The sequence below is a fragment of the Pongo abelii genome, chromosome 7 (genome assembly GCF_028885655.2).
Source record: "Pongo abelii isolate AG06213 chromosome 7, NHGRI_mPonAbe1-v2.0_pri, whole genome shotgun sequence".
Classification (NCBI taxonomy): domain Eukaryota; kingdom Metazoa; phylum Chordata; class Mammalia; order Primates; family Hominidae; genus Pongo; species Pongo abelii.
In genome coordinates, this window is record NC_071992.2 from 39,416,620 (window position 1) to 39,488,708 (window position 72,089).

At 45.6% G+C, this 72,089-nt stretch overlaps 1 long non-coding RNA gene across 1 annotated transcript; it reads right to left on the reverse strand.

The window, feature by feature from the left end:
• Positions 1–3,119: 3,119 nt before the first annotated feature.
• LOC103891306 (uncharacterized) lies at positions 3,120–60,085 on the reverse strand. Its single transcript, XR_008527864.2, has 4 exons — positions 59,743–60,085; positions 13,161–13,314; positions 5,896–6,065; positions 3,120–3,252 (listed from the first exon to the last, which is right to left on the reverse strand). It is a non-coding gene; the product is annotated as an uncharacterized LOC103891306 (long non-coding RNA).
• Positions 60,086–72,089: the final 12,004 nt, after the last annotated feature.

Here is a 72,089-nt window from a genome sequence, read left to right on the forward strand (position 1 = left end):
TAAGCAACAACCTTTTTTTTAATCATCAGTTTAGACAAACTAGTTACCACATCAGTCAAGTGGGACTAATAAGAGTTTTTGAACAAATATTTATAATAGTAAACTCTCTCTTATAGAATTTTGAAAACACCCTAATCAGTGGATGCTGAATGCTGAAACTGTCCACATTTTATTATCTATAGTAATGTGTATATGCAAAATGAATGCCATTACCAATTCGACATTTAGATTAAGAGCCTCTTGAAGGCAAGAATTTGATAGTTTTTATTTGACTCCCGAGTACTTCATAGGTGCTCAATAAATATTTCAGGATTCAGTTAAAAACTAGAGACTTTACAAAGCTTTTTTTTTTTTTTTTTTTGTTTTTGAGATGTAGTTTCACTGCTGTCACCCAGGCTGGAGTGCAATGGCACGATCTCAGCTCACTGCAACCTCTGCCTCCCAGGTTCAAGTGATTCTCTTGCCTCAGCCTCCCGAGTAGCTGAGACTACAGGCACGTGCCACCATGACCAGCTAATTTTTATATTTTTGGTAGAGACAGGGTTTCACCATGTTGGCCAGGCTGGTCTCGAACTCCTGACCACAAGTGATCTACCCACCTCAGCCTCCCAAAGTGCTGGGATTACAGGTATGAGCCACCGAGCCCAGCCAATTATTTTTCTTTACCAAAGAATTCATCACTGGGTACCTTCAAATAGTCAGCAACTCTGGTGCATTTAAAATTTAATATAAACTGACATTCAAATTTGGGATATAAATTTGGCATTTTGAATTGTTAGCATTTGAATTATATGAATTATTACCATAGAATCTAGCCACTCTGATGTTTTAGGGGCCTATATATTAAGAGCCTTTCTAGTCAGTGATAAGAGGTAAGGATTGAAAAAGATAGCAGTCAAAGAAATATTTCTGAAATTTCCAAAGCTAGGGATGGAGGGAAGATGCAAAGAACCCCAACCTGACCAGCCAGTTGGATAAGCCTTATCCCTGTGCCTCGAGTCATTTTAACAGATTCTCTTAATTTCTTATCATTCTATCGTGGGTTGACAAAGTCCAGGGCCCAGCTATTTGTCTTGCCCCTGGAGTGAGTTTCTTTTTGAGGCCAAGAAGTGATTATGGGAAGGAAATATGCAGCTATGCATGCTCTGGTGCCAGTTTTTACTGAAGCTCTAAAAATCACCCTGCCATGCCTTTGGTTTCTGAATTATTAGTCTATTCACACTCTTTGCCCCCTGTCAGGAGATGGAACTAAGACACACTGACAGTTCCTGGAGAGCCGTGTTTCTCTCTTCTGGGTCACTGCAAGTCACCCTCAAGAACACAGCTCGGACGATGTGGTTGATGGGAACCCCAGCCTTCTGTCTTTATCCGCCTTCAGGAACAGAATAAGCAAGTGGCTGGGAGCATTAAAACATCACTTCTAGAGAATCACCATCCAGTCCAGTCCCATCATTTTGTAAACAAGGACACTGTGCCCCAAGATGGGGAAGCAATTTGCCCAAGGTCATGCAGCCATGTCAGCAGCAGGCTGAGGCTGGGATCCGAACTCCTGACTCCTGGGACAAGGTTTCCCCTGGAGATCTCCAAATTAACACATTAACCCCTTTTCAAGTATTTGGTTCCAGCCATTTCTACCTTTCCTACATGTCTCTAAGAGGAGAAGAATGTACACATTCCTATCCACAGGCTCTATGTTTTTCTAAGATAAGTATTCATTTGGGGCAGAATCTGTCCCTGAGTGACAGGTACTTTCCATTTTTCCATCTTACTGTTTTCTACAAAAGCCCCCAGGAGGTCACAGAGACTGGAGAACTCGCCTTAGTGTTCTGCCTTCCTTATTAGCATCTTCACAGCACCCCTACTCTCTCTCCTAAAAACATCATTCCCAAATATCTAACCTGCCTGGCTCCTTTCCCATTTTGCAATTTCATCCTCTCAAAACAAGGCATCTAGGCCTGTGAGGTCTGCACAGTCCAAAGGCACACGTTGGCCAGGGAGTCAAGACAGTCCTTGAAAGTGGCCTCTGAACTTGGAAGCAGGAGTCACACCTTTAGGGCCCTTTTGTGTCTTTCAGGCTCTTTCAAACATGCATACACAGATAAATATGCATGTACATACATAAACAAGCATGCATGTATGCAAACTCACACTTGAAAATGTGTATATACACAAAAGCATGCACACACGTATGCAACACACATGCACACACACACACACACACACACACACACACGGGACAGCCAAAAAGCCAAACCAAAACAAAACAAAAAAAGGCCCATGCAGGAGAGGAGAAAATGTCCCCTTTCTATCTGCAGGCTGCCTCCAGCGAAAGCATTCCTAAATACGATAGGTTAAATATATTGCTGCCATTACACTCTACAAGAAACACATTCCATAAAAACGAAGGTGCTGTAAATTATACAAATATGATGCTAACAAGCCAGGAAACGCGCTGCTAATGAGGTCAGCTACAGAACTCCCGCAGCGCTGCAAATCATATGCCAATCCTGCATATGAGGTACAAGAACGGTATTGGGTCAGCATTTTCTGAGTGTGTTTGTAACCTGCTGTTTGGTGTATGGTTACACAGGTAGATAAAAAGCCTCCACTTCTCCCCCAAGTGGCACCCCCACAACTTTGTTTATGTGTCAAATATCCAAGTCACCAGACAAGCACACTCTGCATTAATGTACCTGACTATTATGCCTATTGTTCTTCTGCTCAGAGTAGAGAATTAGTCACTCAGATGTGTAAATATTGGTTACAGTTTTGAAGCGTGCAAGCTTTGTGTTCCTATCAGCTCCATTCCTGGAGGAATTATGCATGCTGTTGGCACCGGGTTTTGTACACACTGTATTTGCTAAAGCTCTAAAAATCAAATAAACATGTTCTCGGCTCCTGAATTATTAGTCCATTCACCATCTTTCCCCGTTAGGGGGGGAAACAATAAACACACCAAAATATGGCATTTAGGAACTGCAACAAGATTTCTGCTTGGCATTTACAAGTTGGAGAACAATCGAAACACCCTTCCTCTGCCTTTGTCATGCAGCCTTCAGCACAGAGAGCCGAGACAGCTTTGAAGTCCCTCCTGACCTCTTAGCAAATGAGATCTTTACCTAGGGTCAATGTGCAGGCTCCATTTCCGGACAGGTGTCAGACATGGGGTTTGGTGCTGCTCCCAGGGATGAGCCAGGGAGGGACTCAGGCATCTAGGCATTACCAGCTGGGCCGTATAGCAAGAATGCATCTCTACAAAAAGAATTTAAAAACAGTATTAGCCAGGAGTGGTGGTACACACCTACAGTCCCCGCTATTCAAGAGGCTAAGGCAGGATTGTTTGAGCCAGGGAGTTCAAGGCTGCAGTGAATTATGATCGTGCCACTGCAATCCAGCCTGGGTGACAGAGCAAGACTCTGTCTCTTAAAAAAAAATAATAATAATAAAAAGGAAAAATAAAAGAATCTAGGCATCAAAGAAACCCACTCCACCCAAATTCAGAGGCTACAGCCACATCTACCAACAGCAGCCTGACTCCCCACTCTTAGAGTTCTCTAACTCTGTACTCCCTGCCCGAGATTGGGATTAGCAAAGTCACATGATACAGTTTAAAAGGCATTGTTCAAAATGGTTAGATTCACCCCATAAACCAAAGAACCCCCAGACTGGCAACTATTTGGAAGAAAAGAGGGCTGCTGGTTTCACAGGCCAATCCCATTGTTTCTTGGCACATTTTTTTCCAATACTAAGATCCAGGGCAGTTAAGGTTTAAAGCCACTGAGAGTGAGTGAATAGAAATATTGAGAAGTTTATAGTGAGATGCTCAAAAGGATACAAGCGAACATTTAGCAGATAAACACGATCACAAAAATATCTCCTACCTCCCCCAATGCTAAGCAAGGTATTTATAGTAGAGCTTAAGTTTAGAGCCAACATCAGGGGTGGGGGGTATTTTTCTGAACCGCCTGGCCTAGCCCTAGTCTCAGACACCTGTTTATACTCCATCTCAAAGGTTTTATTGAGTCTGTGTTCTCCCCAGTCTAGGGGCCCTGCCGTGGATCTATTTGTATACACACATCACAGGTTTTGGAAATAACTTCAGCACATAAATGCCATTATTTCCAACACAGTTGGTGTAAGCCATATTTACTACCCAAACACTCAGCTAAAAATTGAGCTGCAAGGAAACAGTCGCGGCCGCAGCAACAACAACAACAACAAAGAAATCAGTGACGGCTACAAACCACAACCACAAATCAAACACATTTGTACAGTGGCCTTGAGGTGGGAAGCACAAAACAAAAGCGTAGCAAGATGGCAGGCAGTGGCGGCGGCGCTCCACACACTGGAAGGAAAATTCGATTCGTAATTCCTTACTCTAAATTAAATACAGACGGTGTGTGGGGAGCACACAGGGATGTAAAAAGGAGTGGGATAGGCGCAGAGGGAGGGGGACGTAGTAAGAGAAGCACTCGTTTTTTCTCACTACCATAAAATCTCAACAGTCTATGTGGTTACTACAGGGAAATCTCAGGGTCCATACAGAAAGTGCTGGGACTGTCACTGACATTCAACAGCCAACTAATATCCAGCATCATCCAAACAAGAGGGGACATCCAACAGGCAGCATCTCTGCAAGTCAAGGCTCTCCCCATGCCCTGGAAGTAGGAATTGTCTTGCTTGTTACTCCAATGAAGAAAGAGAAGGCCACAACATCAAAGCCACACCCACACGCCAAGTGGGAATTTTCATTCATTCCTTTTTTTTTTTTTTTGACAAGCACTCACTAAGCACCTGTTTGGTAAACAGTAAAAACGATGTGTTTGGCACCGTAAAGGACAGAAATATAGGTAAGACCTTATAGTCTAATAGAGAAATAAGAAACATTCATAAGCTCAGCACAGTGACTCACACCTGTAGCCCCAGCACTTTGGAAGGCCAAGATGGGAGGATGGTTTGAGCCCAAGAGTTCAAGACCAGCCTGGGCAACACAGCAAGACCCATCTCTACAAAAATACAAAATAATCAGCTGGGTGTAGTGGCATGCACCTGTAGTCCCGGCTACTCGGGAGGCTGAGGTGGGAAGATCACTTGAGCCCAGGAGGTCGAGGCTACAGTGAGCAGGGATCATGCCACTGTACTCCAGCCTGATCAACAGAGTGAGACCCCATCTCAAAAAATACATTAATTAAATTAAATTAAAATAAAGGAAAATTATTTTAAGCAAAAAAGAAAATGACAGTTAAGTAGAAAAAAATGATAATAGCTTTTTTTAAACTGTCAAAAAAGCAGTATATGATTGACAACCCAGGAAGAGAATGATGTGAGCTGTAATTCCTGACTGAGTCCCAGGTAAAGAGAGAGTACTATAGGCTGGGGGCTATCCAGGAAGGTTTCAGGAGGAAGTGGACCTTGAAAGTAGACTGAACTGAGCTGGACAGAACAGAGTCAGGAGGAGCAGACTCAATGCAGGAAAATTATAGGTGTGAACAGCCAGGAGATGGGAGCAAACGTAGGCTGTTTGGGAAGTCTAAAGCGACCATTTTGAAGGATGTGCAGATTTGTAAAGGGGAAGGGAGGCAGATAAAGTTGGAAAGGTTGTTTGTTTCTGCTGAACATTAACCAAGCTAATAACGTTGGAGATTTGATCATAGTTGAAAATTACCTGTAATAAACACTAGGCAGGCTTCAGTAGAAGATAACCCTTATTCCTATGTTCCTCATGTGTTTTCACAGAGGGAGAGGGAGTCACTGCAGAAGCAGGCACAGGACTGTGTGCAGGAGGATGGAGGCGTCTGTCTCCAGCCTGTGTGAGTCCGTCGTGAACACTTGAGCTCTGGGGTCTTTCATGCCACCTCCCTCCTGGAAAGCACTAAGCCAGCGTAGTATACTTACCAACCACCTCTGCCTCCTGTCAGGCAAAATGCATGTTCAGGGAAGGCAGGTGAGGGCCAGTGGAAGAGGGAGACAGAGAGATATTGTTCTTCCAGGCCAGGCAGAAGGTACTTGAACTCGGTAGGAAGGTCGGCTGTTTATAACGGGAATGAGTTGAAAATCGCCATCACCTAGAACAGACAAAGTGTGAAATATGCATTTTTCTCTTTTGTTTTACACCATTTTTATGAGACCTCTGTGTAGATGCAGCAAGCAAGGCCTTGGCTCAGGCCCTGCAGGGTTGGCAGATTTATTACTGAAGAAGAAAAAAAATGCAAACAGTTCAGCTGTCCGGCCAGGTAGAAGGGATTATCTCCACTTGAAAGAAATAGACAAAAAAAGACTTGCTGGGGTGGTGAGAAGGACCCTTGCCGTGCCCAAAGCTGTGCACCCTCCACTGCAGCTAAAATCTGCCACTAATTCTTCAAATGGTTCTTATTTCCACCTCCAACCTGGCTACGAGAACCAAACTGCCTCTCCTGCAAGTCCCCTCACTGGCTCTCTTTGAACCAAACCCTCTTGGTGCCTGTCCCAGCACGGTGGAGTTGCCAGCCTGATGCGGATGTTGATTCTTCTACCACCACCAAGGGGGTGGGCCCAGACCCGGAAAGTGCTCCCCAGCTGGGGCACCTGGTGGGACCTGGGTCTAGAGCAGCAAATCACCACAAATTCCAGCTCCTGGAGAGGCCTCCAGTCAGGAACTTGGAGCACCTCCTCTACCTCCTCTGGCCTTTTCCGGGGCCTTACCATACCCAGGGCTCAGCCCAGAATCAGTTCAGCCTTGGGTCAAATACCCCATCTTATTTTCAGAAATAGTAAGACTGTCAGAGTACCAAAAATGGCTGTTACAATTTACAAAATGCCCTTTCACTCACATTATCACATTCAACCAACTTTTCTTTTTTTTTTTTTTTTTTTTTTTTTTTTTTTTTAACATCCTCTTGGTATTTTATTTTATTTTTTTTTTTTTTTTTTTTTTAACAATTTTTTTTTTTTTTTCTTTTATTATTATTATTATTATACTTTAGGTTTTATGGTACATGTGCACAATGTGCAGGTAAGTTACATATGTATACATGTGCCATGCTAGTGCGCTGCACCCACCAACTCGTCATCTAGCATTAGGTATATCTCCCAATGCTATCCCTCCCCCCTCCCCCCACCCCACAACAGTCCCCAGAGTGTGATGTTCCCCTTCCTGTGTCCATGTGTTCTCATTGTTCAATTCCCACCTATGAGTGAGAATATGCGGTGTTTGGTTTTTTGTTCTTGCGATAGTTTACTGAGAATGATGATTTCCAATTTCATCCATGTCCCTACAAAGGACGTGAACTCATCATTTTTTATGGCTGCATAGTATTCCATGGTGTATATGTGCCACATTTTCTTAATCCAGTCTATCATTGTTGGACATTTGGGTTGGTTCCAAGTCTTTGCTATTGTGAATAATGCCGCAATAAACATACGTGTGCATGTGTCTTTATAGCAGCATGATTTATAGTCCTTTGGGTATATACCCAGTAATGCGATGGCTGGGTCGAATGGAATTTCTACTTCTAGATCCCTGAGGAATCGCCACACTGACTTCCACAAGGGTTGAACTAGTTTACAGTCCCACCAACAGTGTAAAAGTGTTCCTATTTCTCCACATCCTCTCCAGCACCTGTTGTTTCCTGACTTTTTAATGATTGCCATTCTAACTGGTGTGAGATGGTATCTCATTGTGGTTTTGATTTGCATTTCTCTGATGGCCAGTGATGGTGAGCATTTTTTCATGTGTTTTTTGGCTGCATAAATGTCTTCTTTTGAGAAGTGTCTGTTCATGTCCTTCGCCCACTTTTTGATGGGGTTGTTTGTTTTTTTCTTGTAAATTTGTTGGAGTTCATTGTAGATTTTGGATATTAGCCCTTTGTCAGATGAGTAGGTTGCGAAGATTTTCTCCCATTTTGTAGGTTGCCTGTTCACTCTGATGGTAGTTTCTTTTGCTGTGCAGAAGCTCTTGAGTTTAATTAGATCCCATTTGTCAATTTTGGCTTTTGTTGCCATTGCTTTTGGTGTTTTAGACATGAAGTCCTTGCCCATGCCTATGTCCTGAATGGTAATGCCTAGGTTTTCTTCTAGGGTTTTTATGGTTTTAGGTCTAACATTTAAGTCTTTAATCCATCTTGAATTGATTTTTGTATAAGGTGTAAGGAAGGGATCCAGTTTCAGCTTTCTACATATGGCTAGCCAGTTTTCCCAGCACCATTTATTAAATAGGGAATCCTTTCCCCATTTCTTGTTTTTGTCAGGTTTGTCAAAGATCAGATACTTGTAGATATGTGGCATTATTTCTGACGGCTCTGTTCTGTTCCATTGATCTGTGTCTCTGTTTTGGTACCAGTACCATGCTGTTTTGGTTACTGTAGCCTTGTAGTATAGTTTGAAGTCAGGTAGTGTGATGCCTCCAGCTTTGTTCTTTTGGCTTAGGATTGACTTGGCGATGCGGGCTCTTTTTTGGTTCCATATGAACTTTAAAGTAGTTTTTTCCAATTCTGTGAAGAAAGTCATTGGTAGCTTGATGGGGATGGCATTGAATCTGTAAATTACCTTGGGAAGGATGGCCATTTTCATGATATTGATTCTTCCTACCCATGAGCATGGAATGTTCTTCCATTTGTTTGTATCCTCTTTTATTTCCTTGAGCAGTGGTTTGTAGTTCTCCTTGAAGAGGTCTTTCACATCCCTTGTAAGTTGGATTCCTAGGTATTTTATTCTCTTTGAAGCAATTGTGAATGGGAGTTCACTCATGATTTGGCTCTCTGTTTGTCTGTTATTGATGTATAAGAATGCTTGTGATTTTTGCACATTGATTTTGTATCCTGAGACTTTGCTGAAGTTGCTTATCAGCTTAAGGAGATTTTGGGCTGAGACAATGGGGTTTTCTAGATATACTATCATGTCATCTGCAAACAGGGACAATTTGACTTCCTCTTTTCCTAATTGAATACCCTTGATTTCCTTCTCCTGCCTAATTGCCCTGGCCAGAACTTCCAACACTATGTTGAATAGAAGTGGTGAGAGAGGGCATCCCTGTCTTGTGCCAGTTTTCAAAGGGAATGCTTCCAGTTTTTGCCCATTCAGTATGATATTGGCTGTGGGTTTGTCATAAATAGCTCTTATTATTTTGAGATACGTCCCATCAATTCCTAATTTATTGAGAGTTTTTAGCATGAAGGGTTGTTGAATTTTGTCAAAGGCCTTTTCTGCATCTATTGAGATAATCATGTGGTTTTTGTCTTTCGTTCTGTTTATATGCTGGATTACATTTATTGATTTGCGTATATTGAACCAGCCTTGCATCCCAGGGATGAAGCCCACTTGATCATGGTGGATAAGCTTTTTGATGTGCTGCTGGATTCTGTTTGCCAGTATTTTATTGAGGATTTTTGCATCAATGTTCATCAAGGATATTGGTCTAAAATTCTCTTTTTTTGTTGTGTCTCTGCCAGGCTTTGGTATCAGGATGATGCTGGCCTCATAAAATGAGTTAGGGAGGATTCCCTCTTTTTCTATTGATTGGAATAGTTTCAGAAGGAATGGTACCAGCTCCTCCTTGTACCTCTGGTAGAATTCGGCTGTGAATCCATCTGGACCTGGACTTTTTTTGGTTGGTAAGCTATTGATTATTGCCACAATTTCAGCTCCTGTTATTGGTCTATTCAGAGATTCAACTTCTTCCTGGTTTAGTCTTGGGAGGGTGTATGTGTCGAGGAATTTATCCATTTCTTCTAGATTTTCTAGTTTATTTGCATAGAGGTGTTTGTAATATTCTCTGATGGTAGTTTGTATTTCTGTGGGATCGGTGGTGATATCCCCTTTATCATTTTTTATTGCATCTATTTGATTCTTCTCTCTTTTTTTCTTTATTAATCTTGCTAGCGGTCTATCAATTTTGTTGATCCTTTCAAAAAACCAGCTCCTGGATTCATTTATTTTTTGAAGGGTTTTTTGTGTCTCTATTTCCTTCAGTTCTGCTCTGATTTTAGTTATTTCTTGCCTTCTGCTAGCTTTTGAATGTGTTTGCTCTTGCTTTTCTAGTTCTTTTAATTGTGATGTTAGGGTGTCAATTTTGGATCTTTCCTGCTTTCTCTTGTGGGCATTTAGTGCTATAAATTTCCCTCTGCACACTGCTTTGAATGCATCCCAGAGATTCTGGTATGTTGTGTCTTGGTTCTCGTTGGTTTCAAAGAACATCTTTATTTCTGCCTTCATTTCGTTATGTACCCAGTAGTCATTCAGGAGCAGGTTGTTCAGTTTCCATGTAGTTGAGCGGTTTTGAGTGAGATTCTTAATCCTGAGTTCTAGCTTGATTGCACTGTGATCTGAGAGACAGTTTGTTACAATTTCTGTTCTTTTACATTTATTGAGGAGAGCTTTACTTCCAAGTATATGGTCAATTTTGGAATAGGTGTGGTGTGGTGCTGAAAAAAATGTATATTCTGTTGATTTGGGGTGGAGAGTTCTGTAGATGTCTATTAGGTCCGCTTGGTGCAGAGCTGAGTTCAATTCCTGGGTATCTTTGTTGACTTTCTGTCTCGTTGATCTGTCTAATGTTGAGAGTGGGGTGTTGAAGTCTCCCATTATTAATGTGTGGGAGTCTAAGTCTCTTTGTAGGTCACTCAGGACTTGCTTTATGAATCTGGGTGCTCCTGTATTGGGTGCATATATATTTAGGATAGTTAGCTCTTCTTGTTGAATTAATCCCTTTACCATTATGTAATGGCCTTCTTTGTCTCTTTTGATCTTTGTTGGTTTAAAGTCTGTTTTATCAGAGACTAGGATTGCAACCCCTGCCTTTTTTTGTTTTCCATTTGCTTGGTAGATCTTCCTCCATCCTTTTATTTTGAGCCTATGTGTGTCTCTGCACGTGAGATGGGTTTCCTGAATACAGCACACTGATGGGTCTTGAGTCTTTATCCAGTTTGCCAGTCTGTGTCTTTTAATTGGAGCATTTAGTCCATTTACATTTAAAGTTAATATTGTTATGTGTGAATTTGATCCTGTCATTATGATGTTAGCTGGATATTTTGCTCGTTAGTTGATGCAGTCTCTTCCTAGTCTCGATGTTCTTTACATTTCGGTATGATTTTGCAGTGGCTGGTACCGGTTGTGCCTTTCCATGTTTAGCGCTTCCTTCAGGAGCTCTTTTAGGGCAGGCCTGGTGGTGACAAAATCTCTCAGCATTTGCTTGTCTGTAAAGTATTTTATTTCTCCTTCACTTATGAAGCTTAGTTTGGCAGGATATGAAATTCTGGGTTGAAAATTCTTTTCTTTAAGAATGTTGAATATTGGCCCCCACTCTCTTCTGGCTTGTAGGGTTTCTGCCGAGAGATCCGCTGTTAGTCTGATGGGCTTCCCTTTGATGGTAACCCGACCTTTCTCTCTGGCTGCCCTTAACATTTTTTCCTTCATTTCAACTTTGGTGAATCTGACAATTATGTGTCTTGGAGTTGCTCTTCTCGAGGAGTATCTTTGTGGTGTTCTCTGTATTTCCTCAATCTGAATGTTGGCCTGCCTTGCTAGATTGGGGAAGTTCTCCTGGATAATATCCTGCAGAGTGTTTTCCAACTTGTTTCCATTCTCCCCGTCACTTTCAGGTACACCAATCAGACGTAGATTTGGTCTTTTCACATAGTCCCACATTTCTTGGAGGCTTTGCTCGTTTCTTTTTATTCTTTTTTCTCTAAACTTCCCTTCTCGCTTCATTTCATTCATTTCATCTTCCAGGGCTGATACCCTTTCTTCCATTTGATCGCATCGGCTCCTGAGGCTTCTGCATTCTTCACGTAGTTCTCGAGCCTTGGTTTTCAGCTCCATCAGCTCCTTTAAGCACTTCTCTGTATTGGTTATTCTAGTTATACATTCTTCTAAATTTTTTTCAAAGTTTTCAACTTCTTTGCCTTTGGTTTGAATATCCTCCCGTAGCTCGGAGTAATTTGATCGTCTGAAGCCTTCTTCTCTCAGCTCGTCAAAGTCATTCTCCGTCCAGCTTTGTTCCGTTGCTGGTGAGGAACTGCGTTCCTTTGGAGGAGGAGAGGTACTCTGGTTTTTAGAGTTTCCAGTTTTTCTGCTCTGTTTTTTCCCCATCTTTGTGGTTTTATCTACTTTTGGTCTTTGATGATGGTGATGTACAGATGGGTTTTTGGTGTGGATGTCCTTTCTGGTAGTTTTCCTTCTAACAGACAGAACCCTCAGCTGCAGGTCTGTTGGAGTACCTGGCCGGCCGTGTGAGGTGTCAGTCTGCCCCTGCTGGGGGGTGCCTCCCAGTTAGGCTGCTCGGGGGTCAGGGGTCAGGGACCCACTTGAGGAGGCAGTCAGCCCGTTCTCAGATCTCCAGCTGCGTGCTGGGAGAACCACTGCTCTCCTCACAGCTGTCAGACAGGGACATTTAAGTCTGCAGAGGTTACTGCTGTCTTTTTGTTTGTCTGTGCCCTGCCCCCAGAGGTGGAGCCTACAGAGGCAGGCAGGCCTCCTTGAGCTGTGGTGGGCTCCACCCAGTTCAAGCTTCCAGGCTGCTTTGTTTACCTAAGCGAGCCTGGGCAATGGCGGGCGCCCCTCCCCCAGCCTCGCTGCCGACTTGCTGTTTGATCTCAGACTGCTGTGCTAGCAATCAGCGAGACTCCGTGGGCGTAGGACCCTCTGAGCCAGGTGCGGGCTATACTCTCCTGGGGCACCGTTTCCTAAGCCCGTCGGAAAAGCACAGTATTCGGGTGGGAGTGGCCCGATTTTCCAGGTGCCGTCTGTCACCCCTGGAAGGGGAACTCCCTGACCCCTTGCGCTTCCCGAGTGAGGCAATGCCTCGCCCCTGCTTCGGCTGGCGCACGGTGCGCTCACCCACTGACCTGCGCCCACTGTCTGGCACTCCCTAGTGAGATGAACACGGTACCTCAGATGGAAATGCAGAAATCACCCGTCTTCTGCGTCGCTCGCGCTGGGAGCTGTAGACCGGAGCTGTTCCTATTCGGCCATCTTGGCTCCTCCCCCAACTTTTCATTTTAACAAACTTCATTCTTACCATGTGCCAGGTACCATGCTAGGTACCAGGCATAGAAAGCGGTCATGACAACTCAGCTCCAGCCCTCAGGACTCTCACAGACCAGTGGGCTGACGTCTTAGTCCTAAGGCTGCTATAACAAAATACCTTAGACTGGGTGCCTTATAAATAACAGAAATTTACTGCTCACAGTTTGGAGCCTGGGAAGTCCAAGATCAAGGTGTCGGCAGATTCAGTGTCTCCCGAGGTTTTCCACTGCTTCATAGATGGTGCCTTCTTTCTATCTTCATGCAGCGGAAGGGGCAGAAGGGCTCCTTCAAGTCTCTTCTGTAAGGACATTGATCCTAGGAATGAGAGCTCTGTCACCTTCCAAAAAGTCCTCACCTCCTAATACTATTGTACCAGGATTAGGTGTCAACATACAAATTTGGGGATGGGAGGGGGGACACAAACATTCAGACCCTAGCAGCTGGCTTATCCCAGCCCCTACTCAGGTAGGTGTGATTTTCGTGCCTACTGCTTCCTGCTTCCTGTCCTCCCTTCCCCTCTCCAGCACCTGCTTCTTGTCCTCCCTTCCCCTCTCCAGCCATCCTTGGAAGACACTTTTCCATCAGTTCTCTTCTCCCAGGAGCTCTATTGCTGCTCACCTTTATCAAAGGCCACACTCATCCAGAGGAGAAGAGGTAGATAAGAGAAAAGACACTTCCTACATCCCAGGACCTGAGACTGGTACCTTGTCCCTGGCTTCTTACTACTAGCCTTGCCTGGTCATGGAGAACTGGTTGGCTCTCCCCACTTCTGACTATACCTCCCAGTCCCCCAACCCTTGTCTGACCCCTAGAAACTGAGATCTTGAAGTCCCAGCTGGGGTTCCTTTTTGAGACCATTGCAGACAAGGGAGGCTCAAGCCCTCACCCTCCCTCTTATCCATCAGCCTCACCCCCAGCACCGGCCTCTCCAGCACCACTGTCCTGCCAGACTCCACCTCCTTGTCCCACACCCCTACCCTCTCTCCAGCCCCCAAATAAGCGAGGGATGAGTGTTTGCAAAGTGCTGTGAGGAGGAAAGAAGCCAAGTACTTCCCATCCACAAGAAGAAAGCAATTTTAATTGAAAAACGGAATCACAGATTACATGCAAATCTTTGTTGGCAAATTTCAATTACCGCCAAATTAAATGCATAGCTAAGCTAAGCATTTTCAGGACACTCCATTTAATGTTTTCCCGGGATGTGTCCACAGCAATCAGAGAGAGCATGTTAGGTGTCCTCCTAAAGAATGAGCCCCCAGGGAAGAACTCCAGGATGCTCAAGCTCTAGCTGCATGGCGCCCACATTTGGACCTTCAACAAGGTTATCTCAGCTGGGAAGTGACCCAGGAGGGAAGAAAAGAGAAGAGCTCTTCCTGGCTTTACCCCTCCAGCCTCCTGTCCTTCAAACAAAAGCAGGCACCAGCAAGGGAAAAAAGAGGAAGTATTCTAATAGCAATAATACTAAAAATTACCCTCCAAAAAATTGCTTTGTCTTTGCCTATTGTTTTACAAATGAGAAAACAGAGGCTAGAGCATGCCTTGAGCAAGCTCAGGCAGCTCACCGCAGGGCAAGGACAGGAGCACAGGTTATCCATGCCCAGAAAAGGATTTCGTTCCTAGATCACCCAGTTAACCCTAAAGAACAGGGCGCACACTCTGCTGGGGCCTGGGGATGATGATGCTGTTTTTATTCGGCTCTTTTTCATTTCACTCTCACACTCTACTTTGTATTGGCAACTGTGTCAGGCACTTTGCTCCCTGCCACATGTCCCTCAACACAGTTCAACACACATACACTGGGTGCTTCGACACACCAGGCACTGTGCTAGGTACTGGGACTAGAAGACCAGAAACCCAACCACTCGTGCATCCCACACAGCTGTAGGTCATATCCTGCAAGCACTGTGTCTTGCTGTGAGAGTGAACACTACAACCACCACACCTGAGACTTTGGTTTTAAACTAGTCTCTCCAAGCAGATTGTAAATGCCTTAAGGAAAGAACTGTGATCGTTGATCTAAGCAACTCTACCCTCTAGGTCCAGCACCCTTTAGAACCTCCCATACCGTGCACTCACAGAAAGTAATACATATTGGAAAGAAATCTGTAAGATCATGGTAGTTGTTGCTCAAAAAACATGGGGATAGACATGTGAAGTATTGCCCTGCATTAAGAGGTGCTCCTTGATGCCTTCCATCCAAACAGGAAGTTACTTATCACTACGAGATTGCTTTGATGCTGACCAATACTCATGTCTCTAGAACACACCAAGGAGCATTCGCTTAGGCAACAGTCATGCCCATCACAGCACCTGTCTTGGCCTAGGGTACCCCTGCTCTGGCCTGGTGACAGACCCCAGAACCTTTTGGACACCTGGGTGTAGACAGCATGAGAAGGAGGTGATCTGTAGGCCTAGCCCCAGAGTGGGAAGCCACACAGTTCAGGGAGCTGGAGCAGCTGCCCTCTCCAGGGCCCCTATCCTCAGTCTGATGAGATAAGCCAGGAAGAGTCCGACAGGCCAGGCTGCTGGAGAGAGAGTACCCCTCAACAGGGCCTGGGGCTACCCAGCTAGAGCCGCCTCTCACTCTGACTCCGCCTCTGCAGAGCATGTGGATTCTCATGGCCTTATCTGCCAGATGGCTCCCGGAGGGGATGATTTATTAGGTGCAGAAAGCTCGCTGATAAATTTTACTGCAAGTCCCCGGCAGAAGACTGGGGGTAGCAACAGCCCGGCACAGGCAGCTCTAATGGAAAGTGCCGTCACCAAAGAGCAAAGCATTATTTATGACTGTCTGTAATGCCGTTCGGGGGAAATTCATCATCGCCTCCCTGCTCCTTGCACGCAGGGACAGCAGCACTGAGGGGGTGGCGGGGGGAGCACAGGACAGGTGGGGAACAGTCAGAGCTTCTCTGGGAATCTGCCAGTGGAGAGCAAGGCCGTATTTTCCCTGGGTGACCCAACTCCCCTTGTCAAGCATCAACCTACAATTCCCTTTACCTCCCCTCTTTTCTCCTCTACACTATTCTTAACCCCCGCCCCACTTCCACCACCAAAACACAGAGAAGAGAGAAAAAGAATAATGCTTGGCTGTTCTGCATATGGAGTGCATATTCTTGCATGTCAGCATGGGTGAGGGCAGTCCTGCCCAGAAGCAGAGATCTAGACCAAATGACCACCCAGTTCTCTTTAAGCTCCAAGCAAGAAAGGGGATGTTCTCCCATTTTGTAGTGGCTAAAGAAGGCAAAACAGTGACCCAGCTATGCTCACCCACAGTCAGAGGCAAGGAGCTCAAGATGCTGGAGTCCCAACTGGACCATGAAGCGTGTTCCCTGCACCTTCAGCTGGATGGAGACATTTGGGGGGATGCCCTGTCCTAGCCCACCTCACTCTCACCATGTCAACAGGTGAGGTCTTAATCCCTGTACTCCCTTGTAGCACATATAGAGTAGTCATGGATTGCTATCTGCCTTACACTGGAATTATTTAGGTCTAAGTCTGTCTTTATTATCAAATTAAGTGCTCCTTGAGGGCAGGGGCTGTATCTTACTACCCATTTTTATATTCATCTCCGCAGTAAGCAAAGCTCCTGCATGCACATGGAAGCCTTGATAAATGCGTGATAATAAAATTACACTGACAGGCTTAGGACATACTGGGGCTGTGGCCTCATGTGTTTGCAGTCATCTGTCACCATGCTGGTATTCACAGCAATTTAAAGGAGCTCATCCCCACCCGCCCGTCAATCAGCATGGTATAATGGAAAGATCACTGGATTAAGAGTCAGGAGGAATGGGTTCTAGTGTTCAGTAACCCCAGACATTTTTTTAATAGATAACATGGGCCAAGTCAGATTTTGCCACTAGTGCATGATTAAACGTGGGCAGCTCAGCTTACTCCTGTATGGGTTGGCGTTCTGCAGAGTAAAGGATGATAAAATCCGCTCATTCTAACTCATAGGACTTCTATGGAAATATGAGTATGATGAGAAGCAGATCTGAGTTCTAGAAAGGGAGGGAACAGCTTGTATCAGATGGTTCTCTATGCCAAGAAATGTGCTAAAGGGTTCTGTGTGTGCCATCTCATTTAAATACCTTCACAATAATTCTGTGGGGGTAGATTTTATTATTATGCTTACAATATAAATTTGAAAACGAGGTGTCAACTGCTTCACTAACTGGGTGGGTATCCTTGAGTTGAGTCATTTTCCCTCTTGGGGCTTCTTATCTCATCTGTGCAATAAAGTTGTTGGACTAGATGCTTGATGAGGTCCCTTCAGGTTCAAATCCCTGTGAATCATCTAGTGATACTGTTGCCCAAGCAGCTCAGGCTGTTCTAGCCCATGGGAAGCGTGGGGTGTGATGGGTCACCAGCATTTCCAAAAGCAATGAGCTATGTATGAAGGGGTCTACTTAACTTTTTGCTTGAAGATTTCACCCCAAAAAGAAATATCAAAGAATGTAGTACTACAATCTACTACAACTGTCTCCCAAGAAGAAAAGAATGTAACAACCTCAGGCCAGAAAGGAGGCAGGCCAGAGGTCGGGGGACAGTAGGCATCTCAGGAGCCCAGTCTGGGTTGCCCACCCTCTGACCATTCTGACCCGGTGAGGACATTGACAACAGTGCCACTGATGAGGCCCCATCGGTCTCTTTGCCAGCTCCCTGGCTAACGTTTTTTTCAAGAATCATGACATATTAGATCAAGTAAATAACTTTATGGCCTCTAGTCCAAAAGATTTGCATGGAAACGGAGGACTTCTAACTCACAGGACTTCTGTAGAAACACGAATATGGTGAGAAGAAGATCTGAGTTCTAGAAAGGGGGAAAACAGCTTGTATCAGATAGTTCTCCAAGAAATATGCTAAAGGGCTCTGTGTGTGCCATCACACACACAAATCATTTTGTCTTGGGTAAAATGACTTGCTCAAGATAACAGAGTTACTGAGTGGCAGAGCTACCAAGAAACCGAACCTCCTGACTACTCATTAGAGTTCCTTCCTTCCTTTCTTTCTTTCTTTCTTTTCTTTCTTTCTTTTTCTTTCTTTCTTTCTCTCTTTCTTTTTCTTTCTTTCTTTCTCTCTTTCTTTCATTCTTTTTTCAGACAGAGTCATGCTCAGTCATCCATGTTGGAGTGCAGTGGCACAATCTCAGCTCGCTGCAACCTCCGCCTTCTGTGTTCCAGCGATTCTCGTGCCTCAGCCTCCAAGGCACACCACCACACCTGGCTAATTTTTGTATTTTTGATAGAGATGGGGGTTTCGCCATGTTGCCAAGGCTGGTCTCGAACTCCTGGCCTCAAGCAATCTGCCAACCTTGGCCTCCCAAAGTGCTGAGATTACAGGCATGAGCCACCGCATCTGGCCTAGCACTCTTTCATACACTGGACGATCATCCAGTCTAGTGGTCACCAGATGGGTCCTTTTCCATGTACACTTCCCAGAATCCACTCTACAGGAGGAGTGGCCAAGTTGTTCCATGGAAACATGTTCCGTGGAACATGTATTGCTCATACACATGGAAAGCCACATGTGTAAGAACCACATTGGTTGTTTTGGGGGCTTTTTTAACAACAGGGTAAGGAAGAGCCTTTAACTTTTCCAAAATATAAATTTGAGGACTGAAATTAATCCTAACACAGTTTAACATACTTTATACATAAAAAAGTAGACAAATAATAGGCCTAGTGCTAAACTTGATGAAATTCTATCAAGTTAATGAGAACACCAGAATTTAACAGACCACTACTACTACATCTAGTAAGCGTCCTTCTCAGTTATGTCTTGAAGTTTGCAACACTAATTATGGAGCTTGATTTTGGTCCCAGCAATGTCACTAAACAGCATATTTCTTGGAAACAGAATTTAGAATGTAGTAAATAAGAATAAACATTTTGGAGTCAGACAGTTTTAAAGAATCACATCCATATCCTGTGTCTTTCAAGGAAAGTTACTTAACTTTTCTGAACCCAAACTTCCTCTTCTGGAAATAATGATCATTTCTTCATAGGATTATTTTAAGAACTGCTTTAGACAATGTGTATCTACTTCTAGTGAAGTGCCCAGTGCAGAATAGATGTACAATATATGATACTTATTATTATGACTCTAACTTTCCGAAAGTCAAGTGAACTCAAATATTGACCACATAACCAGTTCTATGGTTTGAATGTTTTTGTCCCCTCTCAAACTTATGTTGAAACTTAGTCCCCAGTGCAGTACTATTGGAAGGTGGGGCCTAATGAGAAATGTTTAGGTCATAAGGACTCCACCCTCATGAATGGATTCATGCCACTATAAAAAGGGCTTGCAGGAGTGAGTTCACTTTCTTTTTCCCTTCTGCCATGTGAGGGCACAATGTTCAGCCCCACATGCCCTTCTACTGTCTGCCATATGAGGATGCAGCAAGAGAGGCCTCACCAGACACAAGATGCTGGTGTCATGATCTTGGACTTCCCAGCCTCTGGAACTGTGAGAAATAAATTATATTTTTTATAAATTACCCAGCCTCAGGTATTTGGTTATAGCAGCACAAAATGAACTGAGACAACGAGAAATTTATCTTCCTGGTCAATATAAACTACTTTTCTCTCTTCTTTAATTCTTAAAACCAAGCCCAAACAATATGGATGCAGGATAATTCAGACACATCCTAAAGATTGATCTCCATGAAGCATGACTTCTGTTCATCCAAATGGCCAATCCCTTTAGAAATTGCAAACTCATTTCCAATATCCAAATGAATGCAGTTTTTCAGTACCTGGAACACCATGGAATGTAAGGTAGCTCAGCCATGGGAAATGAATATGACATTATTGGCCAACCATCCAAAGACATAAACAAGGGCCAAAATATTTCTGTCATTTAAGTCTCTGGTTCCCAAACATAGGTTCATGGGCTGGTCTCAGGAATAGTGCAGAAGAATTACTTAGGATGTTTGGTAAATATGGTGTTTGCAAGCTCCAAGACCAGAAATTCTGATTTAGTCTAAAATGGGGCCCAGGAATCTGCATTTTTAACAAGTGAGCAATTCAGATGTACATCCAGGTTGAGAACTATTGATCTAAGCCAATGGTTATTTTTCTGTGTGTATTTTATATTTCTTCACATATCTCCTGCCCCTTTCAACCTCATATTTATACTATTAAATCACAGGGAGGACAGGAGAGTGAGAACATCTTTATATTAGTCTTAGAGCCCCCTCAGCAACTTCCATTTATATTTAGAGATTCTCAAGGTGCTAGATGATACCAAATTTCTCCCTTCTTTAAGTCTTTGTATTTCATGAGAAAGCTACTTGGTATTTCAGATAGTAGTAAAGTTTTAAGACTTTAAACAGAAAATGGCAAAGAGACTTCATCTGGTATAATACAACTGGCTGAATAGCAGGGACTTCCTGGAATATCTCAGGGCACTCTGTCTGACGAGAGGCCCAGCTCAGGGGGAAAGCATGCTGGGTTCAGTTAGTGATGTCTGGCATGGGCAAGGACAAAGTCAGGAAAACATCACTTCCTTCCAGCTCCACTTCAAAGCACATTACCTTCAAAAGAGGAAGAGTATGAAAATTAATTTTTAAATGATATTTACATTTAAGGTTTCCAATCATCCTTCAGTTGAGCACTTCTTTTCCATTGTTATAATTTTTCTAGCTAAACTGAATGTGCATTTCAGAATCTGTATACTCTTGGTCCAGAGAAAGTAGGCAATAATGTGCAATGAGACCAGAAACCTCTAAGAGGTGCTGGGCCCTTTGGACGAGTGAACACTGAGCAGCACTTCCCTCCTCTCACCCCAGAATGCTTTGCAGGAAGCTGGCTTTTGTAGTTTATCTGTGTATGTGTTAACAAGGATGGACTTCAATGTGAATAAAGGAACCTTTCCCCTCTCGCTGCCTTGCCTTGAACTATTTCTTCTATCTTAAATGCCTTCCCTATCCTCTAATGTGTTTTTATTGCAGCTATACCAATCATCTAAGGTCCAAATCAAGACCTAGCTATCTCCTAACAAAAGATTTGATGAAATCTCTTTTCCAGTTGGAAGTATTCTCCCATCATATTTAGGGATTTTATAAAAGCACCCCTGACCGTCTGCCTTGTTATCTTAGTTAATTATATGTTTGTCTACCTCTCCTCCTAGACGGTGAGCCCCGTTGAGTAGAGATAGGGACACAGTCATATTCATTGTGATAGCCTCACAGTGCTCAGTGTGGTGAGTTACCCTTGTTAGCACTCAATTGAATTGAACTCAAAAGGCAGCTAGACTTTGTTTTGTTTCATAAAACTACAAAGGAAAATAAGGTATGGGTGAATTGTGCAAGGGAAAGTCTTCTTTGTGTTGTGTGTTCTTCCTGATGTGTCTGTGTGCAGGGAAGCCTGCATGAGGAAATGCCCTAACTATTCACCCTCCAAGACTTTCCCTCTGCTTCTTGGGATAATGCAAAAGGAACACCGACATTGGACTGCCCCTAGCTGAGGGCATGTTCAAGGAGATTTGGTTCCTCAGAAGACTTTACCAATCTGTAGAATGCACAGACCCTGCTGCAAAGGACAACTTGCAGGGATTAGCAAAGTAGCTAATGACACACTTTCCCAAGATAGTGCTAGCCTGGAGATGTGGTCAGCAGAGCAGCCAGGGGGCTGTTTAGGGACATGAGGATGGGGAGATTAAAACTTCAGACTAAGGAAAGACAATGGAGGTAGCATGAGGCATATTAAAGGGAAACAGAACTCCAAGGATTCTGGGGGAAATGAAGAACTGGGCAAGGGGAGGGCAGAACCCCATCTCAGGCCCAAGCAGCAGTTGGTTCACCACCATTCCATCTTCAGTTTGGGCAATGGAATGGAAGTGGAGTGATATGGTTTGGCTGTGTCCCCACCAAAGACTTGGAACCAACCCAAATGTCCATCAATGATAGACTGCATTAAGAAAATGTGGCACATATACACCATGGAATACTATGCAGCCATAAAAAAGGATGAAATCATGTCCTTTGTAGGGACATGGATGAAGCTGGAAACTATCATTCTCAGCAAACTATCTCAAGGAGAAAAAACCAAACACCTCATGTTCTCACTCATAGTTGGGAATTGAACAATGAGAACACTTGGACACAGGAAGGGGAACATCACACACCAGGGCCTGTTGTGGGGTGGGGGAAGGGGGGAGGGATAGCATTAGGAGATATACCTAATGTAATGACAAGTTAATGGGTGCAGCACACCAACATGGCGCATGTATACATATGTAACAAACTTGCACGTTGTGCACATGTACCCTAGAACTTAAAGTATAATAAAAAAAAAATTAAAAAAAAGAAACCCACTTTATTACTGTAAGGTAATAAACTTCCAAAATGGAAGTTCCCTATATTAAATTCAATACTACAGTGCTCTTCTGGGGCTATAGGGTGTGAATTTGGGTTCGAATGCTTCTCCCTTAGTCTCCTCTCCCATTTTTTAACCAAATTAAATCAGTTGCCCTTAATTCTATGTTATTATTGCATTTGCACTGATCTTTCTTTAGTAAGATGTCTTTATTGTAATGAAAATAAAGCATTATTCTTACAACTTTTGGAATTGAAAAAATATATATATACTAATTATGAGTCACTAGCTTTTCCTCAATACAGTATAGGTAAGAAAATACATGATTTCTGACAAGACAGTTACTAAAAAGACAAACCTATCCAACCTGTGTTATTTTCCCTCTTAGTTCTCAAAGTCATCCCGAACAGAGAGTTTAGGTTTTACCAGAATAGAAAAATGAAATGAAGAAATTGAATGAACGTCTGTTGCATACCTATGTCCCATCCATTATGCTGGGCACATTTATATAGGTTATTCCATTTAGTCCTCACAAAATCCCAGAAAGGAGGATCAATTTCCCTTCTGTTCTAAAGGAGGAAATGAAGCTTCAGATGTTAAGAGACTGGCCCAAGAAGCAAATCTAACAAGTGGTAGAACCGAGATTTGAACTAGATCTTCTGATTCCCAGCCAGCATCTTTGCACTCTTTCATGATGCCACTCTCTTGTAGGAATTTTGGCCTCTTGGGACAAAGGCAAGACAAAAGGACAAGTCGGGGGCCAGTTAGTCAGGGTGATTTCCAAGAGCCATTCCCCTGTTCCACTGGCGGTGCCCTCTGCTCTACCCTGAGCCAAGCCCTCTGAGGGCTCCAGCCTCCGGGTGGCTGTAATTTACCCTGGAGCAATCTCCCTCTGCCTTATATTGACAGAGGGGAATATATAGAAGAGGGGGACAGAGGGCTTCCTCCTGGCCACACCCCAAAGGGGAATTTACTTACAGAGGCACAGAGAGGAGAGGTCTCCACTCATTGTTGTTCTAATGGGGCCCCCTCCCTTCCTTACAAGGATGCTATGAGGACAAATGAAGTAATATACCTGAAGTGTTCTGAGAGCTTCGTAAGTGCTACATAAATATAACAATGGAGTTGCTGATGCTGATCACAATAATAACTACAGTGATGATGAGCCTATACCCACAGTCATTATTTAAGGGAATATTTCAAATGAGAAAACCCCGCCAAAATCAATCCACTGAAGTTTATTTAGAAGAGAGGTTGCTAATAAAAATGTTATGGGGAATGTGAGCTCTTGGGAAATAATGATGATTTTCTTCTATTAAAAGACTCATCAGATCCATTTCCAAAGTACAGCTCAGTTATTTGTGGGTCCTTTGCTACTCCGCACAAGAAGTTCTCGTTTAAAGAGAAAGAGGAAGCTGCTCTCACTGAAGCTCCAGAGTTTGGAAATACAACTGGCCTGTGTTTCTAGAGCCACTGCCAGCTATGCCCATTTACAGAGGAGCCTGCACCAGCAAAGCATCTGTCTTTGATTTCCTTCTTTCTTCTCTCATCTCCCATCCCCATCAGCAGCTGCTAAATAGCTTGAGTTTAGAGTCATTACTAATGGAACAATAATGGGCTGGTGCTGTCTTTTTCAGAGCTGGGTAAGGTTACACTCCAAAGATAAATCTACCCACGTATGAAAACCCAGCATGGAGTGAACATGGAGTTACCCATTGCAGCAGCTGTCCACTCCCACACAGTATGGGACTGATCCCTGCTTGCTTGCATTACCCTGTTTAGAGACATAAGGATGGGGAGATTAAAACTTCAGACTAAGGAAAGACAATGGAGGTAGCATGGGGCATATTAAAGGGAAACAGATCTCCAAGGTTCTGAGGGAAATGAAGAACTGGGCAAGGGGAGGGCAGAATCACATCTCAGGCCCAAGCAGCAGTTGGTTCACCACCATTCCATCTTCAGTTTGGGCAATGGAATGGAAGTGGATTGACATGGTTTGGCTGTGTCCCCACCCAAATCTCATCTTGAATTGTAGCTCCCATAATTCCCAGGTGTTGTGGGTGGGACCTCATGTGAAATAATTGAATCCTGGGGACAATCGCCCCATACTGTTCTCATGGTAGTGAATAAATCTCACAAGATCTGATTATTTTATAAGGGATTTCCCCTTTGGCTTGGCTCTCATTCTCTGTTGTCTGCTGCCATGTAAGACGTGCCTTTCACCTTCTGCCGTGATTGTGTGTCCTCCCCAGGACTGTGAGTCCATTAAATGAACCGTGAGTCCATTAAACCTCTTTTTCTTTATAAATTACTCAGCAGTGTGAAAACGGGCTAATACATGGAGAGAAGACTATTCTAATGCCATTTCAATCCTGGACTTCTGAATCCCCCTGACCATGAGGCATCACCAGGAGAGAAAAAGATAACCATCAGCAGCATTTTGGAACTCGGTGATGAGTCTTGCTTCTGATTCCTTGCAAATGTCTCCAAAAAACACCATGAAGAAGTGGGCTACAGGATAGGTGAGGGCTGAGATCGGCTGCAGAAGGAAACTCGCCACCATTATTTTCCTTCAAAGATGGAATTCACCATTGAAAAAAAGCTAGATAAGGAAGCCACATGGAGTGATGCTAGGCTATTTTATTGTAGTGCCCACACTCTGGGGTTTACACAGTTGTGGGCTAAGGTGACACAGCTTGGCCCTGGAATAAACACAAGGCAGTTTCCTGCTCACAGGTGAGGCCAAACCATGACAGGTAGACCTGGATCTTCACCAAGGCTCTGTGTACCTTGAATGTGCCATCTCCTGGTATTTGCAGCAAGAAAGGGAGAATTTTGAGGACATCTCTCCTTAGTTATCACCCTGACTCAATTCAAAAATTAGTGAAAAATGGTTGCCGTTTTATTGATTTTCAGAAAGCAAAAAGACCTGCCCACTAACACCAATAAGCCACCTCCTGCCCTTCTAAATTCAGTGTTCCAAGGTGGATTCAGTGCAGAACTGGGTTTTTTCCCTTCAATTGAGCAAGCTAAGAAATATACATATACCATTATGTGTTTCCTGATGGTAATTTAAGACATTTTTTATATTAAAATACAGATGTATGATGATAGAGCATATAAAACATGGAAGAATTTTTAGCATTAAACACTAAACTTCGAACATTTAACACCTACACTGAGATGTTTCAGGCCAGGGAATCCCTGGGGACTAGTGTCCACCCCCTCTGCCCTCACTTGGGTGAAAAGGTTTCAGAAGCACTGCACTGGGTTGAGTTCCCTGCTGCCTGTCCACTCTCTAGCTAAGGGATTCAATTTCATTATCTGTAGATGAAGCTGTAAAATCTTTAAAGTGTGGACGTATTCTGTGGAGATTTGGTTCTGGAGCTTTTTCCCCAGAAGCCTTCAAGGACAGAAGAGGCACACTTCGTTTAGAATGATTGAACCATGTTCTGTATATTGCAGGAGGAAAAAAAAAAAAACCTGATTTCCAAAAGGCTCTTAACCTTGTTAATTCACAATGTTTCCCTTGCCCTATGCAAGACTTTCTCTACCTAGAAGGGCGTAATGATCAGTAGGTCCATCCCCTTCCCTTTTCCCTGTTCTCTTCATCTAAATGATGCTTTTCACTTCCACTCTCATCCCATCTTAATAAGATATTAGGATTTCCTTCCCGAAGAAAATGAGGCCACTGTCTCTCCAGCTTCATTGTCACAGAAACCAAGCTCTTTACAAAGGCATCCACATGCAGGCACTACTACCCCCATCTTGCCAATGGGGACCCTGTCACCTTACTTTATGCTCCAGGTCCCCAAACTAGTGAATCCAGATGTCCAAGTCTGTCATGGAGTCAGAAAGACAGGGAGCCACTGGCCTGGAACTGGAACCTGATAACCAAAGAGAATCCTCCCATCCCCCATCCAGGCAGAATACAAGATGCCTGCATTGGGCAAATGCTGCTCACACTCGAAATATTTCGGAATGACTGTGGGAGGGGCCTTGTATTTCCTTAGCACTTGGGACTTTCCTAAATTCAGTGGCTAGTCTAAAATCATGTGCCTGGCTCTGCACAGTGGCACATGTTGATAATCCTAGCAGTTTGGCAGGCCGGGGCAGCAGGATCACTTGAGATCAGGTGTTGGAGACCAGTCTAGAAACATAGCAAGACCCCCATCTCTACAAAAAAATATGAAAAATTAGCTGGGTGTGGTGCCTTGTACCTGTAGTTCCAGCTACTTGGGAGGCTGAAGTGGAAAGATGGCTTGAGCCCAGGAGTTCAAGGTTGCAGTGATCATGCCACTGTGCTCCAGCCTGGGCAACAGAGCAAGACCCTGTCTCAACAAATATATTATATATTATATATATATAGTATATATATTATATATATAATATATATTATATATTAAATATAGTATATATATCATATATAATATATATTATATATTAAATATAGTATATATATTATATATTATATATATTATATATAATATATATTATATATAATATATATTATATAGTATATATTATATATTATATATATTATATATTATATATTATATTATATATATTATATATAATATATTATATATACTATATATTATATTATATATATTATATATAATATATTATATATACTATATATTATATAATATATATTATATAATATATAGTATATATAATATAATATTATATGTTATATATTTTATTATATAATATATAATTATATATATATGTAAACCACTTCATCTCTACTTATTCAAGCCTATACCAGAGTGACCATTTGTTTAGCTAAGGGGAGTTCGGGTTTGCAGAGCAGAACATGACCTAAGTGCCACCCCTGGCTGATGTTCAGCCCATCAGACTTTCACTGGGATTCTGATCTCATTCTGAGCTGGCCAAGTCATTCTCAAAAGAAATGGGGACTTCTCACTTATCTTTGACCCAACATCCTGGACTCAGAAACAATTTTGAATAAAAGAGAGGGAAGCTTTAAAAAGAAGCTTCAATAATGTTGGCATCCAGTGCAAATTGCCGCGTAGATGGCTTGTGCAAAGGGAATTCAATCTCATTTCCAACATTCTCAGATTAACACTGCTATGATTTATTCCTGAGCCCTAATATTATGTGCGAGGTGTTAAAGCATTTCGGTTGGGTGTCACATCCTGTCACCAGAAAGCTTAATTATTTTCAGGATAGTTCTCGAACCACAGACATGACTGTACTCAACCCTGCCCACAAAGTATGTATCCATACAATTCCATTGTCCTCAAGACAATGGAAAGAAAACACAAGATAAAGTTTTTTAAAGAGCTTTTATTCATTCATTTATTTAAAAATTCTCGCTGAGCTTATATTATCTGCAGACACTCGGCCTAAGATCTTTGGTCCCAGTGTGGGTCAGCAGAATGACCAGTAAAATATGCGTTTCTTATGTGAGACTTCAACTGCATTTTTTTTGTTGTTGTTTTCTTGTTGTTGTTTTTGAGACAGGGTCTCACTCTGTCACCCAGGCTGGAGTGCAGTGGCATGATCTCAGCTCACTGCAACCTCCACCTCCTGGGTCCAACCAATTCTCTCCCACCTCAGCCTCCCAAGTAGCTGGGACTACAGGCACACATGACCACGCCCGGCTAATTTTTGTATTTTTTGTAGAGACAGGGCTTTGCCATGTTGGCCAGGCTGGTCTTGAACTCCTGACCTCAAGTTAGCCACCCACCTCGGCTTCCCAAAATGCTGGGATTATAGGCATGAGCCACAGCACCTGGCCAAGACTTCAATTGAAGATGCACTGGGGCAACACACTGGAGTGACACCTTTGTTTCCTCCATCACTTTCACCATCTCCATCACCCCACCCCCATTAAATTAGACCTTACCCTTTACTCCCAGGGAAAGGACAAGAGAATAGGAATGCTGACAAAAGCAAACAAGAATTCTTCATTTTCCAGTTTCCAGGAGCAGCCCCTGCAATATAAGACTTCTCCGAAATACTTTTGACTTGACTGAATGCATCCCTCCAGGGTCTCACTCTGTCACCCAGGTTGAAATGCAGTGGTGTGATCATAGCTCACTGTAACCTCAAACTCCTGGGCTCAAGCGATCCTCCCGCCTCAGCCTCCCAAGTGTCTGGGATCACAGATGCGTGCCACCATACCTGGCTAATTTTCTACTTTTTTGTAGATTCAGGGTCTTGCTATGTTGCCCAGGCCAGTCTCAAACTCCTAGGCTTAAGCGAGCCTCTTGCCTCTCCACTGGTTTTAGAAGGCAACACCTTACTGAGATGGGACCTCACTGTATCTCCAGAAAGAGTTATTGTTTATAAACTACCCCAGGCTGAAAACCTAAGTGCAGAACCCCTACCTTCCCACTGGTACGCACTACCCTTGTCCTCCTAAATGTGGCAAGGAGACCACGTGGGAGCCTCTCCACTCACTTCCTTAAGCACAACCAGTGGAAGTCATTTTAAATGTTTAGCACCTAATCCTAGTCACACCTATAGTTAGGATAATGATTGCCTTTAGATGCAGTGGTTCCTCGGCAAGGCAGCTGTTCCCTTTCCATGGGCCCCCTTTCCCAATGAAAGAATTGTTCACCCTTCTGGCTGGAGGGTCTCAGATTCAAGCTTTTTAACCCTCTCCCCCAAACACTATTACCCATAAGAATAGTAATCACATCACCCACAAAGTGTCTAGGAGATACTTTAGGACCCAAGAAGCTCCTATTTCTAGGTAGTAAATCTATTGATTTTCAGCTAAGAGTCAGGTCACTCCCATATCTTCCATATACTCTGTCAGGGTATGAGGTATCCTAGACCTCAGTCTTCCCCTCTGCCAAATGGGTCGTGCAGCATAAATGGTATCCACGAGGAGACCCGGAGAGGCGAATCGCAGTCTCAGAGAAGTGACCAGATGCCAGAAGTGATGATGTGCTTTAGTGATCACTAGGAGACCCGGAGAGGCGAATCGCAGTCTCAGAGAAGTGACCAGATGCCAGAAGTGATGATGTGCTTTAGTGATCACTAGGAGACCCGGAGAGGCGAATCGCAGTCTCAGAGAAGTGACCAGATGCCAGAAGTGATGATGTGCTTTAGTGATCACTAAACAGAAGGCAGACCCAGAGAGGGGAAGGAACTCCCCCAAGTCACAGGCAAATCAGAACATAACCTAAGTGCCATCCCTGGCTGGTGTTCAGCCCATTCAGACTTTCATTGGGATTCTGATCTCACTCTGAGCTGGCCAAGTCATTCTCGAAAGAAGTGGAGACTTCTCACTTCTCTTTGACCCAACATCCTGGACTCAGAAACAATTTTGAATAAAAGAGAGGGAAGCTCCTAGTTCTGCCCTGACGGAACTAGGAGCCCCGCCCCACCCCCTCCCGCAGTTACTGGATTCCCTGACGAGGCCCCTTTCCCCAGCACAAAAACTCTTCAATACACAAATGCCTTCTAGTCCCGTCAGGACCTGGGGATGACAGTCCAGGGAGCCAGCACCGTCTTGCCCCGTGCGGGGAGAGGGGTGGTGACATTTTCAGTCCGCGGCCGCCAGCCACCGGGGAGGCCCGGCTCCAGCACTCCCCTCCGTCCCCTGCCTGGGTAGAGGCTTCCACTCCGCGTGTGTAACTCAGAGCCACATGACACTGAAATGCTAAGTGAAGAGCAATTAACTTTTGCTTCTGAAAACCCACTTTAGCTTTCCGTAACTCTTCGGGGGCCATTTCAGCTCAGCCAAACCTCCCGCACATTCTCCCTCAGCAATAAATTACCTTCCTGGCTTTAATTAGCTGCTGGCGCGCAAGCGGGACTGGGTGCTGACGTGCTGCTTTCCCACAGGTCCCATTCTGTCACACAGACTCCAGGAGAAGGCGGCGGCGGGGGGCGCTGGGCCCCCTCTGCGAGACCAGGCCTGTAGCAGACGCCTCACCTGCCCGCAGTGTGAGGGCGGAAGCCTGAAAGTCCAAGCCTCATGGAGGTTAAAGTCTAATGTAGACCAAGTCCAAGTTCGATGGAGAGCCTTAGACTCCTCCTTTAGGCCTCTTGACCCCTTAGCGATGTGCCCTCAGACCCATGTTCCCTCTCTCCAGCCTTCTCTTCCTTCAGTCTGCCCCCAAAACACACATGCATGCAGACACACCTGCCCTGATACCCAAGCTCTTCATCTCCCTCATTCTTGCTAGGGGAGAAATTACTGACAGAGCTTAACATATAAACCCTCCCAGGAGACTTTGCTGTATAATTGTGCGCTAAGCTTGAGTCAAAATGAATAAATCTCTAAGTACGGGGTTTAGTCACATCTGTGGGCCGAAATGTATTGGCTGGGGAAGAAAGAAGTAAAACGGCACCTTCAGAATCCCAGACACCACTCTAAGCCCAAGATTAAGATTTGGGGTACGGCCAACCCTATCTCTAACTAGAAATGGGTCCCTCAGCAAGTCCCCTCCCTTCTTCGGTCCAGGTGCCCATGAGAAAGCTGTGATGGGTGAACCCAAGTGCCTCAGGGCCCTGCCGTACTGTAATTCCGGAGGTCGGGCATGTGCACACAAGTGTGTGTGAGTGTGAGTGTGAGCATGTGTGGGGGTGGGTGTATGAATGTGAGTGTGTGTCAGAGTGTGAGTGTGTGTGACTGTGTGAGGGTATGTGTGTGTCAGTGTGTGGGTGTGTGAATGTGTGTGTCAGAGTGTGAGTGTGTGTGTCAGAGTGAGAGTGTGTGTCCGAGGGTGTGTGACTGTGTGTGTGTAATCGTGTAAGTGTGTCTGAGTGTGTGTGAGAGAGACTGTACGTGTGTGAGTGTGTGGGTGGGCATGTGAATATGTGAGTATGTGTGCACATGTGAGTGTGTTAGGGTATGTGAGTGTGTGCGTGTGTCAGAGTGTGTGTGTAGTGTGTGTGAGTGTGATAGTGTCAGTGTGTGTGAGTTTGTGTGTGAGTGTGAGTGTGTGTGAGTGTGTATAGGGAAGTGAGCAGGAAAGACGCATCCTAAAGCAGACCTTAGTGCATCCCTCCTGCTTTCTTCTAGAGTCTGCAGCATCTGGGCTGAGGGGGCAGCACCCCTGGGGGCCTGATTTCTAGGGGGCGGCCAAGCCAGAAGGAGCACCACCCGTGACAGCCAGCAGCCAAGGCACCCACACTCTTCATCCTGGAGGCTCTCCCTGACCAAGAAGGGCCTGGGAGAAGTGAGCCTCTTTCCTGGTCTGCTGCAGACATTTATGCTAATGGTGCTTCTCCTCCGGGCCCAGCTTGCACCTCCTCTGACAGTTCTGAACTCCCCAAGTCCAATTACAGGCCATCTCTTCCATCCTTCTTTTCTCAAGGAAAAAAAAAATTGAAAATAAAAAGTTCAAACACAGAAGGCCTACAGCCAGGCCCTGCACGCCAGGCCAGTGACAGGCAGGCTGGGCACAGCCTCCCTCTGATTAAGAGGGTGAGCACCAAGCAGGCCTAGGAGCCCCAGCAAGTCCTCGCTGCAACTTCTCTCCACACCTCCCAATGAACAGGCAGCTTGTCAGGAACGAGGAGACGCCGGGCAGGCAGCGGGGCAAGACTGCAGGCAGGTACCCAGGCTGTCACCACCGCCAGACAGGGCCTGTGTCACCCCACCCTGCCTGCCAGCGCCTGCCCCTGCAGCCTACGTCTTCCCCAGCCTTTTACACACCCCACATGGTGACAAGTGAGCATTTCCATCAGCCAAAGAGAGTGCAAGGACTGGGTGGCTTGTGCGACTTCCCTTCATCCTGCCCTGGAGTGGTCTGGTGCTAGAGGTGACCTGGAGTCCACCTTCCTCATCCCGTCTTCCCAAAGTCAGTGATGCCCTCAAGAGATTTGTGGTAGGGGGACCCGCAGAGTCGCAGGGGCCTCCTAAATGGCCTGTGAGACAAACTCAGCTTTGGCTGGTACTTTGGGAATCATGGAAAATGAGCAACTGAGGCCTGCTCAGGTGCAGAAATTGACCAGGCTCCTTCAGTCAAATCACCCTGGTGCTCCTTGGACCAATTAACCACACACCTGCTCCTCCCTGGCCTCCATCAAAAGGGCACCAGCAGAGATTCTAGGAGGGCCTCACGATTCCACTCCTGCCCCAGCATAATCCCATGCATTGAGATGTCTCACTCCAGGCCCCACAGGTAAGGCCCTTGGTGTCCTCCTGTAGGCTTGGCCTCCCTCAATCACAGGGACCAGCCTCGCTCAGCCATGCCTCCCACAAAAGCCCAAGCCTTGCATGACTGAATTGATCTCCATAACCACTCCCTACTCGGTGATCTGAGTAAGAAAGCCTCTCCTTGCCAGTTTTCCTGGGAAATGCCCCACCTGTCACTGACTCCCGGTCTGTCTCAATAGGTGAGTAGTACTGGCTTTGAGACCTCCCACAGGTGGAGAACCCGCACACACCACACACAATTCCATGCCCTTTCCAGACCAGATGATGCCTTCTACACAGACAGCCATGTGAATTTTGCCTCTTGGAGTGGGATAATATTGTAGCCCCAACTCTTGCCTGACAACCAGGATTAAATCAATACCTATGTGCAACTACTGTGTACTCGGTACCTTTGGAAAATGCCTCTGCCCCTTATCTTCTCTTGAGATTGGTCTAGAAGGAAACCTACTCTCCTTGGCATAGATCTGTGGCTTTGGCCATATCCAAAGAAGACTGGGTAGAAGCCTATGTGTCCATCCCAGAGAGAAGTAAATCATCTGGGATGCCTCAAACTCAATGTGAGGTGGGAGGCGAGAAGATGGACCACATTGACAAAGGCTGAAGGGTGAAGAATGATAGGTGAGGCAGGTTCCATAACTCCTAAAGGGAAGGGACTGCCTTGGTGGTCTTCCTATTCCTCAAATAAATATTTGCTGAATGAAGGAGACACAGGAATCAGGTTATATGGTGGCTCTCCTCAGGTCTTCAGCACCAGAAAGACTTATTATATGTCCCCTTTAGGGATCAATTCAACCCTCATCACCCCTAATGATTGCCCCCTAAGGAAAGAAGGCCACAAAGAAGAAAGATGCTGGGGAAATGAGATCAAGAATAAAGGATGGTGAGAGAACGCACTTGGGCCAAGTCAAGAAACATGTTACTCCTCTCCACCTTACACCAGGAACTCTGGCCTGCTCAGCAATAGCCAAGCAGCTCTAGGAAGCCATCATATGTTTCAGAAATTGCAAAATTGGTACTAGAAAGAAGGAGAGAGGGAGGAAGAGACGGAGAGAGAGAAAAATGATCTGCTCCCAACTACTCGCTAAGCTACAGAAGAACTCACACATATATAACCTTTCATTTGCAATGTGGTAGCATCACCCCTTGGAAAGACGAATATAAAGTTATGGAGATGTAGATAAACAGAAACTAAATGCCAGCTCCCATCCATGACAAGGAAGAACATATATCAAATTCATTAATTATGATCCAGTTTGTGCTTGCACCGTGAAAGATAATCATTTACCATCAAAGAGATGCCCTTCCCTTATTAAAGCCGCTGAGACTCTCAGGAAGTGCTCAAGGGTTTGAAATTCTGTATTTGAATTTCACACATGCTCTTTACTGCTGGGACCAAAACTCAATCAACACTTGATAGTGCTGACACCAACATTCAAGCCACAGGGGTCTTCACTCCTTTACAACAGACCTACATATTGGGTCTGGCTAATACATTTGCTAATTTGTTCTCCTCTGGATTCGTGTGTGTGTGTGTGTGTGTATGCACGCATGTAACATATGCATAAGCCTATATCTTTTTACAAATGGAGTTGAGGCAGGAGTAAAAGAACCGAGGCCAAGTTAGAGAAGGGAACAACTAACCTCATCTCTCACATGCCCAAGGCCTGAGAGGAACCCAGCCGCTCCGTAGTGAAATCCATGTCTTCACTTTCATCTCAAAGCCAAACCAACGTGAACAGGTTGCTTAGAGACCAGCCTCCTCTTTCAACTCTGGGCCCAAGTCTTTGGTCCATGCCCAGACAGGGCTTGAGTTAGAAGCTGGAGCTCAGAGGTTATTGCTCTTTCCTTCACAAGTTCTTTGGCAGTACCTTAATTCTGATTTGCCTTTTCCAAGCCTGTTTCTTGCTCTAGGATTCAGGCCAATCCAGAGAAAGTCATTGGGTTTCCTGACTCACGACACTAAGTGCTCAATGAAAGCATATTAAATGGTATTGATGCCATAGATGGACTGCAATGGACTGGAACAGATGGAATATAGTTTAGAAAGACCCTACTGCCAGCCGAAGAGACTTTTCCTTTCCTCAAGCTTCCCACTGAAAGCGTAGAGATTTCCGCAGAGTCTATAGCATACTATAGCATACAGCACACATAGCCTAACATACACTATAGCATATAACATAGTCTATAGCATATAGCACATGTAACATAGCACATACTATAGCATACAAATAGTCTGTAGCATATAGCATACATAGCCTAACATATATTAGGTTGGTGCAAAAGCAATTGCAGTTTTTGCCATTGAAAGTAATGGCAGAATATAATATAGCATATGCTATATTACACATACTGTATTGCTATAGACAATGCTATATGATATAGTATATGCTATGCTATGTATGCCAAATGCTATGGGCCATGCTATATGCCATAGTAATGGCAAAAACCGCAATTACTTTTACATCGACCTAATACTATAGAATATAACATAGTCTATAGCATGTAGCACATGCAGCATAGCATATAATATAGCATATAGCACGGTCTATAGCTGATAAGGTTTGGCTGTGTCCCCACCCAAATCTCATCTTGAATTGTAATTCCCATAATCCCCACATGTCGTGGGAGGGACCCAGTGGGAGGTAACTGAATCGTGGGGGCAGTTTCCCCCATGCTGTTCTCATGATAGTGAGTAAGTTCTCTGAGAACTGATGGTTTTATAAGTGTCTGGCATTTCCCCTGCTGGCACTCATTCTCTCCCCTGCCACCCTGTGAAGAGGTGCCTTCTACCATGATTGTAAGTTCCCTGAGATCTCCCCAGCCATGCAGAGCTGTGAGTCAATTAAACCTCTTTCCTTTATAAATTACCTAGTCCCAGGCAGTTCTTTATAGCAGCATGAGAATGGACTATAGCATATAGCACATGTAGCATAGCACATACTATAGCACACAACACAGTAACATAGTCTATCGCATACACAGCCTAACATATACTATAGCATATAACATAGTCTATAGCATATAACACATGTAGCATAGCCTATACTGTAGCATATAGCATGTTCTATAGCATATAGCACATGTAGCATAGCACATACTCTAGTATGTAACATAGTCTATAACATACAGCATTTATAGCGTAGCTCATACTACAGCACATAGCATGGTCTATAGCATATAGCATACATAGCCTAACATATACTATAGCATATAACATAGCCTGTAGTATATAGTGTATATAGCATAGCATATACTATAGCATATAAAGCATGGTATATACTGTGGCATATAGCATGGTCTATAGCATATAGCACACATAGCATAGCATATACTATAGCATATAGCATGGTCAATAGCATACAGAATTGTGATATAGCATAGCTCATACTATAGCATATAGCATAATGTATAACATATAGCATATAGCATACAGAGCATACTATATACTATAGCATATAACATAGTCTACAGCATATAGTGATATGGTTTGGCTGTGTCCCCACCCAAATCTCACCTTGAATTGTAATAATCTCCACATGTCAAGAGTGGGGCCAGGTAGAGATAATTGAATCATGGGGGTGGTTTCCCCCATATTATTCTCATGGTAGTGAATATGTCTTACAAGATCTGATGGTTTTATAAATGGGAGTTCCCTTGCACAAGCTCTCTTGCCTGCCTCCATGTAAGATGTGACTTTGCTCCTCATTTGCCTTCTGCCATGATTGTGAGACCTCCCCAGCCATGTGGAACTGTGAGTCCATTAAACCTCTTTCCATTATAAATTACCCAGTTTCAGGTATGTCTTTATTAGCAGCATTAGAACAGATTATTACACAGAGCATATATAGCATAGCACATACTATAGCATATAAAGCATAGCATATACAATGGCTTATAGTGTGGTCTATAGCATATAGGATACATAGCATAAGATATACTATAGCATATAGCATAGTCTACAGCATATATCATATATAACATATCATAAGATATACTATAGCATATAGCATGGTCTATAGCAATATAGCATACATAACATAGCATAAGATATACTATAGCATATAGCATGCTCTATAGCATTTGGCATTCACAGCATACCATGTACTATAGCATATAGCATGCTCTATAGAAAACTATAGTCTATAGCCTTCTTGACCGTAGGCTGAGTGAGGTAAATCTGCCTTGAAATGAAATTTTTATGCATTATCAAAGATAATAATAATAATGCTGAATCCCCTCACAGCCTAACGAGGTGCTGTTGTTATCTTCATTCTGCCATAAGAAACTCTGGCCAGAGAGGCGAGGTAACTTGCTCAAGATCATACAGCTAAGAAGGGACAGAGAAGGAATTCAGAGCTGGCCCTCTGTGAATAAACTAGGTGCGGGCAGGCAGAAGGCCTGGTGCTCTGTGTGGAATATTATTTGTGTGGCACATCTTCCCAACCCCAGAGGACCCATAAGAGGCATGAATGCAACACACCCTCTAGAATTACCAACAGAGGGAATTCCTCCCTGCGATTTCTCTTGCTTTGGTATCAAGCACTGAGCTGTCCTTTTAGCTCTCTCGTGAACAGGCGAGGGCAGGTCTGACTGTGTTGAACAGAAGGGAAGGCTGAAGCACAGAGAGGTGCAATACAGTGAGAAGTCCAAGGTCAGGCCCAGATTATAACTTGAGTCATCTGGCCCCATCCCCAGTCACTCCCAGCCCCAAGGCACAGCACTGCCTCCTCCCCTCCCACCTGTGTCTGTGTCCCGCCAGCCTGAGGCACTGGCAGGCTGAGGCATCAGGGATCAAGTCTTTCGGATAGAGTTCTTGACACCAGATGCTTTTGGAGTGGCCAGGCAGGGTAGGGAGGATGACTCTTGTAGGGGAAGGAAGGACACCATTTCCAAAAATAGAGTAAGAAAAGGCTGGAGGAGTAAGCAGTGTGCCCCAGAGACAAGAAGCGCCAGGTCCAGCAGGAGAGAGGGAGCTCAAAATACCACATCCAGAGAGCCCAAGGTTCCACTCAGGATCAACAAGCACCCACTCCACCCCGAGTGCCAATTACTCACATTTTCCCACACAGCACCCAGATTTCCTCCTCCCGGTGTCATGACCTGGCCCCAAAGGCAATTTTTAAAAGGGGATTTCTATGCCTAGGCTGTGTTGTTGTTTCTTCCTTCTCTCAACTCCCATCGAAGCTTCTTTCTGAAACTCTCTAAAGAAGAAAAAGTGAGATGTATAATTTACATATCCTAATGTGTATGAGTTCTAAAATATGACACTTTCCCTCCGCAGGGCCTCCTTCTAGCAAGCTGGTCCCTGGTCAAAACCCTTGCTTGCCTCCCACCCTGAACATCTAACTGCACCTACTACGTTCCAGACACCAGACTCAGCACTGACAGCAATACAAAGAAGTAGAAAACAAAGTTACTGCCCTAAAGAGAATTGAAGTCTAGGAAATTAAGAGTTCCTTTTCTGCCACTACAAACTCAGATAGGCCAGTGATGACCTGTGCCTCAGTTGTCCCTCTGAGTCCTTTGGCAAACTGTGCTGTCCTCTCTCATAAAGACCAGGTAGCAGGAGCTAGCTACTCTTTCAGGGAATGATGATACGGATATTAAGTACCTACTCAGTGCCACGCACTGGGCAAGAAGTTTGACAAACATTCCTTAGGTCCCCAAGTCTACTCTTCAAGAGAGGTACTGTCATCTCCACTAAGAAGTCCTGCCTCTGGGAAGTCGAGCAAACTCTCCACAATCCCCCAGCCAGTGAGGGCTGAGAGGGGATTTAAATCACATGCCCCAGAATGTGGTGGAATCACCCCTGAATAGAGTGGGTAGTTGAATCACACTAATAATTGGATAAACTGTCAAGACCAACTTCCACGGCATTTACTGAACACATGCAAAAAAACGCAATGTTTAGATTGATGGCATAAATGAGGACAACCTGGAAAGCAAATATAGCAATATCCATCACACTTCTAAAGGCACAAATCCTACATACCAGAAATTTCATTTATGTGAATTTATCCCACTGTACAAAGATGCTCACTGAAGCACCGTTTGTAATAGAAAAAAAAAGCTGGAATCAATCTAAGTGTCTATCAGTAGGTAATAGGTTAAACTGGTTCATCCATAAAATGAAATATTAATACTGTGCATTCATTAAAAAGAATGAGATATGCCTGCTGATACTACATGAATGCATGTTTAAAAATGTTCTTTAATGAAAAAGCAAGTTTCAGTATTATATGTATAGTATGATCCTGCTTACAGTTAAAAGCATTTTAGGTTGGCTCACTCCTATAATCCTAGCACTTTGGGAGGCTGAGGCAAGTGGATCACCTGAGGTCAGGAGTTCGAGACCAGCCTGGCCAATGTGGTGAAATCACGTCTCTACTAAAAATGCAAAAATTAGCTGGGTGTAGTGGCGGACACTTTTAATCCCAACTACTCAGGAGGCTGAGGTAGAAGAATTGCTTGAACCCAGGAGACAGAGGTTGCAGTGAGCCAAGATCGCACCACTGCACTCCAGCCTGAGCAACAGAGTGAGACTCCATCTCAGAAAAAAAAAAAAAAGCATTTTGTATATAACATACATACATACATATACAATATATCACACTTAAAATGCCTAAAACAAGGGTCCCCAACCCCCAGGCCATGGACCAGTACCAGTCCATGGCCTGTTAGGAACCAGGCTGCACAGCAGGACGTGAGCGGCAGGCAAGTGAGAGAAGCTTCCTCTACGTTTGTAGCTGCTCTCCATCGTTCAAATTACTGCCTTAGCTCCGCCTCCTGTCGGATCAACAGTGGCCTTAGATTCTCATAGGAGTGCAAACCCTATTGTGAACAGTGCATTCAAGGGAATCTAGGTTGCACACTCCTTATGAGTATCGAATGCCTGATAATCCGTCACCGTCTCCCATAACCCCCAGATGTGACCGTCTGGTTGCAGGAAAACAAGGTCAAGGCTCCCACTGATTTTACATTACGCTGAGTTGTATAATTATTTTATTATATATTATAATGTAATAATAATGAAAATAAAGTGCACAATAAATGTAATACACTTGAATCATCCCAAAACCTTCCTCCCACTCTGGTCCATGGAAAAACTGTCTTCCACAAAACCAGTCTCTGGTGCCAAAAAGGTTGGGGACCACTGGCCTAGAAGACACATGGAACTATTAACAATAGCTACTGCTAAAGAGTGGGTGCGGACACTTTCAGAATTATTTGGATTGTTTTTACAGACCCTATACTACTTTTAAAGCTTTAATGATACTTATAGCAAGCCTGTTAGAAATAACTGTTAGAAATAACTGTTAGAAATAACATAGGCCGTCGTCCCTAAAAGCTTCAACATAGACGTCCTCAATGAACCTACAGCCCTAGACTTTGAGTTCCTCTGCAGGGGCCTTCATGGTAACACAAGACTGCTAGAGCCACTGACACGTCACTCTTGCCTGGTCTTTTCCTCAGGAGCTGGAGACCTGAAGGAGAATAGAGAGATCATGGTGGGCTCCGACACCAGCAGATGTAGATCCAATCTGTCTTCAGGACACTGTGTGGGTCAGGCATTCTCTGAAGCCCAAGCTTCTTCATCTCTAAAATGGGGACCGTGCTAGAACCCACCAGGTAGGACTTCTGGGAGGGTACATTACAATGAGGAATGTTAAAGGACTTTTTAAAGACCAGGTTGGAAATGGACAATAGCAACTTAAGTCATCTTTGATTGGCACCTCTCATTGGAGAGGCTGAGTCATCAGAGGAAGCTGTTCACATCCTAACCCTGACACCACTGTCTCCCTGTCTGCATTAACACGGCAACGTGAGGGAAACTGCCAAGTGTTCACAAACTCCCCAGAGAACATCGCCCACCCCACAGGGGCTGGAGATCTGAGATTGTGAGGCCACGGAAATGACCTCAGTGCAAACTGCCCTCCAAAAATGAGTCTTGTGCATCAGTTTCCAAATCCCCAAGTAATATCAGTTCATTGGCCCATTGGTTAAAATCACCAGTGGCATATCTGATGGCTGCCCAGAGACCCAAGGTGCTGAAATAGCAGCGAGTCAACCCAGGAATCCTTCAACAATGAGCCTCACATGATCCCTAAACTCAGCCCTTCACTCATCCCCTCCCCTTTCCCCTCTTCTCCCTCAATTTCCTACCACTGCCTCCCCACATCCACCGTGAGTTAACCCTCCCTACATCAACAGAAATTCACTCCCTTAAAAACACCCCTGGGCTGGAGAAAATATCATTAACTTAATAGGCTGCTACCATTATATTAAATAATGATGATCATAATCAGAATATAGACTTTGGAAAAAGAAAACTGAGTTGGAATTCTAACTCCACCACTTATTAGGGAAGTAATCATAGATAACTAAACCTTGGTTGCCTCAGTAAATTGGGGTTGAATATAAAACAACTCACACAGTTATGAGAAGATAAGTGGAGGAAGCTGCTGCTATACAAAGGTTAGTTGGAAATGTACGTGAGGATTATTAAACTGCCTGATACTAAGGGTTTCCACTGTTAGGTAAGGTGACCCTTTCAACAAGCCCATGAGGTGTCAAATGAGGAGACAAGAGCCTCCAGGAGACTAAGCCATTTCCCCAAAGTCATTCAACTGGTTCGGGGGACTTGAAGTGAGGTTTTCTGATGCTGAGCCCAGTGTTCTCCCCAACATGTGGGCAGGGCTGGAGGGGCAGGCAAGGTTGAGTGAGAGTGCATGGATCTTTCAGACTCACCACCAGCCCAGTTAGTACCTCCCAGGAGAAGGCAAGAGGGTGTAAGTCCCAGCAGTATCTGAGGCTGGAGGGCAAGGCTGAGTCACAGAAGCATGACAAGATGAGGAACAGCAAAGGGGCTTCCAACAGCTTACTCAGGGGACAATCCAACGCCAGCCCCACCAACAGGCCTTGGACGCCAGCAAGGCTGAGGGCACTGAAAATTCCCACAGCCTTCTGAGCTCTCAAGCAATGACTCCGTCAATCTATGAATACTTGTTGAGCACCTGCTCTGGAAAAGGCACAGGATGGAGCCTCAGAGGAGCCAGAAAAATGAGCCTGCTGAGCTCTCACTGTCTTCCACGTGCTGCCGTGTCTCCTCCTAGGAATGTGTTTTCTCTGCAAGGAATGTGTAATCCCTCTTGTTGGGGAGAGAACATGCAAATGCATAAAAATGTAATTAAACCCACAGTAGGAGGGGCTAAGATCCCAGCAGAGTGCCAGGAATATGAGTTTTAGGTGCCCAGAGACAGGAGGAAGGAGAGAATTCCAAATGGCTGGCAGAGCCGGGGAAGGGCATAGCCCTTCATTCCATGGGGTTTTGAGCACAAAAACAAAAAAAAACTCTCCCTGTCTGCCAGCTATGACAGAGTGGAGTTAAAGCAGGATTTCACATTGGGGGCTGTGCCTCAATTAGGGGCATCATTATCAGAATATTTTATTACATAACAGAAAACATCAGATTGCACCACATGTAGCAAAGGTAAGTCAACACAAAAACACAAGAAAAATGCGTGCATCCACAGATTTACGTGTGTGTGTGTGTGTATGCTGGGCCACAGTGGAAAATACGTTTCTTGCTGTGGATTGTGGTCCAAGTTTGAAATACACTGAACTAGAATGGAGAGGGAAATGACCCTGGAGAAAGGTACTTTATTTAAGAAGGAAAGGAGTGAGCAAAGGTGAGGGCTAAAGAGGAGAGAAAGCATGGCAATGATTCCTGGTCTCTAGCTCTCCTCCTGCTGGAGTCCTGCCCACATCCCTGGCCATAGTGTGTTCCCTCCATGCTGGCCTCCCCTATGCTCTCTGCACTCCCAGTCTGAATCCTTCCCTTCCTGCAAACTGGCAGTGATTATCCCATGGCCTTGGCTCCTCGGGCCTCCCACATCTCCTAGCACCCCACACCAGGCATCTCATGCTTTAAGTGTTTCATGTGCAAGGCCAGAGAACCCTGGGCCTGGAGTAGCTGTGTGACTTTGGGAAAATCACTGAGCCTCTCTGAGCCTCTTAATCTGGCAGTGATGAATGATAACTGAATGCATCTTGTCTCTTTTATAATACTATAAACGTCTCTCGAGGGAGAACCGTATCTTCCACTAATTTTGTAAACCACTGCCCATTCGTGTTGTGAGTAGTGCTAGACACATGTAGATACTTGATATTATTACTTAACTTGGAAACTGTGTTAAGTAAAAGGAAAAAGAAATTAATTAACAAACACCAACACCATCACCTTCTATACTGGCATGATAGCAACAGCTGACACACACACAGCACAGAAGAGGCAGTTTATAAGCATGCAAGTTATATAGTTACACTATACTCCCAACACACACTTAGAAATAAACCATGGTCTAGTTGTCACCATCTTGAAATTCTTAATAATTTCTGAGCAAGAGACTCATATTTTCACTTTGCACTAAGCTTTGCAAATGCTGCAGTCTGTCTTAACCATATCTACAAAGACACACTAACAAATACATTTTGGGAATGCATTGACTCCTTTAAAATTCTCCCTTCCAGGAGTTAGAACAGGTGGTGTTGACCTGTAAAGCGTGCATATAAAATTTCTCATCTGGCCAAGGGCAAGATTCCCATGTCAAGCAGCTGATCTCCCCTACAAGGGAGCTGCCAGACACTGGTTTGCAATGACAGGGCTTTGGTCCAACCGTGAAATTCATTTGTGTGCAGTGAGTACTGAGCCCTGTCTAGTGGTTCTCACAGTGCCTCCTAGACCCACAGGAAAGCCAGCCTTTGAGATAAAAGCTTAACCATCCTGCCCACTAAAAAGAATCTAGGCGGAAAGACGAAGGTCGTCCAAATCACCCCTGTTTCTCCCTACAAATAGTCAAAGCAACACTAGATGAGCAAAAGCTAAAACACAAAGCTTGGGAGTGTTAAAAAAAAAAAAAAGGCTAAGCCTTGGTCCAGTCCTTTGCCCTCCAGAAAAGCCATGCTCAGATGGCTAAATAATACTGTTTGGCAAAGATAAGGACTCTAAGAGCTCAAATAAAAGGCAAATCGCTGCAGGAAAGGCTTGGACAGGAGGTGGAACTTCAGCTGTGCATGGAGGCAGCAGCATCAGCAATGGCTCCAAGGTGACCCCTGAACCTTGTCTGCAGGGAACACCCAGGAGAGTGGCTGCTGGAGCAGATGGAGCAAACAGAGGTGCTATGTGGGGAGTAGCAAGAAATATAAGGATTCCTCTGGGGGTGCTTCTCATGATGGCCAAGGTGGCTGGACTTGATCTTATGGGTAATGAGAAAACAGAGAGACCCCAAGCCTGGTTCCATCTAGGGATAGAAAGCCCAAAGAAACCTACTGCAAGGCTGAACTCCCAGCAGAAAGGCCACCTGCTCCAGGAAGCAGCTCCTGCTCACCGTGTGCAGGGAGCCTGGTCCAGATTCACCACCTGAAGCCACACCAAGGGCCACACACATCCCACAGAAGGAGGGAGGCTGGGGACAGAAAGGCAAGGTCTGCCTGTGAGAGATCCTTGCTCCACCCACTCTGGGCCTCTGCCCCTTCTGCCTGGCTTTCCAGATTCCAGCTGTCCTGCCTGGGAGGCTCCTCCAGCTGTGGCCAAATTAGTCACATCTGCCCTGGCCCCTCATTGGTTTCTCACCACATGTGTATGGTACATTGCAATTTGCAAAGTGCTTGTCACAAAGATTGTCTCATTTAATCCTCAAGAGCCCTGGGAGGCTGGCTGGAGAAATGAGAATCAGGAATCCAGGACTGCAGGCATCTGATTCTAAACCCATGAGCCTTTCTCAAGTATAGTGATTTCCCCTTTATTTGGGCTTGTAGAGCACTTATCTCCACCACAGTGTTATTTAGCTATCTAGGCATGGCTTTCGTGGAGGGCAAAAGACTAGACCAAGACTCAGCCTTTTTTTTTTAAACACAAAAATCACAAAGAGAATCCTGGTTACTTACCTTCTGTGTGCCTATGTCCTTATCTGTAAAGACCTGGGTCACTGTGATTAGAGTACTATGCATACTCTATCAGATTATTTCTTCATGTGGATCCCCACTACCTGTGATCTTGACAGTGATATGAGTCTTTGTCTACCCAGCACCTACCACATGACCCAGCATGGTTGGCCTACACATAGGCTGAGTGATGGGCTTACACCTGACATCCTTGCTCAACGGTGCAGATGGCCTCAACTGCTGTCAGATGAATTTAAAAAGCAGAAAGGGAGGGAGGGAGGGAGGAAGGAAGGAAGGAAGGATGGAAGGAAGGGAAGGCAGGAAGGGAAAGAAGGAAAAGAGGGAAAGAAGGAAGTGAGGGAAGGTAGGAGGGAGGAAGGAAGGAAGGATGGGAGAAAATGTAAGAGAGAGGCAAAAAGAGAGAAAGGAAGAGAGGGAGAGATGGAGGGAGGGAGAGAGGGAGGAGGGAAGCAAGGAAGGAAGAAAGAAAAGAGGAAGGGAAGGCATGAGGGAGGAAGAAAAGAAGGAAGGGAAGGAAGGAAGAAATGAACAAAGGAAGGAATGAATGAAGGAAGGAAAGAAAAGAAGAAGAGAAGAAGGGAGAGATGGAAGGAGGAAGGAAGGAAGGAAGGAAGGAAAAGTGGAAGACAGAGAGAGAGGGAGAGAGGGAGCAGACTCCATTTTCTCCTTCGTTCCCTCTTTGCCCCATCCCAGGAGAACACAGTCCTTCTGACTTTCATGTACACTATGATGGTTATAAAACAGTTTTACATGCTTCAAGGGACTGTGGTGCAGAGGACACAGGAACGGGTGGTGCGATCAAGTACTGTCTTAGCAAAGTGCTGTGTGCAAATGAAACACTCAAACAGCATCATTAGCATATGACAGCGCCATTTCTGGGCCATGGTCCACAAAACCTTAACAACAAGAACTGCAAGGGTGAGGACTGTGTGCAGAGAGGGTGACTCCCCAGAGGGAGGGCCAAGGGACCTCTTCTGACTTACAGAGCTCTGAAGCCCTAAGACCCCCTCCACACACACACACACACACACACACACACACGACACTAACATTCTCCCTTCCCACCACCCCCAGGTCCCCCAACTGCAAAACTGAAAAGTAGTGACAAATTTCCTGCATAGGTTTCTTTTAATTAAGCTCACACACAAAAAGAACCGCTCTGGGTTTTGTCTGTTGTACTTTTGTTCCCTGGTCTGTTTGTACTTATTCAGAAATTACATAATTTTTTAAAAAATATATTAAGTAAATATGCACATCAGCCTGTCAAGTTACCTGGGCTCACCTTCACTTGGGAACCACACTGACAGCCCCTTTATTTCTCTTACTTGTTTTTAAGCACAAAATATGTCACACCTGGAAGTAATTAGCATAATTTTTACTAATTTATAGCTAATTACACAATTACTTTTCTATGAAAGGTTCTGGAAAGACACTTGAAGTAAGTTTCACGAAATCTAGTGGCAAGAAATTGCTTGAAAACATTTTGTTAGCTTCAAACATTTAGGAGGAGGGAGGGGGAACACCCAATAAAGTAATTCTTTCCTATTTCAGAGTGTTCAAATATGACAGGGATATAATTTCTCCAGTAATTTACAAAACAGAATGTCTAGATGTCTCTGCTAAGTCAACCTAATCAGAGACTGCTCTAGGGAAAGGCTCCAAAAAGAAGCATTGTCAAGAGCACCCAACACAGAACCTAAAAGGCACTATTTTTTTATTTTTTTTACTGCAATTGGTTTCCCAGCAGAAATAAAATTTGGCGATGACTCTCCCTCCAGGAGTAAACCAACCTCTTGACAGAACGTGACCCCTGGCAGGTGTCTTGCTCAGCTCCTGAGAACAGGTGAGCAGGTAAGCTCAGAAGATCTGTCATGGATTCAAACTTTTGGAGCCAATAGACTCTCAAAGTGAAGTTCCAGGATGTCAAGCCTGAGTGAATACTTTTTAGAGAGTGCAAACAGAAACAAAAAATATTCTCCAATTCAACTCATTCAACTCATATTTTTTTATTTCAATTGAAAATAATGTTTATTTTTTCAGATTATTATAGAAATACGTTTTCACTGTAGAAAATTTGGAAAACTGACTATTGGAAAGAAAGAGGAAAATTGGTACAAATCATATTACCAAAAGACTAATGTTGAAGTCCTGTCATATTTTAATCCAGTCCTTTTGTCTATGTGTGTAGATATTCCATATTTTGTTTAATCAACTCCTTACATTTGTATATTCAACTCATTTACTTTTTAAACTTTAATAAATAACAATATGATGAATATTTCTTATACATAAGTATGTGTGCTCAGCTGTGCTAGTTACCCTTTAAAATTAATATTATTTCTGTAATTTTTTGTTTTACTTATTCATTCTGTTTGTATCATCTATCAATTTCATAGCATTTCTGTATAAAATTATAAATTATTTAGATATTATCTAGATATGTTATTATTTAACAAACATCATATCTGAGATATAGTATATCTTTCCATGACTTGGAAATTAATTTAGATTTGTAAGGCATTTTCATTTGCTGAGTGAGCTAACAGTTATTAAAGGCTTAACATGTGCCAGGCACTGCGCTCCATGCATTAAACGTGATTAGTTAATTTATCATCGGTATTAAAGAGTGGTTAAGAGCGTAGACCTGGAGGTGGACAGCATGCGTTCCAGTCATAGCTCTGCTACTCATTGGTTTTGGGACCTTGTGAAAATTACTTTATTGTTCTGTAGCTCAAGGATCCATCCTGGCTAACATGATGAAACCCCGTCTCTACTAAAAATACAAAAAATTAGCCGGGCGTGGTGGCGGGCGCCTGTAGTCCCAGCTACTCAGGAGGCTGAGGCGGGAGAATGGCATGAACCCGGAAGGCGGAGCTTGCAGTGAGCCGAGATCGCGCCACTGCACTCCAGCCTGGGCGACAGAGCCAGACTCCGTCCCCAAAAAAAAAAAAAAAAAAAAAAAAGGATCCCCTCTGTAAATCCATATAGAGTGCTTGAAAAGACTAGCTTAAAAAATTCACAAACCTCCCATAAACATACAAGATCAGCACTCTCATTTCCATTTTATACATAAGAAAAACAAACCTTAAAGATAAGTTGCTAAAGGTTCCATGAGAATAAATAGGAGTAGGCTTTCACCTCAGTGTGATTATAGAGCCCACCTGCTGAACCTCTGCGCTATCCCATCTCTCCATGTCTATGGGAGATCATTAAACTAGGTTCTTTTCTACCTGTTTTTTTTTTCTTTTCTTTCTTTCTTTTTTTTTTTTTTTTTCAGCATCATTTAGCTAGTTAGTGACAGAGCCAGGACCCAAACCCACTTCTTATTATTGAGTATTTTTACTAATGCACTGTAATATTGCCTTCTATCATCCCAACAGACCTTCTGTTATGGCTTGTATTGGATTTTTCCTGTTCTTGTTGCTGAAGCTGTCTTTCATTAGTTATCTTGCTTTTCCTCACTCATCTCTTTAGATTCATCATTGCCTGAACACTTATTTCATTATTTTCTGCTCTCATTCACAAAAAAATATAAGGTGGCTTATAGAAATATCTACAGGACAAGATAAAATAAAATGAAACAAATCAGAGCAAACAAAAAGATAGAAATCTAGTTAAATAATCAGGATAATTCAACAATTATTGGCACTGAAACCAGAGACATATTTCTCCTATGGCCTTTTGTGGCCAAAGGTAGTAAGTGTCCTTAGAGAACAAGTTCAGGGGATCTTATGTTAGCTGGTCACTTCAGAAAAAGCAGATCTACAGTTATGCTGATAACATGCATCTAGGTATGAAGGTCTTTGAAGCAGCACTGCCCCCTTTAGAGACACTTCCTTGATAATATGCAAGACAGTCATATACAACTAAGTTTTCCTGCTCAGTATGCCAGTGGAGCCTTCTATAGGAAGGCCTGATAAGTAGACCGTGTCCTTCAGGCCACATTGCATATAAATTGCTTTTCTCGATGTAACACAGTCACTTCCAACTGGCAGTGATTAGGTGCAGGTCCAGCACTTCATCGGGTGCTTTCTGGCTCACCATAGTAAGGACTCTTCTGCATGCCATGCTGAAGGATGCCCATTTTTCTAGTTTTTTGGCAGGAAGATGGGGTGGCAGTGGCATTGTGATGCTTCCTCTGAGCACATGTTCTTGCCTACCTTGTAGAAAAAATGCCCGGAAGAAGCTGAGCTGCACGCAGCTCCCGCCTAAGCAGTCAGGGCCATAGACAGGAGCTGTTTTCTCCCCAGGACGGGGCTCCAAGTCATCCCCAAGCCGCCGCAGTGCCCCCTCAAGTGGGTCCTGAAGGAACCAGAGCTGCTGTCTTTCTCATTATGGATGCCATCTCAACTCACATTTTTTAAGCCCCTACTCAGTGCCTGGTACTTAATGAGAATATTTACAAAGGAAACCATTGCTGCTTTCCCTCGTGTGCTAGTCAATTTTGCATTGCTATAAATACCTCAGACTGGGTAATTTATAAAGAAAAGAGGTTTATTTAGCTCATGGTTCTGCAGACTGTATAAGAAGCATAGTGCAGGCCAGGCGTGGTGGCTCACACCTGTAATCCCAGCACTTTGGGAGGCTAAGGTGGGTGGATCCTTTGAGGTCAGGAGTCTGAGACCAGCCTGGCCAACATCTCTCCTAAAAATTAAAACATTAGCCAGGCATGGTAGCAGATGCCTATAATCCCAGCTAATTGGGAGGCTGAGGCATGAGAATCGCTTGAACCTGGGAGGTAGCAGTTGCAGTGAGCCAAGATTGTGCCATTGCACTCCAGCCTGGATGACAGAGTGAGACTCCATCTCGAAAAAAAAAAAGAAGAAGAAGAAGCATGGTGCCAGCACCTGCTCCTGGTGAGGGCCTCAGGGAGCTTCCAATAATGGAGGAAGGGAAAGGGACAGCCACAGTGTCACATGGGGAGAGACAGAGCGTATTAGTCCATTTTTATACTGTTATAAAGATATTACCCGAGACTGGGTAATTTATAAAGGAAAGAGATTTAATTGGCTCACAGTTCTGCGTGGCTGCAGAGGCCTCAGGGAACTTACAATCCTGGTAGAAGGGGAAGCAGGCATATCTTACATGGTGGCAGGTGAGAGAGAGCATGTAAAGCAAGAACAGTCCCTTATAAAACCATCGAGTCAAATGAGAACTCACTCACTACCACGAGAACAGCATGGGGAAAACCGTCCTGATGGTCTGATCACCTCCCAGTTGTAATTGGGGATTACAATTCAAGATGAGATTTGGGTAGGGACACAGAGCCAAACCGTATCAGGGAGCAAGAAAGACGCCAGGCTCTTTTAAACAACCAGCTCCTTTGTGAATTCGTTACCAAGGGAAGGGCACCAAGCCATTCACAAAATATCTGCCTCCATGACCCAAACACCTCCCACTAGGGCCCACCTCCAACACTGGGGCTTACGTTTCAGCATGAGATTTGGAGAGACAAATATCCAAACCATATCACCTAGTCATGCTGAGAAGGCAAAAAGGATGCCAAACAACCAGTGAGTCTTTATTGAACCCTGATTTAGAAAGAGGGGAACGCAGGGCAAAAGGGCCAGACACAGCCCCTGCCTTGAAGAAACTGACAAACTGGAGAACCAAGCCACACCCAGGAAGCACGTGGTCTAGCACAGCCTCAGTCCTCATCCAAGCGGTGTCCACAGGCAGCCTGGGCTCCATCTGCTGATGACATGGAAAGAGGGCACTTGGGAAGAAATAGCCCAGGAAGAGGTGATGGAGCCCCAGCTCCGTATGATGGGCTGGGGGTGGGAACATTCAGTCAGGACCACACAAGGACGCTGGGGAGGCAGGAAAGGTGACGATGGGTAAAGCATCCCAAATTCCCTGGCAGGAAAAGGATGTTAGGGAGCCAGTAGCACCCTGAAAGCCATTAGACCCCCGGAAAAGCCCCCTAGAATCCTGAGTTCTAGCCCATATCTGTCCCAAGGCTGGATATTTGGTAATAATCATAGAAGAAAAGGAATCCACGCCATGAGACCTGTAGGAGAAGTTGTCTGAGGTCCGCAGCATTGGTGGAGAGGGGAGAAAGCACGTGGTACTTGCCTGCGTTCACAACAGGGGTGGTAGCACGCCAACAGGGCGAAAGCTGGTTCTTGGGGGATTTTTAGAAACCTTAGCTATTGCAATGATTTGTGAGCCTTGAAAGGACTATGGAACATAGCAGATACATGGGATAGATGTGTTAGTAAGATTTCATGTGGGGTGCGATCAGGGAATTGTCTAAATAGTCATCTGCAGAGCCAGCCACAGTGGCTCCCGCCTATAATCCCAGTGCTTTGGGAGGGCAAGGCAGAAGGATCGCTTGAAGTCAGGAGTTTGAGACAAGCCTGGGCAACACGGTGAGACCTCATCTCTACAATTTAAAAAAAAAATTAAGTGGTGCACGCATGTGGTCTCAGCTACTTGTGGGGGTAAGGCAGGAGGATTGCTTGAGCCCAGGAGTTAAAGGCTGCACTGAGCTATGATTGCAACACTGCACTGCAGCCTGGGCAACAGAGTGAGACCCTGTCTCTAAGAAGAAAAAAAAAATTCAACTATAGCAGTTGGAAGGAGGACAGCCAACAATGAAAAGACAAACACAGGTTTCTAGGAAACTTCTCCACCGAGAAGGCGGAGATTCACCTGCCAAGTAATCCTGCTGTCATCTCCCCATCTTCTTAAGGTTCACATTCCTTCCTCTCAGTACCTACCCTTGCCTATCCTGTTGCAGGTGTCCTTGTAGTAAAATGTATCAGTTTGCAAGTCGGCCTTGCCTCCTGGACTGTGAGTTGCCTGAGGACCGAGGCCGCAGGATACTCCTTTGCTCTCCTGCCTCCTGGCACCCATCACACGGAGCAGGCCCCCAGTAAACGTGAGCAAAACGGAGCTGAATTGTTCTGCAACTGCGTGTCTTGCTTTGAAGACCCCTGTGTAAGTCGGTGGCAGTGAGGTATTTGGAAGATTTCCAGTTCCTGCCAGGCCCACCTCAAGGCTACTGAGACATTTTGGCAAAGGCACGTCCTCTGCCGCCCACAGGAGAGTAATGTTAATAGCTTGCACTTGGCATATTTCTTTTCACTTTTTCAAATTACTTTCACAGCTGCCGTCATTTGACCCTTGCAAAAACCCTATGAAGCAAGTAGAGGAAGTCATTAACGGCCACTCTTTTTGCAGGTTTCCTCATTCCGTCAACAGGTAGCCTTGAGCGAGCACCTGTGGCCTCGGCATTGAGCTGTTCCAACACTGGAACACAGAGGGGAACAGGATGTGAAAGGCCCTTCCCTCACCTTGAGTACAATCTCTGGAGACAAAACACACAAACAGCAAGATAGTTATGATCCTAATAAATGTTAAGGGCGGGGAAAGGCAGGGTAGTCATGGCTCACGCCTGTAATCCTAACACTTTGGGAGGCTGAGTGCTATTTCCTAGCACTCCTTGAGCCTGGGAGTTTGAGGCTACAATAAGCTATGATTGCACCACTAAACTCCAGCCTGGATGACAGAGACCACGTCTCAAAAAGAAAAGAAAAAAAGTGCAGAATAATGAGAGAGCAGTATCATAGACTCTGTGGTCCAGAAACCTCTCCAAAGGCATGAAGTGGATGTGCAGAATGCACATACATGGGTCATGTGAAGAGCTATAGATAGCAACCAGGGTACCCAAGGCCAGGCTCACACCTCCAGTCCCAGCACTTTGGGAGCAGAGGCAGGAGGATCTCTTGAGGTCAGGAGTTCAAGACCAGCCTGGGCAAAAAAATGAGACCCCCATCTCTACAAAATTTAAAAAAAAAAAAAAATCAGCCAGGCCTATTGCTGCATGTCTGTAGTCCTAGCTTTGCAAGAGGCTGAGGCGGGAGGATCACTTGAGCCCAGAAGTTTGAGGCCACAGTGAGTGGGTTATGATCATGCCGCTGCACTGCAGCCTGAGCGACATAGCGAGACCCTGTTTCTAAAATAAATAAAAGAGAAACCAAGAACCAAGGGGGCTAAATGACTCACCTGGTATCCCACTCCAAGCCTCTCATTTTCTAAGTAGAGACCTGGATTACAAGGGAGGGTATGTGAAATGTACACACATGCACACACATACACACAGAGACATACACAGACACACATGCACACAGACACACACAGATACACACACGCACACACACACACACAGACATACACAGACACACATGCACACAGACACAGAGATACACACAGATACACACACAGACACACACGCACACAGAGACAGACACACAAACACACACAGAGACACACACAGAGACACACACAGACACACACGCATAGAGACACACACACAGAGACACAGAGACACACACAGAGACATACACACACCCCCCACATCTGTCAACTCTAAGGGAAGCACCAGACAGAGAGGCAGGCAGAACTCATCATAGCCAAGGCGCCTTAAGGACAACTGGAGAAGGCTGAGCCAACCCCGGTACCTGCTCTCCTGCAGCCCTGCCAGGTGCCTGGGACAGAGCCAGGAAACCGCCTCTCTGAGGAGCACCAGGCCTCTTCCCAGGCTGACGTGACCAACTCGTCTATCCCTGTGAGCAATGTTTATTATTCAACAGGGCATGATGAGATGGTTCTGAGATTTCAGAGTCAGCTGGCGGTTTCATTACAAGCAATCAGGGAAGCTTTGGACAATTAGTGGGAAGGTTTTGACAGAGAGAACGTGCACTAGCCTGGTAGCTCTCACCAGCGCCCAAGTCAAAGCATTTTTCTTTCCTTTTTTTTTTTCCTGTCACAGAAATCTGCATATTCATTCTTCTAAACATCCACATCGCTGGTGACTTGGTGGTCAGCCATTCTCTCCTTCCACTCAACAGATGGTTAATTGATGCTCTAAGTCTCTCTGCGTTAGACATTCTCCTTGATCCTCTACTGGAACACTTCTCCCAACAGCCCACTTGCTGCCCCCCATGCCACACAGGCCATCAGTGCATAGCCAGCCGTCACCCACACTGTGAACTTGACAGTGGCTATGAAAGAAATTTGAGAGGTGGTCCTGGGGAGTCTCTGCGTCTCCTAGCCCATACAGTGAGTAAGGGGCTGAATTTTTGGTTTATGGCAGACCTACTACATGCGTTAGAGCATTATGGGGACTAAACACATTCTATATTCTCCACTACAGACCTATAAGCAAACTATGATATTATAAATCCTCATTTTACAAGTAAAGACATGGAGACTGACAGTGTCTGCATCTAGGAAGTTCCTGCAACCACAAAGTTGCAGAGCTGAGATTCCAAACCCTCATCCATCTGACACGATATCTGGCATCTCCGTGTAACAGGGTGGTGCCTCTGCTCTTCTCAACCTCCAGGCCTCAGGATGGCAGCTGTGGAAATAAATGCTTCCAGAAGGAATGAATCTTGGCCGCTTGAGCAAATGCACAAGGGCAAGGTGAAGGTCTCCTAGAGGTGCAGCAGGGGTCTGGGACCTGGAGGCAGGCAGGAGTGTCTCATCTTGCACAGGAAAGGCTATTTATGTCCAGGGCTTCTGTGCTGGACAGCTGGTGACCATGGCTGAGGCTAAAGCTGTACGCAAGCCGCTGCCAGCCATGATTCACTAAGGAAGCACTCCCTTCTTGATTCCAGAGCAGGGACCCTGAGCCCAAGGCATCACAGCTGGTGGAATGACTCACCCCAGAAAACCACCTGGTTTGTGGACCCCTCCTGATTATGCTGAGAAAGGCCCTATTCACTCCGGGAAGGAGACTCGGTGCCCTCCACGACCTTTGCTTCACCAGGATGTGTTTTCCCATAGGTAAGAAAGTTGGTTTCGAGAACTGCCTGGTTTTTCCGTATGCTGTTGTATGTACAGAAGAAGGTACAATGGATTTTAAATCATGAAACCAGGCTCCCAGTTCCAACCTTGCACCTAACTGACATCAGCACCTTAGGCAAGTCACTTCTCTCTGGCTCTCATTTCTCCAAGTGGCAAATGGGGGAAGTGGGGCGAAGAGAGTTGCAAGCTTCCAGCTCTGGAATTCTATCACTGCAAGCTGCTCCCGAACGGTGTTTCCCTCCAATACAAACACCGCAGTAGGTTATCAGAGGGCTGGGAGGTGACAGAGAGAGAAACACGGGAGACAAAGAAACAAGGGCACAGCCGGATGGACAGAGACAGATCGAAATAGGGGAGGCTACCTCGCCAGGGAAAGGGAGAACAGCCTGGTGGCGTGGAGAGAAAATTGGAGCCCCTGATGTAAGCAGACTCTTGCCAGAATTGCTGGAAACAAATAGTGACAGATTGCTAACATGTTACAGTGAAAATTACCAACATGATGGGACTTTTGCACCATAACTGGCACCTCTTGTTATCCCATTAACAAAACTGATGAGATCAAATTGCTAATAGGAGAAAACGTTCATGTTGGATTATATCACTCCTGTCCTGCATAAAGAACACGACCAAAGCACAGACCAGAGGCACACAGAAACCTCCCAAAAGCCAATTTATTTTAGGCACAATTAGGGAAAGCTCTGGAGTGCCCCAGCCTCTTCCATGACATCCAGAAACAACCGCACCCACCACCGGCACCATGCAAGGTGTCTGTTCACATTGCTGAGCTAGGCAGGATCGCCTGTCAGTCATTACATAAAATAGGAGCCAGTGACCTTTGCGAAGTACACAAGGTACGCTGGCAGGGACAGTGGCAGGGAGGGAGGGACAAGTGGACTGTGGTGTGTCTGAATTGTAGAGTGTTAGATTCCAGGTCATTCCCATCTGCTCCTAGAACAAACAAACACATCAGAACTCACCACTATTTACATTTTTACCACCCCCATCTGGCCACTTACCACTATAGCCAGGCCAGAGAGAGCCCCGACTCACAATTCCATCAGCCCCAGAGTTCAAGCTGTCATCTAAGCCCGGGGAGGTGTAAGGAACAGGCCACATCTGGTTCTTGGAAGTATATGCCCAGGCATTTAAAGCGGATCTTTCCTCTTTGGGCCATGGGTGGATTTCCTGCTCAAGCAACCTTCATCCAGAGAGGGCAAGATTAGGAATGTATTTGATGCTCACTTCTCTCTCAGAAAAACCCTCCAGTTGCCCAAACCTCTCAATGCTTTACAGCATTTTTTTCCTCCCCCTGGGAAAATCACTGACTACCTCAAGCCCCTGCCACCACCCCCAGAGAATGCAACCGGCTGTGGGCTGTACGCCCCGGTAGTCATTCAGAGATGTAATTGGCCAAAGATTATTCTGAGTAATTGAATGGCAAGGGCTTTTATATACCAAACAGGGACTTGTCTTTGTCAAAAAAAGTCTTTACAAAGTACCCAAGTACTGGGTGTCAGACAGGACAAGTTTTTTAATCATGTTAAAATGATTTATTTAAACGTCAAGCCATGTCACCTCACTTCCTTTCATTTTTCAAACTGTTTGTGTTTTTTCTGGATGATAAATTTATCTTCAGACAGCCTCAATATGACTAATTAACTTTGAAATATAAGAACCAGATGTGTGAGTTGGAGAGTTTTCTGAACTCATGCCAGACGGGCTGATGGGTTTTTTCTTCTCCTCCTCCTTCCCTGCCTTTCACCCGCTCCCCATCCCCCACTCCCCCGACCCGCATTCCCTCTCCCTGCTGGCTGCCCTGAAATTACCAAGCAGAGACACATTCAGGAAACAGAATCACAGGACTCCAGCTAGCCATGAGCACCCACCGTTTCTGCTCTGGTTTTAGCCTTTCAGGGCCCCATTCTCTCCCTTGGAAAGTAACCCCAGAGTGTAGGCAGCGCTGTCTTAAGAGGAGGGACAGGGAACAGGTCCCTTGCCCTTCCTCCACATGAAAGTCAGTCACCCCAAACCACAGCACACAGCAAGTTCTCTTCGAGAAAGTCCTCCCCTGGTACGTGCTCCCCAGATCCGCCAGCTCCCTGCTGCCTTTCGATGAGCTCCACGCACAATGCCCAACTTGTGGGGACAGGAGAGGCAGGACTGAGCCCATGGCTGAGCCGTGCAGCTCCTAGGTGGAGCGCTTTTCAGCAGAGGCCAGTTTGGGGGCTAGAAGCTGCAGATGTGCGCCTGCGTCTGCATCTGCACACATGTGCATACGTGTGTGTGCCTGTGTCTGTGTGTGTCTGTGTGCTTCTGTGTGTGTATACGTGTCTATATGTGCATGTGTGTCTGTATCTGTGTGTTTGTGTGTCTTTGTGCCTGTGTGTGTGCATCTGTGTATCTGTGTATATGTGTGCATGTGTCTGTCTGTGTGTGCATCTGTGTGTATGTGTCTGTGTGTGCACAATCTCTGTGTGTCTGTGCGTGCATACGTGTCTGTGTGTGTTTATGTCTGTGTGTCTGTGTGCATGTGTGTGTCTGTGTGTTTGTGTCTGTGTGTGCATGTGTGCGTGTCTGTGTGTGTATGTCTGTATGTGTCTGTCTATGCGTGTGTGTCTGTGTGTTCATGTTTGTGTGTCTGTGTGTGCATGGGTGTGTGTGTATGTCTGTGTGTCTGTGTATGTGTGTGTCTGTGTGTTCGTGTCTGTGTGTCTGTGTGTGCATGTGTGTGTCTTTGTGTGTGTTTATGTCCGTTTGTGTATATGTGTTTGTTTCAGTTGTGTGTGTTGATGTCTATGTGCATAGGTGTGTGTGTTTGTGTGTCTTTGTATGTGTCTGTGTGTGTCTGTGTGTGTGTGTTTGTGTGTGTGTGTGCGCTTCGTTCTCAGGGACAGGATGGCAGCTGAAAATAATCCAGTGATGGCAAAAATGAGGATTCATTTTTCCAGGACTCACAGAGCAAAGCAAAAGGGACCGAGTGAAAGGCCTGAGCTCAGCACCTCAGTTTCCCCACAGGCTACTACAGCCTGTCCCACCAGATCTGTCTGCCAGAAGTAGGCTGGGATCATGTGAGATCACCAGTCTGGAAGTTCTTGGAGCCCTTTGAAAGGCATGATCTCCATCCTGAGGATTATTAGGATAATTGCTGCCGTGATTAGACCGTCGTGACCATTCTCCTTAGCATGCCTCTTAATGGCTGGGATGCCCCACCTGGGATCATCTCACGCACTTTCAAAGTCAGTAGACTTGCTCCCCACTCCAGGCCTCAAACAGGAGCATAAACAGCAGACTCAACTCCTCTCCTTTTGGGAAGAATGCCAACAGAGCGCCCTCCTCGGCCCAGGGAGAAGAAAATCCCCCGCTTCACGCCTAAGACTCCAGGCTGCTGGCGGAAAATGACTCAGCCACCCACGAACCCCAAGCACTTGTGTTCTTGGGGGACAGGAGAAGGGGTCTGTGTGGAAGTCCCTTCCCTTCACTGCACAGCCCTCAGTGTCTTTCCACCGCCCCTGCCCTCTGCAGTCCCTCCTGCCTCTATGGAGAGCCTGGCTCCCGGCTCTGTGGACGGGGGGAGGAGGGGCCGGCAGGCAAGGCTCTTGGAACAGCAGGAGGTGGGCCAGGTTCCCTGGGGCCTCCTGCCCCACCTGCCTGGTAGCAGCCCTGCTTCCTTCCCACAAAATACTTCCCTTGCTTTCAGCAGGGTGTCACCTAATCCCCGGGAAGGAAGGAGTGCCACCCTTCCAAGAGGTATTTGCATTTGAGCAGGAGTTTCTGGAAACCTAGGAGGAAAAGGGACTGGAATAAAGGAGGAACGGGGCAGGGATGGAGACAGCGAGCTCCTCAATTCTCAAATCAAATCCTGCCTCATCCTGATTCCTGCCTCATCCTGATGCTGAGACCCCACATCGCACAGGCAAACGGATGGACCAGCATGGGTGGCCGTGGGCACTGAGGTCAGCAGTGGCTCCCAATGCCGTCCTGAGAAAGAGGCAGGGAGGACTGAACTACAGGGGAGGGGCCCTGAGCATTCACATCGGGGCACGCCACTGTCGTCCAGTGTCTGCATCCTCCACACTGGACACGAACAGTGTTATGCCCCCAGAACCTCTTGGGGAGTGGGAGAGTGAGGTTGTAGGAATATTGAGCCCCACAGCTTTACTTGGCGTCTTCCAGCATCCCCAGGTAGCCACACAGATAGATGAGCAGACACCACTGCAGTAAGCTAGTGCAAGCTTCCCCAGCCATCACTGTATCTCCAGTTCTGCAGTACGGTCCCCGCCTCCCAAGAGGGCATCTTCTCAGTACTAAATACCCGTGCCACCGGGACACTTGCAGTCTGCCACCTGCAGAAAGCTATATCCGGGGCCCTGGTTGGGGGTCTTTCTCCTGCACTCCCCACCCCAGGGGAGAAATTCAGATAATTTTCTGACCATTAGTAACATTTCCTGCTATGTCAAACTAAGATAATTATGGAGCTTATCAAATCGTAGGCTCCTTAACTCACGGATGGCTGGGGAATGGGGAAGCCTGGAAAATTCAGGAAGCCCACAGGCCGGGAAATCGAGCCACGGGTGTGCTGGGACTGTCTTAGGACTGTGGCCTCCTATGGCCAGCACCTGAGAGCATTTCTCCCTCCCTCCCCACCTCCCGGCTGCTTTTTCTCTCCAAGGGAACAAGGAGTTTGCATCTGTGGGCTGAAAGGTGACCCCTCCTTCTGGCCGAGGGAGCCCAGGAGTACCCATCCACCCCCATAGATCCACCCAGTGTTTTTCGAAACTGAAAGATCTGGATTTGCTCTCCCTGCCTGTACAGCCAAGCAAGCCCCCCTTGCCTTCTGCCACTAAATGAGCATAACAAGGAGAGAAACTAGACGCTGCAATCGACAGAAGCCATCGTTTGGGAGCTGTCAGACTTGATGTCTCGGAGACCCGGGATCCAAAGGCCTGTCCCCCTGTACAGCTTGAGATATTTAATAAAGTAAAGCCTCGAGGATCAAGGGGCTGCAGTCCTTCCCACTCCTTCCCACAGCTCGTGCTGGAGTTCTTTAAAGCCTGCCTTACGTCTGTCTTTCTCTCCAGAAAGCCTTTCATGCCGCCTCGCCAGACTGACATTTTGACAAGTTGCCACGAGTGACATCTGATTTGTACAAATTTCAAGACTAATAAATCTACCTGTCAAAGCGGAAACTTTAAAAGGAGCTAAGCCCAGCGGGTATAGTTTAACAGAACTCAAGTTGATGAAACTGTAGGATGGAGAAATTATATCTGTCACAATCCACCCACATTAGTTCTGCAGAAATGTTGGCAACTGAAACAAACGTCTTTCACGGGCGTTACCGAAAAAAAAAATTAAAAATTAAAAAAAAATTTTAATCAAAAAAGGAGATTGTTAATACCCCGAGTAACAAGTAACAGTTCTATTTTGTAAACTAACAAATTTTATTTATTTAATTTTTAATTTTGTTGCAGATGTTAGACGTGTTTCTCCTCCTACCTCTTAAGCTGTGTTGCTGGAATCTGGACTTTCCATTCAAGCTGGGGCCCATCAATCACTCGGCGGCTCCTGCTTGGAGAAGCAGAGGCGGTGTAGGCTGCAGGGTGAGGCAGGACTCATAGCCCACAGCCCTGCATCCTGGGGGGGGGCCCAGCAGGGCCCCACTCCCCCCGTCCGTCCGCAGGCCCACGGCGCTGAATCATGTCCCCTTCACCCTCTGGCCTTGACCTGGACCCCAAAGTCTGGCTCCCACTCTGCGCAGGGCTGTGGGATTTTTAAGATTGTGGATATTTATGGGGAAGGGCAGCGGGGGATGACTAAGATGAGAGGAACTCATAGGCCTGGCTAACTTGATTTTATTTTTATCTTCCCTTCCCCTCTCTGACAAGTCCACTTTTTTCCTGAATCATCATATCATAAATGTTGGAGAAGCCAGAATTCACAGATCAGAGGAAGCAACTCGGGGGGGGCAGGGCTTCTGGGGGTTCCCCTATACCTATGAAATCAAAGGACAGGAGAGTCCAAGACAAAACCCCTTGTGTTTTGCATCCTTCCCGCACACCACCTCACCCTGCAGTCAGAGACAAGGGTCCGCTGCTCTCGCCTCCTGGAAGTGGCCTCAGTTACCCTTTGGGGTGAGCCGTTTTCTCTTTAATGGCAGCCTCAACAAGCCATAACCTCCAAATAATCACTGTTATTACTACTGCCTTCCTCCTGGGAGTTCAAAATGGGATCTCATTTGCCCTCTCACTCACACGGTTAAGAAGCAAGCAGGCAGGGACAGAAAAGAGCGTTTTTCTCAAGTTCACCTAGAGGCAGTGGCCTTGGGGTCACCCTGCAAGCTGACGATGGACCCCAGCACTTCAGGGTGGAGAGGAGGCCCTCGCTCACAGACCACAGGCTCTTTCCCCCCATGCTCCCCATGGGGGCGGGCTTCCTCCCTTGAATCCTGGAGCTTCTGCTTAATTTTTATTTGGCAAGGACAATATCAGACGCTAACACTTTGTTTTCTATCTCTTGGCCTGCTCGATATGTGAACGTGGTGATAATCAGGATAATGCCCTTAAGTGTGAGCTCTTTTCTGTTTCCTGATAACAATGAGGCTGGATCAGAGCTAAAGGGGGTCTTTCACGACCAATGGGGAAGAGCCCAGAGACCCAGAGAAGCTGTCTTTTAGGTCAGGACGCACAGTGCCAATCTTTCCGCAATGAACTGGGGTTACTAGTTCTGCCCAATTCAGTATTTCTCCCTGTCAATTAGCTATTTATTAAGCAGCTTTCATGTCTAAGACACCCTGCTCAGCACTGTGTGAATTACAGAGAAGTACAAAACATGATCCTTATCTTAAAAGAGCATGCAGTCCATATGGGGTGTTGAAATGGTGATGCAAACAAGATAACACAGAACAAAACATCCTGACCAGGAACAAAGTGAGTGCAAGTACAAGAAGAAAGCATGGTGAGTGAAGGGGGTGTGAAACCCAGCCCTGCCACCAACTGTGGGGTCTCAGAAAGAACATTCTCCCTAGAAACTGAGATGGTTGGCCAGATGATCAGAAGGCCCCTGCATTTCCTGTGGATTTTTTAGAAGAAGAGGAGCTGGGAGATTGTGAACCTAAAAACCCTTTATAAACTGTAAACAGTTCTGAGATTGCTAGTGCTGGTATTGTCGCTGTGGGCTGGGCCGATCAGGCCTGTCTTCACTGGGGGATCAGGTTATGATTCAGCACCGAACAGAGCAGATGGAGCAAATGAACACACAGATAAAGAAGCAAGCTGGGCCTTCGAAGTGGGATAGAATTCAGGTGCACTTTGCTCACGTTCTGCCTTTGGCACCCACAGCTTCAGCTCCATCTCCCAACCTCTCACCACCCCATGGTAAGCTCCAGGGCCTGCCTCATGCCGGCAGACAGCAAGCTGGGAAGGTGAGAGTGCCTGGAGGCAACTGAAAGGAAAATACCAATATTGCTTTTCCAGGCCAGGGTGAAACAAAAACCACAAATAAGGACAGCACATCTTGAGAGTGAGAGACCCTAGATCAGCCGGATAGAAACCCTGTGGTGGGACTAAAAGTCACCGAGCCATGCAACCGGGGAATAGCCAGGTTCACCAAGCTTACAACCCACAGGATTCGGAGAGGCATACAGGTCTCTTGACCTGTACAGATCGATCCCAGGGGAGGGAATAGCTCTACTAAAATTTGTTAGGTAGACCATGTATTGGACACACCAAGGACACCCCATGTTCCTGCAACACAAGGATGCGTCCATTATCTAACATAAATTATCAGGAGAGCCCCCAACTTATTTGATTCCTGTATTTGGATCAAGTCAGAGAAAACCCTTAGAGATGGTTATTAAGAAACCAAAGCAGGCCCATGCCTATAATTCCAGCACTTTGGGAGGCTGAGACAGGAGGATTACTTGAGGCCAGGAGTTTGATACCAGCCGGAGCAACAAGGTGAAACCCCGTCTTTATGCAAAAATTTAAAAATTAGCTGGGTATGGTGGCATGTGCCTGAAATCACAGCTACTCAGGAGGCTGAGGCAGGAGGATGGCTTAAGCCCAGGATTGGAGGCTACAGTGAGCTAAGACTGCACCACTGCACTCTATCCTGGATGACAGAGTGAGGCACTGTCTCTGGGGGAAAAAAAATGAACTTAAAGAAAAAGAAACCAGCCGGGTGCAGAGGCAGCCTGTAATCCCAACACTTTGGGAGGCCAAGGTGGGCGGATCACAAAGTCAGGAGATTGAGACCATCCTGACTAACACTGTGAAACCCCGTCTCTAATAAAAACACAAAATATTAGCCAGGCATGGTGGCACACGCCTGTAGTTCCAGCTACTTGGGAGGCTGAGGCAGGAGAATCATTTGAACCTGGGAGGCAGAAGTTGTAGCGAGCTGAAATCACACCACTGTACTCCAGCCTGGGCGACAGAGCAAGACTCTGTCTCAAAAAAAAAAAAAAAAGAAAGAAAGAAAGAAGAAGAAAAGAAAAAGAAACCAAAGCAGAGTGAGGTTTGGTGCCTTATGTACAATCACACAGCCAGCCAGCAGATTTAGAAACTGCTGGGTTGAGTTTTCCTCTGAGACAGTTGCTTTTTTTTTTTCTTCCCCTCGACAAGATGGTCCCTCCAGGGAAAGGTTCAGTTATGCCAAATGTGACTAATAAAAAAAAATTGTTTAAAGGTTTTTCTGTAAAATCAACATTTCACTTTATATTTTATTGGATTAGGGTTTGCTAACCTCCAAAGTTTCTTGGCCAGCAAATTGGAGACCATTTCCCTTATATAATGAGCTTCTCCTGATTGGATGAGGTGACTCAAGTCTTAGGGAAGGCAGGAGCTAGCTGCATGACCTAGGTAGGGCCCCAGGGCAGGCCCAAAGGACTGAGGCCCAGCCTAGGAGCTGCAGGCTCATAGCACTGCCTTCTGCAATAAATGGAGGCAGGACACTTTGCTCCCGGACACAGTCACTCCCTGGGGCAATGCTATAGCCCATTGCCTCCTATCTGGGGTCCATTACCCACCCGGCAGGAGGAACTTCAGTTTGAAAGGAGAATGGAGGCCCATCTCTTTCTACTGCCTCCAGGCAGCATTTTGGGTTTTGCAACCAAAGAGAAAAGAAAAAAATCTTGAACTGTTTTTCAAATGTTCTGGGTCTTGGCAAACCCCAAAATGCCTTTTGCCAAATGCTTTTTTCCCTCAATTTTTAAACCTCGGGTGTATTTCCAGAACAATCCAATCCATCTGCTTCTGATTCATTTACACTTAACTCATTAGGAGGCTGTTGCGTAAGGAGCAGTTTGACGTCCCCAAGATCTCGGGTGAGGGATTCTTCTTCCCCTTTTGAATCAGAGAGAGGAGACTTGCCAGTTGGGCATGAGTCACAAACCCCCCAAAAAATGGAAGCCTGGCTTGAAACGCCAATCCCCAGGGATGAGAACCAGCTTTTCTGCATCCCTACCCATCATCCATCCTTCTCTGCACTACCCATCAGATCATTCTCACTATTACTGCCATTACTGTCATTAAGGATATAATCAACAGTCACAGATTATTGTGAGTGGTTTAACATTGTAGTTCACTGTGTGCCATTCTGTATTCATCCACTCCAGAGTCATCTGTTGTGGCATTAGACAAAAGCTCCCAGACAACTGTGAACTACCAGCAGGGCCTAGGGTGGAGTATCAAATATGGGACTTACATCTAAACACCCATCTCATCTTGTTTTACTTTCTGCAAAGATTGTGAATGCTACCAGGAAAGTCCAAGGGAGGCATGTGGGGAGAGAGAAGTTTATCAGGGTAGAAAGCAAAGCTCGAGAAAGTGAGGACGGCCCAAACAGAAGCACAAAGAGAGAAAGCCTGCTGATTTCAGGGGCCATGAGTGACTGCTCAACCTAAGCCATAGGCTTGTGTTGCATCCGTGGGAATCTATGTATTGCAGAGGCTTGCATTGTCACCTCCTTCTTTAGTGGAAAAGGGGTTCTTTTCTCCATCTTCCAGTTCTTCCTTAGCATCCTTCTCCAAACCACCTTTATTAAAAAAGAATGCAAAATGTGTTGACTAACCAGCCATAAAAAGGAATGAATTAATGGCATTCGCAGCAACCTGGATAGGATTGGAGACTATTATTCTAAGTGAAGTAACTCAGGAATGGGAAACCAAACATCGTATGTTCTCATTCATAAGTGGGAGCTAAGCTGTGAGGATGCAAAGGAATAAGAATGACACAATGGACTTTGGGGACTCAAGGGGAAAAAGGTGAGAAGCAGGTAAGGGATAAAAGACTACAAATAGGGTGCAGTGTGTACTGATCGGGTGATGGGTGCACCAAGATCTCACAAATCCCCACTAAAGAACTTATTCATGTAACCAAATACCACCCGTTCCCCAATAACCTATGGAAATAAAAATTTTTAATAGAAATATTGAGTAACAACTATATGTTCAGCCCTGCCCTATGCTGGGAACCATAGGGGACAGAAAAGGCAGATGAGGTGGTCTTCCCTTGAGGCCTTTGCACCCTATCTGGGGAAATGTGTCGTTTTCCATGACTGTATGTTTTTAGTAGGGCAGCCCTTGGCCAAATGGGTGAAGCACAGAGAAAGTATCAGAGATGTCCAGCAGGGAGAGAGGTCTCATGAGCTGAACTGGTCAGAAACAACTTCATGAAGGAGGTTGGTTTTAGAGAAGCCAGGCTGGAAGATGATCCCTTGGCTATGCAGAGAGGAAGAGGAAGGCATATCCCTGGAAGAGGAGACAGGATGAAGTCTCTGCAGCAGGAAAGAGCATCGCAAGTTTGTGGGGTGATAAGACCAACTATGTGGAGGAACTAAGGCAAATCCATGGGAAAGTGGGTTGTAAGTGATTCCGCGAAGTCTGCATTTAATCGCAAAGAGCCAGCATGAGTCACTGGAAGGTTTTGAGCAGGGAAGCACGATGGAGAAGGCATCGTTTTAGGAGAGATAATCGAGTGCGAATGCACAGCGTGGACTGAGGCGAAGACAGACTGAAGGCGGGGAACCAGCTGGGAGTCTGTGGCAATCGCTTAGGCACATCACGTCAGGGATCTCAAACAAGGCAGTGACAGCAAGGAAGAAAATGAGGGAATGAATCAACTGAACTGGATGACTCAGTGGCTGAGGACCCTGAAGAAGGCAGAAGAGTTAAGATGACACAAAAACTCAGGAGCCTCTGGAGAGAGGGCAGAATGTTTTCAGCTCCAAAGGACATTGACGTAGCAGTGGCATACATGCCAGGCAGAACTGAGTGCCTGGCATGAGTTACCTCACAATCCTTGCCACAGAAAGGCAAAGCAGGGGCTGGGTGCAGTGGCTCATGCCTGTAATCCCAGCACTTTGGGAGGCCGAGGCAGGCTGATCACCTGAGGTCAGGAGTTTGAGACCAGCCTGGCCAATATGGCGAAACCTCATTTCTACTAAAAATACAAAAATTAGCTGGATGTGGTGGTAGGCGCCTATAATCCCAGCTACTCAGGAGACTGAGGCAGAAGAATCGCTTGAACCCGGGAGGCGGAGGTTGCAGTGAGCCGAGATTGTGCCACTGTACTCCAGCCTCAGCCTGGGCAACAAGAGCAAGACTCTGTCTCAGAAAAAAAAAAAAAAAAAAAAAAAGGCAAAGCAGCCATTATTATTAGCCTTGCTTTACTGTTGAGGAACTGGGACATCGATGCGTTTATTAACTTGCCCCCAAATTCACCCACAGAACGTGTGGGACTCCAGCATTTAACCTCACCAGTTGCTGCCCTGGCTCCCACCACCTCCCTGAGCCAAGGCTCCATTCCTCTCTCCCTCATCTCCTCACCTCAAATGTCTTAATCCATCCTGAAATGCCTCTGCCTGCCGCATTACGTGCCTAAATCCAGATCATGCCTCGATTCTTTCCAGAATCCTCTGTCGCCATGCTAGCGTCCACAGACCTGCTCCCTTGAACGCCTCCTCTGAGATTCACTGTCCACGCACTGTGCTTTTCCTGGCTTGGTCGGTTCCTGTGTTCACGTACTTCCTGGCTTTGGAGCTTGGCACTAGAGCTGAGTCTGAATCCCAGCCTTACCCTGAAGTAGTTACGTAGCCTTGGGCAAGTTACTCAACCTCTTCAAGTCTGTTTCCTCAACTGTCAGCTGGAGATAAAAGGGTTATTGTCAAAAGTAGATGAGAAAATGCCTGGCACATCGAAGACACTCCGTGAATGGTATCAATCAATATGATTACGGTTGTTTTATTAATAGTCTTGTGATGGACAATGTTATGTTCAAAGCTTTGGCTGTGGTAGATGTGGTAGAAATATTCTTCTGCTTGATTTTTTTATTGTTTCAACAGCTGTCTATAGCATTTTGGTATTCAGGGCTTAGAATCTGAGAATTATTACATTTATGTCACTGCATGGAGAACAAATGTGTCGGGTGAGGGAGTCTTGTCATGGTAGGCTTTAGACAGTGATGTCCAGAGCAGGGCAGGGAGCTGTAGAAGCTGTGCAGACATCCACAGCAGAGAGCCAGGCATGCTCAACCTCCCTCGGGAGAGGTGCCACCCACTCATCCCAATCTGGGTATATAGGACGCAGCCCATGCAGAGAGCTAGGCTAGTCCTGGCAACATCGCGCCCTCCCCAAACACTGCCGCTCACCTCACTAGCCCCTGAGAGGAAGATATGGAGAGGGAAAAAGAAACAGAGTTCATGATTGAAAATCGGGTCACCTTTTCCATCAGTGCCCTGTCTCCTCTCTGGGTCCCACTAAGCTCTCCCTCCCTGCCTTCCTTTTAGTCACCTGTGAGGCCAGTGTCTTGGGCACCCCTGAACAGCTCAGAGCACCTCCCCAGCAAGACAGCCCAGGCTGTCTCTCTGCTGCTCCTGCAACCCCTTCAAACCCAGCTCCCACCAGCTATGCATAGAAGATGACAACCCACAGTGAGATACGAATGCCTCACAGCGTGATAGGCACTTAGAGCAAGAAAGACACATCCTTAACCCCCTCCCATACCCAAAAACCAATTACCAATGCGGAAAAGAAGTGAAGAAGATAAATTTTGCAGGGGAGAGGGGGCTGGTGTTTCAGCAACAGGTATCTAAAGAAAACACCCTACTCACCCTACTTTTGATTCTTTTTTATGGTTTTCAGATGCACATATTTCAACAAAATGCAACAAGGGGGCTCTGCAGGAGACAAATACGGAGACAGAAACAAAAAACTAGGGGGAAGGGCAAAGGGGGAGCCTCTGGGGTGAAGAGCCCAAGCAGGCCATAAGGAGCTGCAAGGAACGTGTTCAGGGACAGGAGCCGAGGATGGGGAGAAGGTACCTACCTCCACATGACATCGAAATGCTTCCTGCAGTTCTTCTGGGATGGAGTGGCCATTCACTGTCCCCGCACAGCCAGAACCCTGGCAGGACTGGCTACTAGAAGAGAGGAGACGAAAACCTGAGAATAAAGAAGGGATTCAGGACACACTTCCTGCAGCTCTATAGGGAGATGCGACCAACGGAAGACAGAAACCCTTGAAGAGGTGACCTGGGGCCTTGTCCTTCCCCAAGCAGGACAATGAGTGAGTGAAACCTTCCTTTCCCCTGCAGCACCCCCGCCAGGGTGTTGGGGCTGCTCTCAGAGGAGAGAATCACTTGCAGATGGCTTTGCCTGCATTCAAGGGTAGCTAGCAGTGGGGACAGGTGGGCAGTTTTTCAGGCTCCATGAACGTTCATTAATCCTCTGCCCTGGCAGTTGACTTTCTTTTTCTTTTTAACGGGGATTCAAGTCCAAAAATCGGTACTCTCGCACACACACACACATTTGAAGGGAGGGTGGCAGGGGGAGTCAAACCCCAAAGCGCATCTCAGGCTTTAAACGGCACAGGCTGTGCTTGGGAAAATGTCACTGCTTGGCGGAGGCACGGGCAGCCTGGCAGGCTGGGAGAGGCAGAGAGCGGGAACCGAATTTAGGAGTGACTGGAAGGTCGACAAGAAAGAAAAGCCAACGTGCAGCGAATATACATAGAAACAAGGACTGCTTCCCAGCCGGGGCCCTTTCAGGGCACCCATGGGTGCCCCTGAGCTTGAAAAAGGGTCCCACGTGTGTCCCCCCGGATGCCATCCACACCAGGCTCATTCCTACTCCTGAGCCTATTTCTACCGATTCTGGTACTTGGAAAGTTCCTCTGCCACCCCCACTGACACCACCATTACAGACACACACACATGCACACATGCACGCACGCACAGACACACACACAGACACACACACGTCCTATCCAATCTTCAAGGATAGGTCCAGCCTCCATCTGCATTCAGACACTTTTCTGTCAAACAATATTGATCTCCCATCCTCCAGCCGTTTATGAATCTTCCCCACACCCCAGAATTTTTGAAAATTTGAGCCAAGTGTGACTTAGCCTTTGATCCTAATCTGCCCCCATATTGTTTCCTAGAGGTTCACGTACATCTTGTATCTCCCAGTAAAAACAGCGTGTCACCTAAGCTCAGGCATGTCGCCACCTGCTCCTCCTGCGTGGGTCGCTATGTCCAGCACATGTCAGGGCAAACACAGAAGGGCATGGGTGGTGGGCCGGCTCGATTCAGGACCTTGCGTTCCTGACTGGGCATCAAGGATTTGCGTGACTGAGGACACCCCCGGCCCTGCCAAATACCCACGTACCCCTCCTCCTTTCCTCTCTGGAGCAAAGCTTCTTTTCCATGTATTTTTTTTTTCTACCCAAAGCTGTTCTGCAGAGAGGCCCCTCTTTTCCAGGCTAGTCACTCTTCGCCTGATGCCTAATCAGATCCAGTGGCCCAGAGTTGACATTTTATATCAAAAGATGTCCAAAGCTTTATACTCAAAAAACCACAGCACATGGGGGATTAGACCAGGAGAATTTAACTCACTTAAGTGCGAGAAAGCCTGGTTAGGGAGATTACAGCTATTTACCCAAGAAGCAAATATCTCTGAACTCTGACTAGGCCATGAGGAAGGGAGGGCTGGCCTGGTAATTTTATTATCTTGCAGGAAGAAAAAGGAGAGGAGAAAAGGGAGAATAAAAGATGAGAGGTGATAATCTCTGAAGCTGGGATCACTCTTGTGTTGCAGCACATGCCAGAAATAAAAGATAACTGCTCTTGCAATCTTGCTGAGAGATGGCCCGCTCAAACAGGAGGGCTGCCTGCCTGCTGCTCCGCAGACATGAGAGTCAAGGGGCGGCCTACAGGGGAACACAGAGAGATAAATGTTCCAGGCAAAGAAAAATAGTGGGGGCAGGGGGAGGTTCCAGGAAGAGAGATGGGCAACTCAGAAAGGCTGCTTGTCTCCTCTCTTCCAGAATATATATATATTCTAAGTCTCCAACAATCCTAAATGCAGAGAAAATTCTCAACTATCAAGTAAATGGACCTCAAGAGTGGGCAATATGTCAGGTCAGAAGAAAGATCACCACATCACCCAGAAAGGCAGGTGGAGGAAGAGAGGAATGTGCAGTTTGAAAAAGCACATTTTGGCCAGGGAAAGTGGCTCATACCTGTAATCCCAGTAGGTTGGGTGACAGGCAGATCACCTGAGGTCAAGAGTTTGAGAGCAGCCTAGTCAATGTGGAAAAATCTTTTCTCTACTAAAAATACAAAAATTAGTGGGGCATGGTGGTTCATGCCTGTAATCCCAGCTACTCAGGAGGCTGACGCAGGAGAATCTCTTGAACCCGGGAGGCAGAGGTTGCAGTCAGCCGAGATCATGCCACTGCACTCCAGCCTAGGAGCCAGAGGGAGACTCCATCTCAAAAAAAAGGAGAGGAGAGGAGAGGAGAGGGGAGGGGAGGGGAGGGGAGGGGAGGGGAGGGGAGGGGAGAAGCACATTTATGATTTACTTTGAAAATAAGAAAGTTACTTGCTTTTGGAATATAAGTTGCAGCAAGTAACACTCAACAGAATCTCCTTAGCTGATGGGGTATGATTTTTTTAAAAACAAGAATGAGTAGAAAACACTGATTCTAGTTTGTCTTCCCCATTTCACAGACTGGAAAATTGAAGCCCAGGGAAGGCAAGTGACTTAGGCAAGATCACACAACTGGCTCCCAGGCAAACCAGGAAAAGAAACAAAATCACAGATACTTGTGCTACCAAAGAATTATTCTTGTTACCCCAAGTTTTGATATCCCAGAATGCCAAAGAGTTTTCCCCAAGAGCATCATTCCTGGACTCAGCCTGCAGTTTGGCCACTTGGATCCTGTCATCAGCACGACCCGGGGCCGCGGTCCTTCTTGGGAGGTGTCATGACATCACAGGGAAAAGCATAGGCTTCTGACATCATGATATAATTCCTGGTTCCTCAGTTTACTAGCTGGATGACTTGAAAAACTGCTCGACCTCTCTCTGGCCTCTATGTTCTCATCTATAAAATGGAACCCACCTGACATGACGACTTCACAGAACTGTTGTGAGGAACTAATGAGATTATGTAACTAACATGCTTGGTATTTAGAAAGTGTTCCATTGTTTTGGCCAGGTGCGGTGGCTCATGCCTGTAACAACACTTTGGGAGGCCGAGGTGGGTGGATCACTTGAAGTCAGGAGTTTGAGACCAGCCTGGCCAACATGGTGAAAACCCGTCTTTACTAAAAATACAAAAAGTAGCCAGGCATGGTGGTGCACACTTGTAGTCCCAGCTATTTGGCATACTGAGGCAGGAGAATCACTTGAACTCAGGAGGTGGAGACTACAGTGAGCCAAGATTGCACCACTGCACTCCAGCCTGAGCAACAGAGTGATAATCTGTCTTTAAAAAAGAAAAGAAAATGTTCCATTATTTTTCATTTCTCTTCTCCAGCATCATTTCTGAATACATCAAATGATAAAACATCAAAGAGACCTCCTGAGGTCACTGGATGTTCATCTCATGGGTAAGAAAACTGAGGGTGAGTGTGGGGAGTCCCAGCCTAACCTTCTGTCCCCAGAACATGCTGTATGGTGTGGCATTGACTGCTAAGGGCTGACACCCGGCTCTGAACCTGCATCCCCGGGACCCTCCCCCACCTAACCACACACTTCAAGTTTAGAGGAAAATGCATAACCTGTGCCATTGCCTTTTAAAGATTGAATATTGGTGGTGCTTTTATAGCCATCCTTACAAGAAACTGTTCTGGGGTCTTAGCAATCTTAGCAATTCTGTTCCTGGTGTCCTGAGGGAAGGGGCTTGAGCAACTGAACAAGAACTGTAGGCTAAAGGTAAGAAACGTTTTCTTCATGAGTCATGGGTGGAAAAGAACAGAAATCTGAATTAGCTTCCTACAGCTGCTGTAACAAAATACCACAAATGTGGTGGCTTAAAACCACAAAAATGTATTATCTTACTCTTGTGGAGGTCACAAATCTAAAATGGTTCCTAAATTCAGGGCTAAAATCAGGGGGTGGGCAGGGCTGTGTTTCTTTCTGGGGACTCAGAAGAAATCTGTTTCCTTGCCTTTTCCAACTTATAGGGGCTGCCCACATTCTTTGGCTCATGGCCCCTTCTGCCATCTTCAAAGCTCACAATGACCAGTCAAGTCTTTCTCACATGATATCACTGACTCTGGGTCTCTGGTCTCCCTTTCTTACTTATAAGGATCCCTATGATGACTTTGGACTCACACAGAAAATCAGGGTAATCTTCCCCTGTCAAGAGCAGCAAATTGGCAACCTTAATTCCATCTGCATCCTTAATCCCCACCCCCACCATGTAACATTCCATATTCTCAGGTTCCAGAGATGAAGACATGGATATCTTTGGAGAACTATTATTCTGCCTACCCGATATTCAAACCTCCTCCCCATCCTTTTCCCCTTCGGGCTGACAGAGACATTGCTGCTTGATCA